Source organism: Mirounga leonina, unplaced genomic scaffold (assembly GCF_011800145.1).
Source record: "Mirounga leonina isolate KUSES-001 unplaced genomic scaffold, KU_Mleo_1.0 Mir_129, whole genome shotgun sequence".
In the NCBI taxonomy this organism is placed as follows: Eukaryota; Metazoa; Chordata; class Mammalia; order Carnivora; family Phocidae; genus Mirounga; species Mirounga leonina.
The window spans coordinates 24059920-24132008 of NW_023270323.1; the positions used below are offsets into that span (position 1 = coordinate 24059920).

A 72089-nucleotide genomic window follows, 5' to 3' on the forward strand; every position below is an offset into this window, starting at 1 on the left:
AGAAAGTCCGACAGTTTGCTCAAAAATCCTCCCTTTTTATGGGAGTTTCATCAGTCTTGGACCTTTGCAGACCTCCTCTGGTTTTGCTGGTTATCAGTTCTGGGTGTGTTGTCAGCCTGTCCTGGTTTTGGCCATACCTGGTCTTAGCTCAACACCCTTGGCTGCTTGCGTCACTGCTTGACATAAGTGACCCCATCTTGCTCTCTACAGTCAAACAGACATTAAATTTAGTATTTAAAAAATTACAGTTGAGGGACACCTGGGTGGCTCAATCTAAGCATCTGCCTTCAGCTCAGGTCATGATCCCAGGACTCTGGGATCGAGTCCCGCATCGGGCTCCCTGCTCAGTGGAGCCTGCTTCTCCCTCTGTCTGCCACTCCCCCTGCTTGTGCTCTCCCTCTCCCTCCTTCCCTCTCTCTCTCTCTCTCTCTCTCTCTCCCTCTGGCAAATAAATAAAATCTTTAAAAAAAATTACAGTTGATAAACTGTCTCCAACAGTACTTGTAAAAAATTTCTAATTACTCTGGGTGATGGAGGAAAAAAAATAATTGAGCTATAGAGAGAATATCAAAAGATTTGTGAAGGAATATGGTCATGATTAATACCCTTTGTAGAGGGAATCTAACTGTAATAAAGTATGACAGAAGTTGTTGTAAGACAAATAACGAAAATAATATCTGAGAAATATGTAGCAAAGAGACCACCCACATCATATGGTGTGGGGCCATAGCATATCTAGATGTTGCATTGGGGGTTCCAGATGTTTCCTGCTTCACATGGACCTCACAAATGCTTGTATCCTTGAAATTATCAGTAAAGCCTGATACAAGGGGAGATCTGATTTGTAGGTGTCTGGTTTGACCATCTGATCCTTTATGTTATCTTCTCAGAGCATGTTTAGAAATTATCTGGCTAAAAAAAAAAAAAATATCTGGCTCAAATTCATTTTGTTATAGATGAAGAGACAGTAACATTTTTTTTTTACTTCTTTAGAATTTTTGCTTCTTAACCATTAATTATTGTTGCATATGAATAATTTTATTAATTTCTTATAAATAACCTATATTTGATCTATGTCATATTGCCATTTTAAGTTCAGTGTCCTCATCTCCGTGATACCAATGACCTATTTGTCACTAGGAGTAAACACTTCAAATTCAGGTTTGTTTATCACCACATTCTGTGACTTGGCATATAGACCTTTAAATTCCAAATTATTGCTCCTGATACTTGGCTCCTTTGTTTCCTACTAGGATTGTTTGAAAACATTTTCCCCTTATGTTGTACCTGCTCTGTATTCATCAGGGTTCTCCAGAGAAGCAGAACCAATAGGGTGTGTGTGTATGTGTTAGGGTGTGTGTGTGTATGTGTGTGTGTGTTTATTTTAAGGAATTGGCCCACGTGATTCCATGATTATAGAAATTGGCAAATCAGAAATCTGCAGGGTGGGCTGGCAGGCTGGAGACCCATGCAAGCTATCTGCTAGCAAGAATTCTCTCTAGCTTGGAGGAAGTCAGTCTTTTGTTCTGTTCAGGACTTCAACTGATTGGGTAAAGGCCACCCACAATATGGAGAGCATCTGCTTTACTCAACATCTGCTGATAATTTCATCCAAAAACAGCCTCACAGAGATGTCCCCAATAATGTTTAATCGTATATCTGGACACATGGCCCAGCCAAGTCAATAGATAAAATTAAACATCACAGTTTCCATGGTACCCATCTTCCAGTTTTCTTTGGATATTTTCATCTCTTTCCTACAAATTTCATTCTGTATCTTTATTGATAATTTTCACCATTCTCCAGCAAACATACTTGTTGAGAAAACATTGGGAATCACACACATCCAGTCCTATCGAATGGTACTTGCGGGGACAGACTCAGAGAGAGGATCAGTATGAGGTGTGTGTGGGTAATAGTGCTGCCCATAAAATTCTGGAATAGTACATAGGGATCTTGTCACACCAGACATCAGATTCCAGGAGAGAGACTCTGTTTGTCATGATGTGGAACTTCAGCTTCATGATTAGTGAAGCAAGAGCTGCTGCTGTATCAGAATCATGGGTTAGGATCCAGGCCAATTTTGCTACTTCACATTCATTGTTTGGAAGATCATGAGCCTCTCTTCTTGCATTGTAATGAGTGGTCTATGCTTTAAGTCTTGCATTTTTAGCTATATAGCATGGTGGGTAGGGGGCTGCCTCCTTGATATTCTTGAATTAATTGCCTTAAGGTTTTGGCTCTGGTTGGTTTCCATAAGGCTCTGTTGGAGGCCAACATCTTCTCTGATTAAAGAACCTGGAAGGAATCAGTCATGGACAAATTAACTCTTATTTAACCAAAAAAAAAAAAAGAAAAAAAAATGTTTCATCCTTCATGAGATGGTTAGCCACATGTGCCCAAGTTTGTTTTCATCGTTTATGATCTGAAAATCAAAATCCTTTGAAACTATCTTAGTCATCTATCTCTTCATTTTTCATAGTTAATGTTTTTATATCTCTGTCTCCACAAGACTCAGCCATCAGTTTGTCAGAGGAGTTCTGACATCTTCAGAAACTTGCTTCAGAATGCCAGAACACGTCCCACTGAAGCCTGTCAGATCACTATTAGGTGACATGCATGCTTTTTAATAGTGTCTCAGTCATTAATCACAATGCCTAGTCTCCCCTCTGGGGGCCGGATGGAAACATGCCTGCTGTTTGGTTTTGCCTGGATTTTCTTGAGTAGGGGATTCTGTTGTTTATTTAGAGTGGTGTTTTTCACTCCTGGCTGCATAGTTAAGTCATCTGGAAATTGTGTAAAACTGTCACTGTCCCACTACAGACCAACTAAAAGAATATCTGGGGATGGTCAGCAACTATCAGTGTTTCTTTAAAATTCTCCAGGTGATGCTAATGGGCAGCCAGCATTGGGAGCCACTACTTTAGTATTGCTTAACCCCAAACTCTTAAGATAAAATGAATCAGCTACATATCTTGTTAAAATTCAGATTCTGATCAGTGTGTGTGGCGCAGGGCCTGCGAGCCTGCATTTCTAGTAGGTGATGCTGCTCTGCTGACCACACTTTGAGTAGAAAGGCTTTTGAAGTTCTTGGTTCCTTCTTAATGGTTTTAATCTCACACTGAAACATGGCTTTCCTAATATGTCATTTTTATTAATCAATGTTCACCAAGTGCAAATTTTATGGACATGATGTATCTCTCTCCTGTTAAATAGCATAATCCCTTGTGAGTTGTGGCACTGGGCTTCCTGTTTTTACACCGTCTGGATATTAAGAGTTGAAAATAAACTTAAAGATGACCTGGCTGGTGGTTTCAGATGTGCTTTCCAAAGCACAGAGGCCTGAGAGGGACACTTGGGAGGTGTGGGAAGGTGCAGACAAGGCTGGAAGCTTCCTCTCCATTCCAATGGGGAAATTCCATTTTTGTTGTTTGTTTTATACCTCAGTGTGATATTTCAGTTGAAAAAATAATAGAAAAACCACTCCTTTTGTCATTTCAAAGATGAAAAACTTGAGGCGCTTAAGTTTATTAAATGTTATGTACTTAAGTTTATTAAATATTCAGTAACAAATCCATAAAGTTTCTGAGAAAAAAAATTACTGACAATACTAAGTTACAGCACATGCTAAGTTTACAATATAAAATGGGATAAAACTATCTCATGGTAATTTTGCTTTTAGTGTCATTAAGATGCCTGGCACATTGGTGTTCGTTTACAGATGAGACATCAAAGACGTAATGGAAGCAATTCACAAAAATACTCCTAAGGCTCCAAGCATATAGCCAATAGTAAAGCAGGGAATGAAAAACTATGTTGTCTGCGGATACCTAACAGTTCAGCAAATGAGCACAAAGCAAAACAGATATTGTCATGCCCCTCCCTGTCTCCCAGCTGTTGTAAGCACTATAGGCTTGTATACTAATGAGAAATTATGGTGTGCAGTATTTTTCCTATTATTTATAATTATCCTGATTCTCTCAGGGAGGAGAAAGTAAGACCTCGATCTGCACAGTAGGAGCAAACAGATGGCCTTGTGGTCCTTCTGTAATTCTCCCCTGTAGTGGTTGAGGATACCACGCAGTATAGCCATAGGGCAGTACACAGCAAAGCCGTACTTAAGCAAGTACCATAAGCAAAAGAACGTAAGGTATTCGCAAGGGAAGAGTTAGCATATGTGGTCCTCCTTGATGCCTGTGATAGGCTTTGCTCACGTTCATATTGGGAGAAAAGGGAAGACAAGGGTTTTCGGCTGATGCATAGCATAATTCATTTGGAACTATAGTTTCAGAAGATGTGCGAGTGACTTTCTAGGTAGTAGCGAATCCAGGACAGAGTGGAAACAGTTATGTCTGTCTTCCGTGGTCCTTGACGTGTTGTCATTGCATGTGCTAGGAAACCTCAATTCCATCAGTTTTATGTTTCTTTTAAAAATCTGGTTTTATGTTTGAATTTATAGGGCACTGATCTTAAAGGAACTATTTCAACACATTTAAAACTAATAACTAAGTTTATGTTTCTGTTTTTGTCAGCAGCATATACATACTACAGTTATAATCCAGCCTATAGGCAAATGCCTCTGTATTTGGTGGTAGAAGGAGAGGACATGAAAGGTGAGGAGTAGGTTGTCAGAACTGGAAAACCTTGCTTGTTCAGGAAAAATGTTTCTCGGTTCTCTGCAATCTTCCTCTCTGTGTGTTCTGTATTCTTTTGTAGTTTATCCATCAGTAGGATTCTATCCACTTCCCATTTTCCATATACTTGCAAAAAGTATTTGATATGCTGATTACAATCTCCTGTTCTCAGCAATGCTATACATTTATTGCTTTTTGCATGTTTTGTATTAAAATTTTAATGTCATTATGAGATACAAGGAAGATAATCAGAACTGTTTCTCGAAAAACTTTAAGTACTTAAAATATGTTCAATTTTTAACATCCTTATTTCATGCTACATGTTACATCGGCTTCCCAAGCATATTAAATAATAGCAACTTAATTGCAAAATTATTTAGAGATCAAATTCAGGTTTTCCCTCCCTTGAAATGGTAAATGCTGTAGACATAAGGATTTGTCTTTATGTGTCCATATAAATCTGTAAGACCATAAATCTACTTGACATTAGTGTTCTTTGGGGTTTATTAGATTCTCAAGGACAAAGATAAAGTTCTGGAGTTGGCAGGAATCATACACCAGCAACTAGCAGTTCCCATATATCAGTCTACTTTATTTTGAGCACTGGGATAAGTCTGGATGATCAAGAGGTGGCCCAATTTTCTCACTCCTCTCTTCATCTATAATCTTTCTTGGCACACAGGTTATACAGCATTGACCTTGATTGGAGAGCCCCAAATAAAACTCACTCTCTCTTTGCCCCAAGTTTGCTCTCTTATGCCCCACACTGAATTCCGTGAGCAGCCCTTGGCTCAGGCCTCCCAGTCAGAGCAGCCTTTGACTTTGCCACTTTGAGCTCATAATTTCAAGGTCCTTCATATCCATACAATGTTTTCTATGTGAGATCAGAGTTCTTCTAACCTCTTGTGCTTATATGACACCTATTGAACCTCACCCTAGAAAAATTCAAAATTTTGTGCCACAGAAACCCTAATTCTCAGTTCCCCTCTTTCACAACAGTAGATACAAGGACACTCTGAAGAAAACATCCCAGAGAGGATATACACAGAGAAGTGTGCATTTCTGTGATTTTACCAGATTCTCTTCTGAAATCAGTCAGAATGCACAATTCAACCCAGCACCTGTTGAGTCCCTGCTGTATGTTCAGCTTGGGGTAGAGCCAAAAGCATTTAAAACAAAAGCATGAAATCAAACTTATTTTCACTAGGGAAACAAGAAAAGCTCATGGGACCATTAGGAAACAGTGGATGACAGCAGATGACGGATCCAGTATATCTGCTGCTCAGAAAACATGCTGTCATAATCCAAAAACATGGAAGGATCATTTCTTTCTGGATTTCTCAGCAAAGACTTCAGATCGAACTGGATTTTGAGGGGGAGGATATGATCAGGCTGCTGTTAGAAGTTGGCATAAATCCAAAGCAGATGTGCCCAGAGTATACTCACTTAAAACTAAAAGAAATCCTTTTCCGTGCTGCTGTATGTTTGAAGGGAAGCAAAGGGATACTGAGCCAAGGGCTGAACCAGAAATCGAACAGAACTCAATAGATGCAGATTCACAAAAAAGGGAGAGTCAGCGGAAAACTGCTGTCTCTGTAAACAATGGGGAACGATGAAAAGGCAGGTCTGTTTTTTCATTCTCTAACTTGGAGACAGAGATATCAATAGATGTCAGATTTAATATGCTTTGCAAATGCGATAAAACAGATGAATAGTGGTTTTAGAAAACTGCCCGATACCCCTATTAGGCTGTATTTCAAAAGTCATACCTGACTTCTGCGCTGCACTGACGGGTGACCCCACTCCTTCTCCAAGCCCTTCCATCTTCACTTTCTCCTTTGTCAGTAACACAGTACTTTATGTCAGGCTGACCTCTTCCACTCTATGCCCAAAATTGAGAACTGATGCAGGACAGCTTCTAATTCATTCCCCCCAGAAAACCTAGGAAAGAGTAGCTAAGGCCCTTTCATGTCTTGTCCGGGAGCTCTGGCAGGTGTTCATTGAAGGCAGCCCAGATAACACAGCTAGGGGACGTACCACCTGCTGAAAAATGACAGCGCTAGTAACAATAGCCAATGTGCATTTATTTTTTTAAAGAAAAGGCAACGGGGGCTTCTATGAAAGTATGTTTCTTTCCCTTTCAACCCAATTTGCCTGCAGCATCATCTACAAAAAACATATCAACCTGTTTCTTCCACAAACCCCAGTAAGCCAAGGCACATTTAATTTGGTACTATGATTCTACTTGATTGTGGGATTTTCCCCTACAAATCATTTGCCCCAATTGTTGTTTTATGTATGTAAAGGTATAAAGCGAAAAATATTTCAAACCCTAATGGATTAGCTTATCGAAATAACCATTATTTTAAATTATTCTGTTTTTTCCCTCCCACTGCCTTTCAATCTCTCAGTGTTAGGGATTTTTCTCTCTTTAAGCTTTCAAGTATTTCTCTCTCCATGTCAGTTAAAGCAGTCTCAAAACAAGTAAAAAGTTCTTCATTTTTCCTGGATTGAGCTTTTATCTGTTACTTCCCTATAAATGGAAATAAATGGAATAATCTTCTAATCACATCTAATTACATCACCCCCGTAGGTCTACCATATAATGCTCTTAATTGCTATGTAAATTTTCTGTTGTCTGGTGTATGAAATTGAAGTCTCAGAAAAGAAAAAGAAAAAAGAAATTGAGTTCCTGGTCTCTAACAGGAGAGAAGTGCCAGAAAGGACAATGGGAATGTATTTCGAGTAAAGGAGGAGATAAACTCCTTGGGAGTAATAATTAAAGGCTAAGTAGAAAAAGTGTTTTCAGGAGGAAGGAATGATCAACTGGCAGTAATGCTACTGATAATAAATAAGGCCTGATCATGGACCATTAGGCAGCAACATGGTGGTCAGTGGTGACCTTGACTGGACCTTGGCTAGAGCACTTTTGATGGAGTGGTGGAGGTGAGAGACTAACTGACGTAATCCTCACAGAGAATGAGTAGAGAAAGTGGAGACACACTCACTTTAACAAACCTCTTGAGGATTTTGCTGCAAAGAGATGAGAAATCAGGAGAAAGTTTGTGTGTGGTGTTTTTAAGGATTGCAGATTATACAGTATGTTTGATTCTCCAGACAATCCAGGAAAGAATGAGGTGGGGAATTTATGATGTGTGAGAGAGAGGCAGATGATCACAAGAGACAGTCTTTGAATGGGTGAGAAGGATGACGGGCAGTGCGCACGTGGAAAGTTTGCCTCTCGATAATTGGACAAGAGCAGTCAATGGCAGTAAAATTGATAAATTCTATGGTAATTGTACATGGAGGATCTTTTCTGACCCTTTCAATTTCGTCTATAAAATAGCGAGATTATTAACAGAATTACCAGCTCTCATGTGTTCCAATATTTTTTTAAAACTTTTTAAAATCATTTTTGCTTATTAACAAAGACCACATCATGAGCAAAAATGCAGGCATGTGAGAAAAAAGTTTGTAGGCTTTGGGGCTAGGCTAATCTGGTACATAGCAAGAAATAGTAAGAGGTGAGCTTTGCAGAGTAGGTTGCTGATGGATTGAGAGTTGCCTTGTACATTTGAATGTGTTCAGACCTTGGGCTTTATTATGTAGATGCTGGGGAAATTATCATTAATCATTACGTAGGAGAATGGACTGATCAAAAATGTGTTTTCAAAAGGGGGGTTGTAGATATTTGGATGGAAGTCAGAAAGCAAATGTGGTAAGCTCACATTAAAGCCTAAAACCAATAGATTTTTTTCAACCTGGGAAGTTTTGATATCTCTTTTGAAACTGTTTTCCTCAAGCTGAGACACCAGTAGACATTTGGGAATTTTACAGAAAAACACATGTATGCAAATATACACACAGAGCTCGGTGTATAATTTTGAATGAACTAGATTCAACATAATTGCCAATGTAAATTAGCTCAGCTTGTTCTGTTACAGATTCTCTGCTAAGTACAATATTTTAAAACAAAGATCCCTTTTAGTGTTTTAGTACAAATTTGTACCTTTTCATTTCATCAAATTGTAGCGATAAATAGTAAATTGGGTTACTTGTATGATTCTTTGGAAAGCTCTATTTTGCTTCTTACATGATAACTGTATCAAAGAGAATATCTACATCATCACAAAATCTGTCAAAAATTTGTAAACACTTTTCACAATCTAATTTAAAATCAACATCATTATTTTCCTTCCCAGTTTTTTTTAATTTTTTTTAAAGATTTTTATTTATTTATTTGACAGACAGCAAGAGAGGAACACAAGCAGGGGGAGTGGGAGAGGGAGAAGCAGGCTTCCCGCCAAACAGAGAGCCCAATGTGGGGCTCGATCCCAGGACCCTGGGATCATGACCTGAGCTGAAGGCAGATGCTTAATGACTGAGCCACCCAGGCACCCCTTTCCTTCCTAATTTACTCTTTGAATTACAACCTGTCATGAAAACACTTGACATTTGTGGGTACGAGGGAAAACTTGGTTTACACTGTTTCAGTTATTTGTTCAACCAGTATCTGTCGAGTGCTCCTTATTACGGTTCTACCACAGGACCATCGTGATGGACATGCTAGTAGAAGATTGAAAACTATTACTCTGGAGAGGAGGGAATATGTCCACAGGCCACTGGTTGGGAAAGGGTCTTCTATTAGGTCCAGTCAAAGTCTGGCGTACCCGGATCCCTCCAAGCTCCTAGTGCTTTAGTAACTTTAGCTGGTTAGGATAGCCATAATGAAACCTAGAATTCATCTTTGATGTCTTCCAGGGAAAACCTGCTCTAAGTGGGACTATTTCTTAAAAGGTAAGGGAGCAAGCCATGCAGTTCCAAGGAAGAGACTTAGAAGCAAAGAGAACAGCAAGCATAAATTCCTGAAGGCAGGAGCATGGATATTTTTTCTTCTCAAAATGCCCTTTTGGTCCATAAACATAGGTTTGTAACAGCAAGTTTTGTATGAAAGCTGTTTCCATTTGATTCAACACATATCTCTTGAGTAGCATCATGCCGAGGAGGACTCCTCCCTCCCTGGAGCAGTCCTACCAAGCGACCCCAGTATGAGGGAGACTAGGTATGCAGGACCGAATGTGGAAACCGAGTGTAAAAGTGGCCAGTGGGATGAGGCCACCCTGCAGCTAGGGAATGGTCATGTATATTCTAGGTGAGAATGAATTAGCTACTTGCTAACTATGGCTGTCACACACAAGGCACATAAAACCAGATCGCTGGAGGGCGCCTGGGTGGCTCAGATGGTTAAGCGTCTGCCTTTGGCTCAGGTCATGATCCCGGGGTCCTGGGATCGAGCCCCGCATCGGGCTCCCTGCTTCTTGGGAACCTGCTTCTCCCTCTGCCTCTCTCTCTCTTTCTCTGTGTCTCTCATGAATAAATAAACAAAATCTTTAAAAAAAAAAAACCAGATCACTGGAAGAAATTTTCACCCATCAAGTAGGACATTTTCTGTTTCCCTACCTCTTCTCCATCACTAACGTGGCCATTTCTCCAGGCTCAATGAACCTGAAGGAGCCGCAAACAGCCACTGGCAGGAGAGGAAAGGAGAAATGAAGAGGCCTCTGCTGCTCGGTATATATTTCTCTGCCTTGAGTGCACATGAGCTACAAGGGGAGCCGTTTATGAGGGTTTTTAAATTGTACTTCATTGGATTAAAATTTTAATGCCCAGAAAAATAGGTTATTTACTAACTGAGAATGACCAGAAAGGCTGTGGGACCTGCTATAGAGACCCTGTCAAAGCCCAGGGAAGAAGGAGTCCACAGACCGAGTCTGGAGGGCATCAGGAAAACCAGTATGGTTTCTCTTATTTGAGCTCAGCTCATTGATGAAATATATTTTGTTTAACTGTCCTCGATTGGTTCAGACCGCAGTGACCAGCCGCCGCATAGCCAAATACAGCACACGCTCCAGTTGAGAAGAGGTTTATTGCCAACGGCTGTGCAAAGGCAGCAAGTGTATTTTTTTTAAAGATTTTATTTATTTATTTGAAAGAGAGGGAGAGAGAGCACAAGCAGGGGGAGTGGCAGGCAGAGGGAAAGCAGACTCCCCACTGAACAGGGAGCCCGACGTGGGGCTCGATCCCAGGACTCTGGGATCATGACCTGAGCCGAAGGCAGATGCTTAACGACTGAGCCACCCAGGCGTCCCAGCAAGTGTATTTTTACTTAATCAAATCCGTTCTGTGAGAAGGCCAAAAGCAAACAGTGCTGTGATTAAATGTAGCCATGCTTTTCTCTGAAAAGATCTCAAGATGAAGAAAAGGAAAGAAGGTTGGAGGAAAACCAAAGATGCAATGTATGAAAATAAGAAGAAAACAAGGAGGAAGAAGAGACTCTACTAGGAAGACCTATTATAGGTCTTACTGGTTATAGAAGACCATTTGAATCTGGTTCCAGTTTCCTTTCTCACACTAATTGCTCCGTCTTCCTGCCACAATTTCCTTCTCACCTGAACATATCAGGTTCCTTTCCAGCCATCCTATGTCCAACTCAATTGCTGTTATGCCTGTTTACTCCTCTGCCACTTCTGCCACTCTGCACTTCTGAGCGTTGGGTTCAATGTCACTCCTTCAATGCAAATGTCTTTATCTCCTTCAGGCTGAGCTGGCCATTCTGGGCTCTACCTTCTCTGGGTTGTTATTTTCCCCTATTGCCCTACAGCTATTATATCAGAAGATACAGCATGCCTATCTTCTGAGATCCACTAAACTCTGAGCTGCCTGGAGACAGCTCTGTGCTTTCTGTATTTTTTAATCTCCAGAATCTGGTATAGTTCCTCACACATATTAGGTGATCAGAGTGTTTATTTACTTAATTAATTCACAGTGATCATTAGGCAGCTGACTAATGGCAGGAGAAGGAAGAAATCACACAGCTAGTATATGTCATTGCTAAGGACCAACCTCCATTTATTCATTGTTTTCAAGGACTCTCAACGACAGGAATAGAGAAACGAGTGGTATTTCCAACCCAGAGTTAAACAATGGCCCTGAACTTTTCTCCTGCTGTCCTTCCTGGAACTAGAGACTTCTTCCATGCAGCCCAGCTAGAGGGGGAGCAGTACCTTAGAATGGACAAGACAAGACTAGTCAACTCAGAGCTGCGTAAGGCTCTATCCCCATAAAAGGGGCGTCTAGCAGGCTAAAGATGTAGAGATAATAGATCCAGTGCTGAGGAAGTGGACTCCCAGTGCCTAACTGAAGACTGTCTGCTCTGCAAGTTACTCTGCAATCCCAGGAACAGGTACTCCATATGCAAAGCCTTAATTATAGTCAAGGAAATCCTTAGCTTTCTAAATTTCTCTTGAGGGGAATGTTTCTACATTATCCTCTCTCTGTTTCTGTATTCCCTCTTCTATAGAATTTATCTTTTCTTTTTGCTTTACTCTTCTTCAAAATAAAACCTTTTACTCCCAAAGGATACAGGTGTTTTAGCTCTGAGATTCAGGCTAGTAAACTATTTTACACCAGCTTGGATTTTTTAAGACTGAGTGAAATTTTTTGGAGTTATAAGGACATACTTGCTGTCTAAGTTTCCTTCGGATTCCTATATTCCATGACTCTCTGAGAGGAAAAAATTGTATATCCTTAAAATTAGAAAATATTTTCTCAGGATCTGCAATTTTATTTTTCCCTTCAAGAGACTGGGTATTTGTTTTTAGAATTTTTAAATCACAAAATTAGAGTAATTCATGTGGCTTTATTTCTGGTAGTTTGATGTAAATTTTACTTCCATAACTTAGAATTTATATTAAAATGCTTACACAGTAATATGTCTGCTAGAGTAATAAAACTTGGAGATGACTTGTAATTGTCCAGCCTCCCTCAAAATTGTCTTCATAAAGAGTGCTTTGGAATATTTATCTAATGGCACATACATTTCCTATTATTCATGAGTAATAACAGAGTGCAATACAATCAGTCCAAAAAAAAAAAAATCTGAACATACAAAGCATCATTTCCTTCAGAAAAACTGAAATTTCATAAAAAGAAAGATAAATTTTTTTGAACATTACAAGATGAGATACGCTGTAATCGGAACATGATCTATTTTAAGTACTTAAGATTGGAAAACATTTACTTATGTTCCAGTAAGCCTACTTAAGTCTTTTAAATATTGATAGACTATCTTTGCACTAATGTCTCTGGTCCTTGGGCTTAAATAAGTTGTTACTTACGTACATTCAAACTCAAATATCTGGAAATTAATTGCTGCTTATACTGGTAATAGCCAGTTTTCTATATATATGAAATCCTGTGTTATTTGCTATAAATAATGTGATAAATGTGTTTTTTCTCTTTCATCAATAAGGAAAATAAGTCATAGAATAGCTTAGCAAATCTCCCGTAATTATACAGGTGGCAAGTTGCAGAGTTAAAATCTCAGGGCCTACAAATCCAGTCTATGCCCTTTACACCAAACTGCCTTGAATGAGCAATAACATTATTTTTACTTTAGGAGATTAACCAGCAAACAAGAATTCTGAAAAGGGTTTTTTATTCTTTTCACAATGTTTAAATATGCAATTGACAAGGAAATTTGGTTATTTCTCTGACATACAGCACTTCAGGATAATAACTAGAATTATAAGGGTTAACATACCAGGACAGATCAGATTTTTAGGAGTTCCCTACGATTTCTAGAATGCTTATTTTAATATTTATTTCCACAAATATAATCTAAGAAGGTTTAGCATCAATTATTTGACAATGTTTCCCATGTAATTTAACATATCAAATACATCTATTTAGTATCTCTCTTTTATGAGGAGAACAAATCCTTTGACTTGTTCCAGGGACCCTTTTTGAGGTTATAAGACTTTATTTTAGAATTTGATTTTGGGAAGTGTATCAACAAATACCAAAAGATCTGGACATTTGATTAAATAGGATCACTGGTCATTATGAAAATAATACTTAGTTATCCATTTAACCAAAGTGGCATTTAAAGACATTATAGGTAAATTCAGAAAGTTAACTAGTTGTTAAAAAGTCTTAGTTCTTCTAATATTGAATAGATTCAGTTTTTTTCCAGTAAATAATCAAAGGCCTGATAAAGACAAAACAGAATCTTTGTTTTTCCAGGTAGGTTATATAGAAGGTAAAGAAAAACGTTTGTTTATAATTTCCTATAAAAAAGACCAATAATCCTACAGGGCGCCTCGGTGGCTCAGTCGGTTGACCCTCTGCCTTTGGCTCTGGTTGTGATCTCAGGGTCCTGGGATCAAGTCCTGTGTCAGGCTTCTTGCTCAGCAGGGAGTCTGCTTCTCCCTCATACTCTCCCTCTGTTCTCTCTCTCTCTCTCAAATAAATAAATCTTAAAAAAAAAAAAACCAATAATCCTAAAACATTTTCTAACATAAGAAACAAATTTTAGTTTTGTATCAGCTTTCTTTTGATAGAAAACTCATTTTTTAAATTTTTAAATTCCAATTAATGTACAGTGTTATATTAGTTTCAGGTGTACAGTATAGTGATTGAACAATTCTATGCATTACTCAGTGCTCATCATGATGAGTCTACTCTTAATCCCCTTCACCTATTTCACCCATCCCCCTTCACCTCCCCTCTGGTAACCACCAGTTTATTCTCTATAGTGAAGAGTCTGTTCTTTTGTTTATCTCTTTTTTGTTTTGTTTTGTTTCTTAAATTCCATATATGAGTGAAATCACATAGTATTTGTCTTTCTTTGACGGACTAGCATTATACACTCTAGATCCATCCATGTTGTTGTAAATGGCAAGATTTTTATGGCTGAATAGTATTTCATTGTGTGTGTGTATGTGTATACATATACATACATAAATACACATACACACAGATACACATACTGCTTCTTTATCCTTTCATCTGTCAATGGACACTTGGGCTGCTTCCATATCTTGGCTATTATAAATAATGCTGCAGTAAACATAGGTGTGCATCTACCTTTTTGAATTAAGTGTTTTCACTTTCTTTTGTTTTTCTTTCTTCTCTTAGTAGTCTTTGTCAGAGGTAAAATTGCTATATGGAAAAAAATGGCCTAAAAAATGTATTCTAAGTAAAATATCGGATTCGTTTGAGATTAATTATGCATTGTTTATCATGGTGTTCTCTCCCCTGCAATCTTGGTGAGAAAACACATCTTTCTGGTTACTCTGCTGCTACTAGGTATTTATAGGAAATACTGAGAGGTAAGAAATATTTATGATGTTGGAACATTTAAGGAAGCTCCATTTGGAAGTATGAGCTGGTAAAAGAGCATAGACTTTGGAAAACATGGACCTATATCCCATTCAGAGCTTACTTTGAGTTTGGCTGTACAATTTTAGGTAAGTTACTTGCTGTCTCTAAGTTCCAGTCTTCATACCTGTAAGAATGGGGATAAATAATAACTTCTCTGATAGTTACACTGATTTCATATGTACAAAATAGTGATTCAACAATTCTATACGTTACTCAGTGCTCATCAGGGTAAGTGTACGCTTCATCCCCTCCACCTATTTCACCCATCCCCCCCACTTACCTCTCCTCTGGCAACCACTAGAGTCTATATTTTTGTTTGACTCCTTTTTTTCTTCGTTTTTTCTTAAATTCAACACATGAAAGAAATCATACGGTATTTGTCTTTCTCTGGCTGATTTATTTCACTTAGCATTATACCCTCTAGATCCACCTCTGTTGTTGCAAATGGCAAGATTTCATTCTTTTTTATGGCTGAGGAATATTCCATTGTGTATATATATATATACACCACTTCTTTATCTATCCATCTGTGGATGGACATTTGGGTTGCTTCCATAATTTGGCTATTGTAAATAATGTTGCAGTAAACACAGGGGTGCACCTATCTCTTTGAATTAGTGTTTTCATTTTCTTTGGGTAAATACCCAGTAATAGAATTACTGGATCATATGGTAGTTCTGTTTTTAATTTTTTGAAGAATCTCCATACTGTCTTCCATGGTGGCTGCACCAATTTGCGTTCCCACCAACAGTGCATGAGGGTTCCTTTTTCCCCACATCCTTGCCAACACTTGTTTCTTGTCTTGTTGATTTTAGCCATTCTGACAGATGTGAGGTGGTATCTCATTGTAGTTTTGATGATTTCCTGATGATGAGTGATATTGAGCATCTTTTCATGTGTTTGTTGGCCTCTATGTCTTCTTTGGAGAAATGTTCATGTCTTCTGCCCTTTTCAAATCGGATTATTTGGCTTTTTGGTGTTGAGTTGTAGCAGTTCTTTATACATTTTGGATACTAATCCCTTATTGGATATGTCATTTGCAAATATCTTCTCCTATTTAGTAAGTTGTCTTTTAGTTTTGTTGATTATTTCCTTTGCTGTGCAGAAGCTTTTTATTTTGATGTAGCCCCAATAGTTTATTTTTGCTTTTGCTTCCCTTACCTCAGGAGACATATCTAGAAAAATGTTGCTATGGCTGATGTAAGAGAAATTATTGCCTGTGATCTTTTCTAGGATTTTATGGTTTCAGGTCTCACATTTAGGTCTTTAATCTATTTTGAGGGTTTTTTTTGTTTGTATGGTATAAGAAAGTGGTTCATTTTTATTCTTTTGCTTGTGGCTGTCCAGTTTTCCCAACACCATTTGTTACAGAGGTGGTCTTTTTCCCATTGTATATTCTTACCTCTTTTGTCAAAGATTAATTGACCACATAATTGTGGGTTTATTTCTAGGCTTTCTATTCTGTTGATCTATGTGTCTATTTTTGTGCCAGTATGATAATGTTTTGAATACTATAGCTCTGTAATAAAACTAGAAATCTGAGACCATAAAAGCTCCAGTTATGTTTTTTCTTTTTCAAGATTGCTTTGGCTATTTAGGGTCTTTTGTGCCTCCACACTAATTTTAGGATTATTTGTTCTAGTTTTGTGAAACATGCTATTGCTATTTTGATAGGAATTGCATTAAATGTGTAGATTGCTTTGGGTAGTGTGGACATTTTAACACTATTTGTTCTTCCAATCTGTGAACATGGAATACCTTTCTGTTTGTGTCATCCTCAATTTCTTTCATCAGTGTTTTATAGTTTTTAGAGTATAAGTCTTTCACATCCTTGGTGAAGTGTATTCCTAGGTATTTTATTATTTTTTGTGCAATTATAATTAGTGATATTTTCTTAATTTCCTTTCTGCTATTTCATTATTAGTATATAGAAACATAACAGATTTCTCTATATTGATTTTGTATCCTTACTGAATTCATTTTTCAGTTCTAGTAGTTTTTAGTGGAGTCTTTAGGGTTTCCTAAATATAATATGCATCTGCAAATAAGGAAAGTTTGACTTTTGCCTTACCAATTTGGATGCCTTTTATCTCTTTTTGTTGTCTGATGGCTGTGGCTAGGGCTTCTAATACTATGTTGAATAGAAGTGGTGAGAGTGGACATCCTTGTCCTGAACCTGATCTTAGAGGGAAAGTTCTCAGGTTTTCACCATTTAGTATGATGGTGACTGTGGGTTTTTCATATATGGCCTTTATTATGTTGAGGTATGGTTTCCTCTAAACCTATTTTATTGAGGATTTTTGTCATGAATGGATGTCGTACTTGTCAAATGCTTTTTCTGCCTCTATCAAAATAATCATGTTTTTTTCCTTTCCTTGTTGATGTGATGTATCATGCTGATTGATTTGTGAATATTGAGCCATCCTCACAGCCCAGGAATAAATCTCACTTGATTGTGGTGAATGAATTTTTAAAATGTATCGTTGGATTTAATTTGCTTGTATTTTGTTGAGGATTTTTACATCTATGTTCATGAGAGATATTGGCCTGTAGTTCAGTTTTTTGCAGTGTCTTTATCTGGTTTTGGTATCAGGGTAATGCTGGCCCCATCGGTTGAATTTGGAAGCTTTCCTTCCTCTTTTATTTTTTGTAATAGTTTGAGAAAAATAGGTATTAACTTTTCTTTAAATGTTTGATAGAATTCACCTGTAAAGCCATCTAGTCCTGAGCTTTTGTTTGTTGGGAATTTTTTGATTACTGATTTTATTTCATTGCTGGTAATTGGTTTGTTCAAATTTTATGTATCTTCCTGAGTCAGTTTTAGGAAGTTATGTTTCTATATTTATCCATTTCTTCTAGGTTGTCCACTTTGTTGGCATATAATTTTTCATAATCTCTTATAATCCTTTATATTTCTGTGGTATCAGTGGTAATTTCTCCTCTTTCATTTCTGATTTGGTTGAGTCCTCTCTCTGTCTCTGTTTTTGTTTTTGATGAGTCTGGCTAAGTGTATCAATTTTGCTGATTTGTTCAAAGAACCAGTTCCTGGTTTCATTGTGGGTTTTTTTACTTCTATTTTGATCTGTTTTGTTGTGGGTTTTTTGTTTCTATTTTGTTTACTTTTGCTCTCATCTTTATTATTTCCTTCCTTTTACTGGTTTTGCATTTTGTTTGTTTTTTTCTAGCTCCTTTAGGTCTAAAGTTAGGTTATTTATTTGACATTTTTCTTGCTGTAAACTTCCCTCTTAGAATACCTTTTGCTACATCCCCCAAATTTTGGACCATTGTTTTTTCATTTTCATTTGTCACCAGGTATTTTTTGATTTCCTCTTTGATTTCTTGGTTGACCCATTTCTTGTTTAGTAGAATGTTATTTACCTCCATGTATTTGTGTTCTTTCCAGACTTTCTTTTGGTTGATTTATAGTTTCATAGCACTGTGGTCAGAAAAAAACTTCAATCTTTTTGTATTTGCCAACTTATTTTGTGGCCTAACATATAAACTGTTCTGGAAAATGTCCCATGTGAACTTAAAAAGAATGTGTATTCTGCTGTTTTATGATGGAATGATCTGAATGTACCTGTTAAGTCTGTCTGGTCCAATGTGTCATTCAAAGCCACTGTTTAGTTGTTGCTTTTCTGTTTGGGTAATCTATTCATTGATGTAAGTGGGGTGTGACAGTCCCCTACTATTATTGTATTACTATCAATTTCTTCCTTTATGTTTCTAAGTAGTTGCTTTATGTATTTAGGTGCTTCCATGTTGGGTGCATGAATATTTACAATTGTTACATCTTTTTGTTCGTTGTTTCCTTTATGATTATGTAGTGTCCTTTGTCTCTTGTGATAGTCTTTGTTTCAGAGTCTTTTTCTGATATAAGTACTGCTACCCCAGCTTTCTTTTCACTTCCATTTGCATGATAAATGCTTTTCTATTCCTTCACTTTCAATCTGCATGTGTCTTGAGTCTGAAATGAGTTTCTTGTAGGTAGCATATGGATGGGTCTTGCTTTTTTTGTTACCCATTCTGTCACCATATGTCTTTTGATTGGAGTATTTAGTCTATTTACATTCAAAGTAATTATTGATAGATATGTACTTATTGCCATTTTGTTACTTGTTTTATGATTGTTTTTTGCAGTTCTCTTTCCTTTGTTTTCTTGCTCTCATGGTTTGCTGGCTTTCTTTAGTGTTATACTTGTATTCCTTTCTCTTTATTTTTTGCATATTTCTGGGGTTTTTGTGTGTGTGTGCTTACTATGTTTATATATAACATCTTATGCATATAGCAGTCATTTAAATCATTAAGTTTGAACTCATTCTAAAAGTACTAAATTTTTACTTCTTTTTCCTCCCCACATTTTAGATATATAGTGTCATACTTTACATCATTTTACTTTGTGATTCCCTTTTTATAGGTATACTTAATTTTACCCCTGTGTGTCCTTTTCTTATTCCTGCTTATGGTCTTTCCTTTCCACTCAAAGAATCCCATTTAACATTTCTTGTAAGGCTTGTTTAGTGCTGCTGAATTCCTTTATCTTATATTTTTCTTGGAAACTCTTCATCTCTTCTTGTATACTTAATGATAACCTTGACTGATGGAGTATTCTTGCTTCTAGGCTTTTTCTTTCACCACTTTGAATATATCATGTCACTCTATTCTGGTCTGCAAAGTTTCTGCTGAAAAATCAGCTGATAGCCTTATGGGGTTTCCCTTGTATGTAACTGTTTTCTCTTGTTGCTTTTGGAATTCTTTATCACTACTTTTTGCTATTTTAATTACTGTATGTCTTGGTGTGCACCTCCCTGGGTTGATTTTTTTGGGGACTCTCTGTCTCCTGAATCTGGATTTCTGTTTCCTTCCTCAGATTTGGGAAGTTTTCAGCTATTATTTCTTCAAATAAATTTTCTGCCCCCCCCCTCCTTCTGGGATCCCTATAATTCAAATGTTATTATGTTTGATGGTGTCACTGAGTTCCCTTAGTCTATTTTCATTTTTTATTATTATTTTTTCTTTCTCCTGTTCAGCTTGATTTCCATTACCTTATTCTCCAGGTTGCTGATCCGTTCTGCTTCCTGTAGTCTACTATTTATTCTCTCATGTATTTTTAATTTCACTTATTGAATTCTCCTCTCTAATTGGTTCCTTTTTATGTTTTCTCTTTGTTGAGGGTCTCACTGAGGTCCTCCACTCTTTTCTCAAGTCCATTGTTTATATTTATGACCATTACTTTAAATTCTCTATCAGGCACATTATGTCCATTTCATTTAGCTCTCTTGCTGTGATTTTGTCCTGTTATTTCATTTGGGACCTATTCCTCTGTCTCCTCATTTTGTCTAACTCTCTGTGTCTGTTGCTGTGTGTTAGTAAAGTCACCTATGTCTCCTGCTCTTGAAAGTAGTGGCCATATGAAGAAGAGGCCCTATAGTGCCTGGCAGTGCAGTGCCCCCTAGTCACTGGAACCTGGTGCTTCAGGGGTGTCTCCTCTGTGTGCTGTGTGTGTGCCCTACTGTTACGACTAAGCTGAATTAGTCTTCAGTCCAATTGTCCACAGTAGTTCTCTTTGCCTGTTGTGGGCAGTTTGGTCCCTGTGGTATTGGTGGGCCACCTGGGCTGCCTTAGGCTTGAGTTGGGTCAGAGCAGGGTTTGTCAGAACTGGGGTCACACCAGTCTGCAGGGCACTCTCCCTGTGTTGTGCCCTGAGAAGCTTTTGTTGGTTGGCAGGGACTGCAATGAGACCAAATGTCTGGGACCCAAAGTTTTGTGTGTGGTTTTCTTCCTCTCCCTGGGTAGGAGTCACTTTGGACTGGTGCCAGCCCCTCTAGGTGTTGCTTGCACAATGCCATGCTTTAGATGGACTCTTGCTGATGGTAGGTTGGAAGAGTCAGGCTTACAAGACGGTGTGGGGCCAGCTGTGTGGTTTTAGCAAGGTGTGTCCTGGTCTGCTGTGGGAGGGATCTGTAGTTGTTCTGGAGAACTGGTGAGGCCCAGCTGGAGGGGGCAGGCTGGGGAAGAGCACAGGGACTGGGTGTGCTGAGGTGAGTGAGGGAAATAGCACCTGTCAGCAGTTCTGTTCTTAAAGTCTCCTAAAGATCCCTGTCCCTCTAACACATACTCTGAGATTAGTAAACAAATCTTTTTCCCATATACCATAGGTGTTTTTCAAACTTCTGTTTCTATGCTATATATCAGTGGGGCTGTTTGTTACGCTGTCTCTTTAAGGACAGGGATTCAGTTTCCTATTGCCCTCCAGCTCTCCCAGAGGGGAGTCCACTATTTTTAAGCTTCTAATTGTTAAGCCCCACTGACTGTAAGAACTCAAAAAGTTAAGCCCCTCTGGTTTCAAAGCCAAACATAGGGATTCGTCTTCCTGCGTGGGTCCTCTGTGCCTGGGGTGGCTGATGTGAGGTCTGCTCCTCTCTTTCTCATGCCTGTGATGTTCCTCTCTCCCATGGACAGTCTTGCCAGTCAATTTGATTTCTGACTATACATTAGCCCTTCCTACCTTTTTCGACGTGGCCTACTTCTCTACATTTAGGTATAGAGAGTCTGTTCTGCCAGTCTTTGGGTTGTTTTCTGGGTTATTTACATGGATGTGGGTGTTATCTAGGTATATCCATAGGATGAGGTAAGCTTAGGATCCTCCTATTCCACCATCTTACTCAGAAGTCAGACTCTAAAATTTTTAAAATATATTTTCAGAAATTAAATAACTTATTTAAAAAACTAGTAATAAAATTCCTGGCAAAGTTCTTTATCTGAAATTTTACTCATCATTACACTTTGGATTTTACAGTAAAATCAAAAGTACTGTTCAGTAATGTATTTATGAGAAATATTTAATTGAAAAACAATAGTTCTTACCAGGGAAATGTTTTATTTATTTTATTACAATTCACAGTTACAGATCATAATGTTCTATCCTAATGAAGATGGTATAGTAACAAATGCATAAGAATACTTGTTCTGATATTCAATTTACTTAAAATCAGTTATTATTCACCTGCATGTTCAGGACAACATGCTGAGCTCTAGAGATGCAAAGATTAAAAAGCTGCTTCTTCACCCTCAAAAGTCCATAGTTTAAAGAGGAAGACAAATACATGACAAAACACATATGCTATGTACAGAGAAGTGATGCATATTTCTTATCCATCTTTAGCCCACTGTCTTTCCTCCAGGCTTGAGACGTTCACTTACATTTACTTTTTTCCATTTTCACTTTATATGTTACATATATATGTCAGCCTCTGTAAGTCAGTCAGTATGTGACATAAGTAAAAGCTTATATGCAAATACTCAGGGATTATGTATCAAGTGAAGAAACTCCCTTTACTTTTATTTTTTTATCCAGTAAGAAATTTGACTTTTTCCACTTGAATATTTGGTACATAAATTACACACATGATTATTTGAAGACTAAGCACTGTTTCAAATGCTTTATGTAATATAACTCATTTAAGGACAACCTTATGAACAGGTACTATTATCACTCCATTTTACAGACGAAGACACCAGCACACAGAGGGATTAAGTAATTTGCACATACTCATGCAGTTGGTAACAAGCAGAGAATCCTTGATTTGAACCTGTCTGCCCTTCTCTAATATCTGTCATCCTAACTACCACACATACTACCTTTGTGCCATGCTGGCCTTAACCACTGACCATGCTGATCCTTGTTCCATGTTGTGATTAGAAACTGAAACATAAAACATATCTATACTGAAATTCATATAGCTTTTTATGTTCTTCGGAGTACAAGTTCATCAAAGCTGGATTTTTCTTATTTTATGAATTTGTTTGCTGAATTGAACTTGTGTTTAATCTGTGCATGGTATAATTCAAAGGCCATTTCCCCCCCCCCCCCCCACCCCCCAAACTTCCTACCCAGAGGGAGGCAATGCATCACAGCACAGTCCCTAAGCGAGGGAGTAGCACAGGCAACCAATCCAGTAGAGCTGGCTGCTACCTAGAAGGGAGGGCATTCTCTGTCTCGAATCCCTTAAGGAGCTAGAGCACAAACCAGGCAGAGAGATGATTGAATGGAAAAACGGCTTAAACACTATAAAAACATTTATATTTTTCTCTTATGAAAAATACACTTTGTACCAAAGAATTAACTATAAGAAAGAATACCACAAATTTAGTGGCACAATTTCTGTCCATCTATGGACCTCTAAAACTAAAGAAGCAGGTTATTTGCTCCCAAAACACGCATACAAGCATAGAGTAACAGTTCTATGGCATATCTGTCAAAAAGGGAGAACATGGAAGAAAAAGCATTCACCAATCCCAAGAAATTTTGAAATCCAGTCAGGCAAATTCCACTGGGTCTAAAGGTCTGGAAACAATACTCTGTGGCTTAGGTTGTCTTGAACAGGTTGTTAGTAAAAATATGGATATTAACAACTCTGTTTGTGAGGACTCAAGAAAATGAGCGTGGTCAAGAAAATATATCACCGGGGCACCTGGGTGGCTCAGTCGTTAAGCGTCTGCCTTCGGCTCAGGTCATGATCACGGGGTCCTGGGATCGAGCCCCACATCAGGCTCCCTGCTCAGCGGGAAGCCTGCTTCTCCCTCTCTCACTCCCCCTGCTTGTGTTGCCTCTCTTGCTGTGTCTCTCTCTGTCAAATAAATAAATAAAATCTTTAAAAAAAAAAAAAAATATATATATATATCACCTTAGAGAATACCTGCATGGTCATAAGCAGACTGTTGGTGGAAACACACATGTGAAAGGGGGTTAAAGTGGGTAAAAGGTAGGTTGATGACAGGTACGGGTGTGGGGTTTAGTTATGAGTTTGAGGTGCTGGTAGAATGTGAGGATGCCCATCAGAAAATAGTCTAACAAAATAGTCTTCAACATCTACCGCCCATAGTATTTTAGTAAATGAGGGCAAAGGAATATAAGATCAAATTCTATACATAAACTTCAGAAGTTGCCCTTCCTGGTTGCAGGAAATAACACTTGTATATTAAGATATTGCATAGCTCAATTCAGTTGAAAACTCAACAGTTATTTTCTCAAAGGCCTATAATGTTGAAAGACTTTTAGCTTGAACCACATAAATGACTGGAAAAACACAATAGGTCTAAACCAAGAGATTTATTTTTGTTTGCCAAACTATTATATTTTCAAATTTTCTAGGGACTAATCTCACCCTAGAGTAAAAGCTAGCATTTACAGCTGTTATCATTACATAATTGAAACATAGCAGAATCCAAGGGTTTGCAAGTCTCTTTTTAACAGTGGTACTAACTTATAAATTCAGTAAGAGTGCCGGGTTTAAATGCTGTGCCCAGCAGGAAATCTGGAATAATTGGTCCTGTTCTGTACAGACTTTATGGGAGTCTTTTAATGATTGTTGAACATCTTTGACTAAGCACTAGAGAGGAGAGTTGTCATTCTTCTGCCAACTGCTGCATTGTTCAAGGATTTGCTTCTTTATGTCAGAGATTCTCTCAGAGAGGGGGGCAAATTGGGGTCCTGAGTCATCTCTGTAAGAAACATGGGTTCAGGGGTGCCTGGGTGGCTCAGGTCATGATCCCAGGGTCCTGGGATCGAGTCCCACATCGGGCTCCCTGCTCGGCTGGAAGCCTGCTTCTCGCTCTCCCACTCCCCCTGCTTGTGTTCCTGCTCTCGCTATCTCTCTCTCTGTCAAATAAATAAATAAATAAAATCTTTAAAAAAAAAAAAAAAAACATGGGTTCAGCTAGTGCATGAATTTTATTCATTCTGAGAGAGAGCACGAGCAGGGGGAGGGGCAGACAGAAGGAGAAGCAGACTTCCTGCTGAGCTGGGAGCCCAACACAGGCTGGATCCCAGGACCTGGAGATCATGACCTGAGCTGAAATCAAAAACTAAAAATAATAAAAAATATTTGACAAGAGTCGGATGTTTAACCAACTGAGCCACACAGGCACCCCTATTTATGAAAATATTAAAAAGCCAACAATGTTATGATTTCACCAACTTTATATTCGTTAAAAGAAAAAAATCAACCTTTAAACACAAAGAAATAGTGTCTATTTGCTATTGTAGTTCTTAGTTCTAAGAAAGCTAAGGGAATTTTAGACTGCAGAATTATTTGTGCTTTTAAAATACAAACTCCAAAAGCAAAGATGGAATTGACAAAATGTACTCTTATGCAAAGAATTGCCCATTTATCACCATTTGGGGAAAATGGGTGTGTGTGTATGTTGTGTTTATTGGTATACCCATAATACACATGGTTGACTCATATACAAAAGGCTAAAATGGAAAAGGTCAAGCTTTGAAAATTATTCCTAGAAAATGGTTTTATCCAGGCAAATTTGTATGTGAGTATCTATATATTTTATATACCATAAGATTGAATATGAACATAAGACTGCTTTTTTTTCATTTCTGTTCATAGAGGTCTTTTAGTACATTTTTTCTTTAGAACATTCTCAGAAACAATTGAAGTACAAAGCTAAAGCAAGAGTATTTCTATATATAACACACAGTATAGTTAAAATCATCATACCAGCTCTTTTAAAATCTCATTGCTGTGGATAGCTTCCCCTAATTCTTCCATCGTCAATTCTTGTTTGGGTTTTTCAGCACTTTTCCTACACGGCAAATTTTCCTCATGTGCATTTTGAACAGTAGGTCCCTGGGCTAACTGATGAGATGCATTTATAATCACATTGTCTTTAGCTCTTAGGGCGTAGGTTTCCTTGGCTTTTGCTCTTTTTTGGCAGAGCTGGAGGTGAAAAGCATCTTGGAAAGCACGGTGAAAATTCTCATTGAAGAAACCATAAATGATGGGATTGACGCTGCTGTTGCAAAAGGCCAGCCAGTGTGCAAAAGGGTAGATGTAGATGTTGATGACCCGCAGTTCATTTGGAGACAGGTCAGTGTAGTCTGAGAGCATCATCAGTGTCCACAGAGGCAGCCAGGAGAGAATAAAAAGCAGGGCCACGATCAGGAGCATTTTAATGACCTTCTTCTTCTTCGACACCATGTGCCACTGTTCCTGGTTCCGTTTGTCTGTGTGGGGCGCCGTCATCTTGAAGAGTGAAATTCCAATCCTTCCATACATGATGACAATGAGGGACAGGGGAACCAGGTAGATGTTGGCAAACAGCACAGTGGTGTAGATCTTCCTCATTTCCTGATTTGGCCAGTCTTCCCGGCACCAGTAGACTGGACTGGTTTTATTCTGGGAGTTGAGTCTCACTTGGTAAAATTTTTCTTCTTGTACATGTAACATTATTGCAGATGGGGACATAATGGCAATGGCCAGGACCCAAATGATCACAATAATGACAAATGCTGTCTTGATAGTGAGCTTTGGTTTAAAAGGGTAGACAATGCACCGGAACCTGTAGTTAAAGGCAAGTATCAGTGGAGCACTGCCTTATACCTTCTGACCAAGTTGTGAATTAAATTTAATTCTCCCACTCATGTTCCCCTCAAAAACAAAGTTACCATTAGCAATAGAGAAGCATGCATTGATATTTTTTGTGAGTGATACAAATTTCAACTCAAAATATGAATAAGTTGAGTATCAGACACTATATTAGTCACTATTAATAATAGGTGACTGTGGTAACTAGCAGATATTGAACATGAATATTTAGTATTCTGTTCCAGACTCTTTTTAAACTTCCCCACTTAAAAGATGGCAAAATAGGCTTAGAAAAAGTAAAAAAATCTTGCCCACAACTACACATAAGTCCATATTGTTAAACTCTCCTTCATGACCTTCTGTGCTTTGTGCTTGGCCAAATGAACATTAGCAAGCATGACATAAATAGAAGCCTGAGTGATGACACAGAGGCACCCAACCAAACCATAGAATCATGACAAATGTTTAAGCATTTTTGTTTCAGGCCACTAAGTGTTTTGGTGCTTGATTCACAGCTATAACAGTCTGAGAGTTTCCATTATGAGTTCTGATTACATGCCTTCCAGAAGTTCTATGTCCTCTGATGAGCATGGAAATTCAATGTCAGTACCTAGCATAACCCTGATTTCATTTAACTGCAATTTTGCTACTGCGAGTCTCGGCATTATTCATACTCACTATGATAGTTATAATCATACCATATACATTTATATAATACTATATTTTTCAAAGTACTATCACCTATTTAATCTTTCGTTTTTGTAATGACTCTGTAAAGTGGAAATATGAAAATTATTACTTTCCAGATCTGCAGATAAGAAAACAAAGCTTTTAGTGGCTCAGCAGCAACTCCATATTAATTTATCTGACATCTCTTCATATACTAATTAACTTGAACATTGCTTGCTCTGTTGTCCTTTATTTCACGTGTAAAGTCTGCTGTCTTAACCTCCAAATTTTCTTTTAGTCTTCTAATTAATGAGTCTCCCCATCTACTCATCCTTAAATTATGGGTAACTTCATAGGCACAATTCTAGGTATCTTGTTCTTTTTGTAAACCAACTATTGGGGCTTCATATATTTTTTCGTTTATTCAACAAATAGACAAAGATGAACATGAAGAAAATGCTCTCTGCCAGGAAATAGTCAATGAAAATATTGTGTAATTATGCTAAAATCATGCTAGAGTTTAGACTTGGCCATTGCATTAGTCAGGGTTCTCTAGGGGAACAGAGCCAACAGTATGTATAAATATATAGAAAGATATTTATTTTAAGGGATTGGCTCATGCGGTTATGGAAGTTGAGAAGTCCCAAGATCTGCAGTTGGGGCAAAATGGAGACACAGGAGAGCCAATGGTATAGTTCCAGTTCATATCCAAAGGCTTGAGAACAGGACAGCCATGGATATGTTACACTCTAAAAGCCATCAGGCTCAAACCCCAGAAGAGCTAATGTAGTTCTAGTCAGAAGACAGAAAAAGAAAGACTGAGGCCTCAGCTCAAAAAGTCAGGCAGGAGGAATACTCTCTTACTTGCAGGAAGGTCAGCCTTTCTGTTTGTTTGTATTTGGGCCTTCAGCTGATTGAGCTCCCTAATCTGGGTGGCCCTTATTCAATCTTTTACTCAGCCTATTGATTCAAATGTTAGTCCAACCAGACACACCCAGAATAATGTTTGACCAAATATCTGGGCTCCCCGTGACACAGTCAAATAAAATTAATCATGACAACCGGTTAGGGAAAAAAAAAATCTCAGTATTCTAGCTCAAGCAATGGGGGATGGTGCCTTGTTCAGGACCAGTGAGCACCCAGAACTGATGGGATTTAAAGAGTGACTAGAAAGAAGTTGGAGAGAAAAGGAAGGTTCAAGGATAAATCTCAAGATTTTCACTTAGATTGGATATGTGATCCTGCCATTCCCTGACTGGGGAAAATGAGAAAAAGAGCTTTTCGTTTATTTTTTTTTGTGGAGGACTGGTAGTGAAGAAAGTTCAATTCTGGGTCTGTTTAGAGGTGGTTGTTGTTGGATGTTCAGGTGAAATTATTCAGAAACATAAATATGAAATTTAGGAGAAAGACCTAATCTAGAGAAATAGGTTTGGGAGATTTTTTTTGTAGAAGAGACCCTGAAAAAGGCATTTGGGTGCCAGTAGTTGAGAGATGAAGGTGCGGTGGTTTTAAAACAGGTCTAAATTCTTGAACATGCCTTCCAAAGTCCATTGAATGGACTTTGTGACTCACTTCTAATGAATAGGATGCAGAAGGGACACTGCATGACTTTCACTGGCATGTTCTCTTAGGACACACATGCCTTGGACTGATAGAAGTTCAGCTACCTTGAACCTGCCATGCAGTGGAGCCCATGTAGGGCTTGAAAAGCCCCAGTTCTATCTCCTAGCTGTTCAAGTCTTCCCAGTCTGGGCACCAACATAAGGGAAAGGCTGCATTCCTGGCCCTAGAACTCCCTCTCTGATGCCAAGTGGAGCAGAGACAAGGTATATGTTTCCAATCAGTGAAGCTTCCCTCATCATAAATTCATGAGCATCATGAGCCACTAAGTGGTTTGTCTTGGGAGGTGACTTGTTATATTGCAATAGATAACTGAAACTATAGAGAAATGATACATGGATGGGAAGGCAGAGAGCAAAGGGTATGTCACGGCAGGGGAACCATGGTTTCATCACTTTTTAAAAGACCTAAAATGTGAGAGATACAGATGAAATTTTTTGGTAGCTCTATTCAATCCTAATCCTATTCCATCCTGTCGATGTTTTTATGCTTTGACAGTATTAGTCTGCATTTAGAACATTTTAAATTCTATATTATGGCACCATATTATATGTATCATTTTATAGCTTTGAGATTGTATGCTTTTCAGATTTATGCATTTTGATATACATTGACCTAGTTAATTGATTTTAGCCAGCATACAGTTATCCATTGAATATACTTATTGTTTTTTAAAATGAAATCTCTGTAACAGTGAAAGAGTAACTTAGGGATATTTAATACTAAATGCAATGTGAAAGTAAACCTGATAAGCTCAAGATTCAAGTAGAAAATGCAAAGGATATTTTTTTATTCATGGTAGAGATAAATAATTGTAATAGTATTATAAACATTCATAACAACATAATTTAGTAGTAGCATTATTTACTAGTATAAATTAGTATGCAAAAAAGTAGTAGTAACAGGATGTAGTAAATTTGGAAATAGCTTTTTACATTAAAATTTGGGAGCTATCTTTGGCATTTCTTGGTTAGCATATATTGTAAATTCTATTCTCTCTACATGGAAACCAAAAAGCTAGATCTATAAGATAGGGTCTTAGATTTATATTGAAAATAGAATCTACCAAGTTGTTTTTTGATGTCAACAATTTTGGGGGTCATTGTTCAGTTTCCCTCTCAAATCTCTCTCAATTGCCATTGCCTTACATCCTCTCCCATCTTGGTTGTTACAAAAGTTTAACTGTTCTTCCTTTCTCCAATCTTACATAACTCCAAACCCTTTCTGTTTTTCTAAAATGAAAATCTAGTCATTATTCCCCTGTATAAAAGACTTCAGTAGCTCCCTGCTGTCTTCAGGACAAATGGAAGACAGGCCCATGGAAAACCTACGTGTGGTCACACCTAATCCGCCATTCCACCCTCCCATGTTCTAGCTGGCCTGCCTCTCTGCACTTTTCTTGATAAATATCCTCCTATTTCAAGTGCCCTATATATATATATCCCTTTCTTTCTTTTTATTTGACAGAGAGAGAGAGACACAGCCAGAGAGGGAACACAAGCAGGGGGAGTGGGAGAGGGAGAAGCAGGCTTCCTGCCGAGCAGGGAGCCTGATGAGGGGTATATATCCCTGTCTTAAGAGATGCTCTTTCCTCTGTTTCTTCTCAAGGTTAATTTCTAAATCTTGAGGGATCAGGATGTGAACCCAACACTCTCTGTCCTGAGAGGTAACTTGATCACTTTCTCCTTTGTACAGTTGTTATGTTAGAGAGTATTATTAAGTATTTGTTAATGTGTCTGTCTCTTTAGGCAGCACTTTGTCTAATTTGTTTTAAGATTTTATTTATCCATTTGAGGAACAGAGAGCCCGACCTGGGGCTCAATCCTAGGACCTGGAGATTGTGACCTGAGCTGAAGGCAGACACCTAACATCTGAGTCACCCAGGTGCCCCTGTCTGATATGTTTTAGATGATATACAGCCCAGGACAGGCACACCTCAACACTATGTGTAAATGAATGTATTAGTACATTTTCTCTTAAAATCTGGATAAAATTTCAGATTTATTTCACCACATTTTCCACCATTAGAAAAGTGAAGGTTCTAGTGAAAAACAGTATAACTATGATGTTATGGATTTTATGTTTGTGTCCCCCCAAAATTCATACCTTGAATAAGGGTTAGGGTTTCAAATGGTAGATGGAGGTAATTCGGTTCAGATGAGATCAAAAGGGTGGTGTCCCCATGATGGGATTAGTGTAAAAAGAGGAGACTAGAGCTCCTGGTTCCACAGAGAGGATGGCCTTTTGCAAACCAGGAAAAGGTCTCTCACCAGACACAGAAGCTCCTGGCATCCTGACCTTGGACTGCCCAGCCTCCAGAACTGTGAGAAATAAATTTCTGTTGTTTCAGACACATACTCTATGGCATCTTGTGACAGCAGCCCAAACTAAGACACATGTCATCCTAATTATTTAATTTAAAAAATGGAAATTTTAATAGTTTTATTTTATTACTGAACCTTTAGCAGATATATGCCATGCTCTTAAAAGAGTAGATATTATAATATTGGGCAGGTATAACTGAATTTAGTAGGTTATACGTTTTTCACTAGATTCAGATTTTGGTGCTGACTTACCTATCCACAGCTATCGCAACTAAAGTAAAGACTGAAGCCGCAACTGATATTCCCTGGATGAATCCACTGATCTTGCACATTGTGCTTCCAAAGGGCCATCCTGAAAGGGATGTGAAACAGTCTTTGAATAGATCATATATATTTTTTTAAATATGAACAGAAAAGCATGAAATCAAAACTGATGCAACTATTTCCTAAATGACATCCAGGGAACATTGTTTTCCATTATTTTCATTAATATCTCCAGAGCTGTTTTTAGTATACCACTAATAATGTCAGAACTTAATTATAACTTTAATATACTACTACTAGTGTCAGTTACAACTTCTAGGCACTGTAGTAAGTGCTTTGTACCTATTAACTTATCTAATTCCCCAAACAGGCTTTCGAAGGCTTTATTCTCCTCCTCATGATATAGAATAGGTAATAAATACACAAATATCACATACCTTGCCACTGTTAGTTAGCATACTTAGGATTTCAACCCCAGCTGTATGGTTCCAGAGCCTAAACCATTAACCCTTATTCAGTAAAGCCCTTTAAATGAATAAGACAGGCAGAATATTGGTTTTATAATTTGGAAATATACCCCATAAATTATGAGGAACAGGAGGTACATGTAGAATAAATATTTATTCATATATAATATAGAGTGAATGTTTGTACCCCCTCCCCATTCAAATGCATATATTGAAGCCTTAGTGTATTTGGAGGAGGGGCCTCTGGAAAATAGATAGTACCACAAGGGTGGTACCCACATGATGGGATTAGTGCCATTAGAAGAAGAGAGCTTTCCTTTCCATGAACATGCACTGAGGAAAGTCCATGCGAGCACACAGCAAGAAGGTGGCTGTCTACAAACCAAAAAAAAGGACCCTCACCAACCACCTGACCATGTATCACCCTGATCTCCGACTTCTAGCCTCTGAAATAGACTAGGTGGCTTAAACAACAGACATTTATTTTCTATGGTATTTTGTTATAGCAGCCTAAAACATACTTTGAGAAGCAAGAGCACTTTACAAAAGTAGTCTATTTGAATTACTTTCTTATCAAACCTCATTTACTGAAATGTTTGTTTATAAAGGAAATAACCACCCATCTGCTATTACAGGAAAGTAAGCAACTATTCTAGTTTCCTAAAAGATAAGGCAACATTCATTTTTTTTTTAAAAGATCATGCAATTTATTTTTACCTCTTTTTTTTAGATTTTATTTATTTATTTGACAGAGAGAGTGGCAGACAGAGGGAGAGTGAGAAGCAGGCTCCCCACTGAGCAGGAAGCCCGACGTGGGGCTAGGTCCTAGGACTCTGGGATCATGACCTGAGCCGAAGGCAGACGCTTAACCAACTGAGCCACTCAGGCACCCCAATTTTACCTAATTTAAAATATTCCCCCCAAATCTAAATAATCCAAGCATATCTAAAAGAAAATATTTTGTCATCTATCCAGACCATCTTAAAATAGATGCTTGAGTGACTCTACTGAATAGAAACCAAGAGAGAGCATGTTTTTCCAGTCCTAAAATTATTGGGCTGTTACAATATTAAACAAAAAAAGCAAAAAGGAGTGTGAATAGCCTTTGGTCAAAAAAAAAAAAGGGGGGGGGCGCCTGGGTGGCTCAGGTCATGATCCTGGAGTCCCTGGATCGAGTCCCGCATCGGGCTCCTGCTCGGCAGGGAGTCTGCTTCTCCCTCTGACCCTACCCCCTCTCATGTGCTCTCTCTCATTCTCTCTCTCAAATAAATAAAATCTTTAAAAAAAAAAAATAAGCATATGATTTATCTTACCTCCCTCACTAAATTCCACTAAAATGAAAGCACTAGGGAAAAGAAAACTCAACTGGAAAAAATGTGAAGCTGGGAAAATAACACAATGGGCTGAATTATGAATAAATGTAACCAGATGCCACTTGCTTTTCCCCTGGCCAGCAGAAGGATGGAAGTTATTCTGAGGAGGTGGAAGCAAAGGGGCTCTAGACTCTGACTCACCAGGTACAGGTGGAGTGGGTACCACAATGATGCAGAAGGATTAAGTAAAAATATATGCTCTGCACTCAGTTCTGTTGCCCAGGGACCCACTGAGCTCTGGAATTCAGCCAGTATTATGATTCCTCTGGCAATAGATCAGAGAATTTCCTTCTGGGGAATGTGATCCTTCCAAGAACACTAATGTGCAGATTTTGACAGTCATGGATTTCCCAATGAATGTGAGAGTGGGCCGAACCTCAAACCTGAGGCACGCAGAGGTCCAAGACAGCCACACTGTGTCTCACTTTGAAACACAAGCAGCTAAGTAGCAATTGACATAAGGGAAACCTCAAATATAGAAATGACTATAACAAATAGGAAAAAAGAAACCTAAGAGAAAACCAACATAAATCAAGTAGATGAAAATAGTCAGATGTATCAAGGAGAAAGGACACAAAATTACAAATGAGAAAAAAAGAAAACAACCAACACCACAGAAATACAAAACAGTTATGAGAATATACAACCTAGAAGAAATGGATAAATTCCTAGAAACATATAACCTACCAAAACTGAAACAGGGAGAAATAGAAAATTTGAACAGACCAATTACACAACAAAGAAATTGAATCAGTAATCACAAACTCCTGACAAAAGTCCAGGACCAGATGGCTTCAAGATGAAGAGTTAATACCTATTCTCCTCAAACCATTCAAAATTTCCAAATTCATTGTATGGGGCCAGCATTACCCTAATACCAAAACCCGATAAAGACACCATGAAAACGGGAACTATAAGCCAGTATCTCTGATAAGCACAGATGCAAAAATCGTCAACAAAATACTAGCAAAATCCTACAATACGTTAAAAAAAATTATTCACCACAACCAAGTGGGATTTATTCCTGGGCTGCAAGGGTGGTTCAATATTCACAAATCAATTAACATGATATATCAGTAAGAGAAAGGGTAAAAACCATATGATCATTTCAATAACGGCAGAAAAAGCATTTGACAAGATTCAACATCCATTCATGATAAAAACCCTTCAGGAAAGTAGGTTTGGAGGGAACATACCTCAACATAATAAAGGCCGTATATGGAAAGCTCACAGCTAACATCATCCTTAATGAGGAAAAACTGAGAGCTCTTCTCCTAAGATCAGGAATAAGAGAAGGATGTCCACTCTCACCACTTTTTTTTCAACATAGTACCATAAGTCCTAAGCACAGCAATCAGACAAGAAAAAGAAGTAAAAGGCATCCAAATCAGTAAGGAAAAAGTAAAACTTTCACTATTTGCAGATGACCTGATACTCTATACTGAAAATCTGAAAGACTATGCCAAAAAACTGCTAGAACTGATACACGAATTCAGTAAAGGATACAAAATCAATGTACAGAAATCTGTTGCATTTCTATATACTAGTAATGAAGCAGCAGAAAGAGAAATTAAGAAAACAATCCCATTTAAAATTGCACCACAAATAATAAGATACCTAGGAAGAAACCTAACCAAAGAGGTGAAAGACCTATACTCTGAAAACCATAAAACAGATGAAAGACATTCCATGCTCATGGATTGGAAAAACAAATATTGTTAAAATGTTTATACTTCCAATGCCTATCAAAATACAAACATCATTTTTCACAGAACTAGAACAAACAATCCTAAAATTTATATGGAACCACAAAAGACCCCAAATAACCAAAGCAATCTTGAAAAAGAAAAGCAAAGCTGGAGGCATCACAATTCTGGACTTCAAGTTATATTACAAAGCTGTAGTAATCAAAACAGTATTGTACTGGCAGAAAATTAGACACATAGATCAATGAAACAAAATAGAAAACCCAAAAATAAACCCACAATTATATAGCCAGTTAATCTTCAGCAAAGCAGGAAAGAATATCCAATGGGAAAAAGACAGTCTCTTCAACAAATAGTGTTGGGAAAACTGGACCACTTTCTTATACCATACACAAAAATAAACTTGAAATGTATTAAAGACTTGAAACCATAAAAATCCTAGAAGAGAACACAGGCAGTAACTTCTCTGACATCATAGCAACTTTTTTTCTAGATATGTCTCCTGAGGCAAAGAAAACACAAAAATGAACTATTGGGACTTTATCAAAATAGAAAGCTTTGGCACAGTGAAGGAAACAATCAACAAAACTAAAAGGCAACCTCTGTGATGGGAGAAGATAAACAGCTCAACACCCCCAAACCAAATAACCCCATTAAAAAATGGGCAGAAGACATGAACAGGCATTTCTCCAATGACAACATACAGGAGGCCAATAGGCACATGAAAAGATGCTCATCAGCACTTACCATCAGGGAAACAGCTCAGGTGTCCATTGACTGATGAATGGATAAACAAGATGTGGTATATAGATAGATATAAAGAAGATGTGGTGTGTGTGTGTGTGTGTATATATATATATATATATATATATATATGCAATGATATGTATATGCAATGTGGTATGTATATGTGTATATATATGTGTGTGTGTACATGCAAAGTGGTGTTTGTGTGTGTGTGTATATATATATATATATATATATATATATATATACACACACACACAATAGCCATTGCATGCAATGGAATATTATTGAGCCACACACACAAAAAAATGAAATCTTGCCATTTGCAACTACATGGGTGGACCTAGAGAGTATCATGCTAGGCGAAGTAAGCCTGTCAGAAAAAGACAAATACCATATGATTTCATTCCTATGCGGAATTTAAGAAACAAAACAAACTAGCATAGGGAGAAAGACAAACCAAGCAACAGGGTCTTAACTATAGAGAACAAACTGATGGTCATCAGAGGGGAGGTGGGTGGGGGGATGAGTTAAGTAAGCGATGGGGATTGAGGAGTGCACTTGGCATGATAAGCACCAGGTAATGTGTGTAATTTTTGAATCATTATATTGTACACCTGAAAGTAATATAACACTTAACTGGAATTAAAATAAAAACAAAAAAATAAACCTCAGATACAACAAATTTTGTCCATGAAATGTGCATGACAGTATAAGAAACATGCAGAAAATAAAAATAGTTCAAAGAATTTAAAATATGACAAATGTAGAACTCAATATGTCTAGAAGAGAAAATTGAGAAAATCTTTGAAAATGGAATGAGGAACAGAAAATGAAAAAGATTAAAAAAAATGGCAAGCCATTATTCCTATTATCTAATAGGAATTGAAAAAAAGTAAAATGGAAGAGAATTATACAAGAAAATTCCCCAGGATTAAGAAGCATTCTGTTTTGATTGAAAGGACCTGGTTTGTCTCCAACACAATAAATGAAAAATAACAAGATTTTTCCAAGGCATAATTGCCTGAAATTCAGAACACTAAAGCTAAAGAGAAGTTCTAGGAGTTTTCAGGAGAAAAAACAAAATGCAACTCAGGATAAAAGAAGCAAGAGTGTAAAGTCATTTAGATTTTTTAGCAGTAATATCAGTCTCAGAGTAACAATAGAGACATCTCTGTTAAAATGTCCAGCCTTGAATACTTTATACAGCTAACTATAATCAAATATGAGGGCAGAATAACGATAATTACAGACAAACCAGATCTCAATTTTTTTTTTTTTTAAATCTTAATGCACACTTTCTCAGGAAAGTGATAGACAAATAAACCAAGAAAGAAGACATGGCTCCAGAAAACAGGGGATTGAGCACTAAGAGAGGTGAAGAGAATTGTTAGGTTCTCAGTGAAGGGACATCCCAGAGCAGTAGCTGCTGAGCTCCATGCCTGAAGAGCAAGATGTCTGAATAGGGACCGAAGGGTAGAGAGCAGGGGGTGGGTGGGAGCGGGGGGGCAGGGAATCTCTAGAAAAAAGATGCAATTCACATGTTGCCTGATATGTTTGAAGGTATTTACAAGAAATTAACACTCCTGGAAGAGAATTTGAGAATATATTACTTATACGTACATACCCCAAACTAAGTAAATCAAAACATGATGCCCTTATTAAATCCAAGAAAACATTTTATAAGAAAGAAATTGATGTCCTAGCACTCAACATGCCTCAGCAGGGCTAAGCTACATGAAACAATAGGAATGTATTCTCTGCGTACTGACTTAACAAAATATTATAATTACATTGGGAAAGAGTGTGAATGTGTATTTGTATGTCTATATAAATGCATCTGATTGCATTTGTACATGATTCCAGCCAGTCCTGCTTTCCCAGCTTCACACTCGGCAGTATCTGACAGTTTCTATGGATTTATGTTCTTTTGCTCTATGTCATTTCAGTGGAGTCTGGTGAGGGACACTACCTCTTGTGGTAGGAGAGGATTAAGACAACTAAAGTACATCTCCCACAGTGTGAAGATAATACATAATAATGGAAACAGGTTGCTTAGAAATAGGAGAGTAACTACGGAAAATAAAGGCAACATGCTGAATGTGGCTGCCTCCCATGAATGGGAATCAGGGGTAAGGAAGGGTAATAATGTGTATGGAAAAGTTGAGATAATAATTTCATTATAAATACTTATAGGAGGGAGATACTGAGAGCATTTCTTACTGGCAAAATAAGTTTCTTGAGAGCAATAACAATAATTTAAATCAATTCTTTCATTCTTTTTGCCTAGCACAGTATCTTAAAAATGTACATCCTTTGTTTTTAAAATGTACATTCTTGATAAATATTTTTTTAATGCTAGACCTCACAAAAATGCAGAATCTATGAGTACAGATGCTAAAAGAGGCACTCTTAAACTCTCCCTGGCTCCCACTCCAGAGAAAGGAAGGAAACAGAAGTTAACTCTAAAGAGAAACCTCTTATTCTTCAGTAAACTGATAATGCTATGAAAGGCTAAGAACTATAATAGGGCTCATGGCTGCTCTAAATATTTTTGATATGCAACTATGGTATCATTTGAAATTTTTTTAAATTCAATTTAATTAAATATACTGTATTATTATCTTCAGAGGTAGAATTCAGTGATTCATCAGTTGCATACAACACCCAGTGCTCCTTACTTCAAGTGCCCTCCTGAATGCCCATCACCCAGTTACCCCATCCCCCCACCCACCTTCCATCATTTTTTTTTCTTAGACAGATTTGGAATATGAATATCTTGAATACTGTTCATTAATTAATACAACAAATACTTGTTAAGCAGGTACTATGCACCAAAATGGCTCTGGGAGCTGGAGATACAGTGCCCCTGCACTTCCAGGGTATATAATGTAGTACTAGAGAAGTAGTCATACAGGCCAGAAGTACTCTAGGGTAGTACTCTAACCACTACTACAATGTGAAGTTATTTGTGTTGCATATGTACATTATCACTGATGAGCTACCACTTTTTGAGAAATCACTGGGACTGCTGCTCCCTCTTCCCTCAAAAACTATTGGAAATCTTCCTAGCTAACCACAAGAGGGCCTCAGTATCTGCCTGTTAAATTGAAGACATTGGATCCGTTGAAACCAGACTTAACACTTCCTTGAACTTTATAGTACATACTATTACCAATAATATTTCTACCACATTATAGGTGCCCTGAACTATATCAAGCAAATTCAAAGTCTTTAGTAAGAAAAGTTAGATCTCATTTTCTGATGACCTTCAGTGAATACTCTACTCTAAAAATGAGTTTCTACTCTTCATCTCTGTCACCTGCTTTGTTTTTTATCCCTAATTCTTATTAACCTCTGACTACTTATATCTATTTGCTCATTTTCTTTCTCCTCCTTTAGAATGTAGACTCTATGAGGGCAGGTACCTGGAGCAATTCTTGGAACTCCATAAATATTTGCAAATGAATGGATGGCCCTGCTATAGGTGCAGGGATAGGGGACAGAGGTTTCCTGCTATCATCTTGCACTGTACACAAGTCAACGTACCTGCTATGATATTGTCCAGCAGCGTGATAGGCATACAAAATATGCCAACCAGTAAATCACTTATTGCCAGGTTCAAGATAAAGAGATTAGTGACTGTATGCATATGTTTGTTCCTCATTACAGTAAAGCAAACCACTGTATTTCCCACCATGCACAGGAAGAAGATCAGAAAGTAGGAAATAATGAAGATTGCTGCCACTTGAGGCTGGTGAAGATAGTAGTTCACATAGGTGATATTGATATCTGAGTATAGGTGATACTTTGTGTCATTGACACTCCAAATGTCATGCCAGTTTTCTGAAGAGTTTGAGTCCCATCTCTCACTCATGATGGATCTGAACAAAGGAGAGGTAGAAAAGAAAAAGCATAATTAGAAGCTGGTAGAACATAAGTTCTGTACCCAAGTTTAAAAAGAACACTTTTAAAATGCTAGGGGATTTTGATGGTCCTTCTATAATAATCCATTAATTTTGCATGGAACAGAGTTATAAATAAAGTATTCAAATTATTAGGATTTTAACCAAGAAGATTTGAAATTTCCACTTTGTTTCATAATTTTTTATGTCCTCAATATGCTCTATATTTCACTTTATTACACCTCCTATCCATTTGCAAAGTTTCAAGGGAAACTCTGAGACCTTTTAAAACTCCCTTTCTCCTGTCTCCAGGTATCATAACCTGTCAAAACCTACTTGTTCCTTTAAGGCTAAGTTACAGGTTTTTAGCTTTCCTGGCAATTTAAACAAGATGATGTATCTACATCTTCAAAACTGTCTTTGAAATAAGCTTCTTACAGATTCCTTATTCTGCTTTGAGTCAGTTAATTGAATATTCTTTTTTTATTTTTTATTTTTTTTTAAAGACTTTATTTTATTTATCTGAGAGAGAATGGGAGACAGAAAGCATGAGAGGGGGAGGATCAGAGGGAGAAGCAGACTCCCCACCGAGCAGGGAGCCCAATGTGGGACTCGATCCTGGGACTCCAGGATCATGACCTGAGCCGAAGGCAGTTGCTTAACCAAGTGAGCCACCCAGGCACCCCTTGAATACTCTTTTTATATATGCATGGATAGCCACTACACTATGAATTTCTTAAAATAAGTTCACACTTGCCTTGGTTTCACTTTACATAATTCCATTCACATAGAATGTATTCAATAAATATTTTTATTTAGAATCTATATATCTTCACCTAGACATTGCAGTCACCCTTGTGTGTCATAGGTCCTCAAGAACATGCCCAGGTTTGATGATTTACTGGAAGGATTCAGAGGACTTAGCATATAGTGTATTCACAGCTAATATTATAGCAAGAATCCTTCCAGTAAATCACCAAACCTGGGCATGACATATCAGATAAAGAGCTAGTATCCAAAATCTATAAAGAACTTATCAAACTCAACACCCAAAGAACAAATAAGCCAATCAAGAAATGGGCAGAAGACATGAACAGATATTTTTCTAAAGAAGACATCCAAATGGCCAACAGATGCATGAAAAAGTGCTCAACATCACTCGGCATCAGGGAAATCCAAATCAAAACCTCAATGAGATACCACCTCGCACCAGTCAGAATGGCTAAAATTAACAAGTCAGAAAACGACAGATGTTGGCGGGGATGCAGAGAAAGGGGAACCCTCCTACGCTGTTGGTGGGAATACAAGCTGGTGGAGCCACTCTGGAAAACAGTATGGAGGTTCCTCAAAAAGTTGAAAATAGAGCAACCATACGATCCAGCAATTGCACTACTGGGTATTTAGCCCAAAGATACAAATGTAGTGATCTGAAGGGGTACGTGCACCCCAATGTTTATAGCAGCAATGTCCACAGTAGCCAAACTATGGAAAGAGCCAAGATGTCCATCAACAGATGAATGGATAAAGAAGATGTGGTATATAAATACAATGGAATATTATGCAGCCATCAAAAGGAATGAAATCCTGCCATTTGCAATGACGTGGATGGAACTGGAGGGTATTATGCTGAGTGAAATAAGTCAATCAGAGAAAAGACATGTATCCTATGATCTCACTGATATCAGGAATTCTTAATCTCAGGAAACAAACTGAGGATTGCTGGAGTGGTGGGGTGGCTGGGTGATAAACATTGGGGAGGGTATGTGCTATGGTGGGCGCAGTGAATTGTGTAAGACTGTTGAATCACAGACCTGTACCTCTGAAACAAATAATACATTATATGTAAAAAAAAAAGATAGTAGGAAGGGAAAAATGAAGGGGGGGAATCAGAGGGGGGAGACAAACCATGAGAGACTATGGACTCTGAGAAACAAACTGAGGGTTCTAGAGGGGAGGGGGTGGGGGCATGGGTTAGCCTGGTGATGGGTATTAAAGAGGGCAGGTATTGAATGGAGCACTGGGTGTTATACACAAACAATGAATCATGGACCACTACATCAAAAACTAATAATGTAATGTATGGTGATTAACATAACAAAATAAAAAATGAATAATAAAAAAAAAGTTGAAAAGATTTTTTGGAGCCGACATAAAGAGAAACAAAACAAAACAAAAAGGATATAAAGCAAAATCAGCAAATAATAAGGCACATAAGGTAAAATCTGCAGGAAACCAGCTTCTAAGAGTCTCTCTCAGTGAAGTCATACAGTGAGTTAATCCCTCCAGCAATGAGTTTGACAAATGTGTGAAGTGTTGTCTACCAGGGAAGCTCATTAGAAACTCAGTGCCCTGGGTTTTTAATTGGAGAATGGTCACATGGTACCTTCCTCCTAGGGGTATCAAAATTTCATACTCCCTGATGGAAAGTAGGTGTGCGGCAGGAACAATGTTGTTTGTACAGATCATGTATAATAAGCCACTCTTGTCATTTATGAACACTTTATATCAATATAGGGAACTGTTTTAGACTTAAGTTCCCACACTCTAACCAAGGGCAGACCTTGCAAGCAGTCCTTTCTAAAGATAGCAGGCTCAGGCCTGCTTGTTAACTCTTTTCTGCATACCTTCTAAATTGGTTGGACAGAAGGTTATATGTGCCTTTAAAGGAAAATGAATTTGACAGTAGACTTACACAACTGAGCTCCCCCAAAAAAACTTCCCTTTTTTTGGCGGGGGGAAATAATTTCAGGGACTTTGAACTGGTGAGATAATCAGACCCCAGTTTGCAGTTGTGACCTCATTATCACTCTATTTTCCAGTCTTTCAAGTACATATCTGTATCATTTTAGGGGAGCATGTTTATTCTTGTAAATACTGCATAAAGATTAAGATATGTAGTATTCATTTAAGATACTTTGGATAGTTTTCTCTATTTTAGATACAGGGAATAGTGAACAAGATAAGTTACTATAAAACGAGTATATAAATATAAAACAAGCCAATAAAAAGTGATTTTTCTCCAATATTTTGCCATTTTATTTCTTCCCTTCTAATTTTTAAAGCTCATCTCTGCTTTTCAATATTTAATGTCCCTGAGCCCAGATAAAAATGAAAAATGAAAAGAAAGAGTACGGGATAGGGTGAGGGCTTGGAGAGAAGAAAAGAATATGATTTGAGTAAGACTAGATGTATTCTGCTAGACAGAATCAAGCTGAGAATGTCTGGGGGTCTGTCACAGCCTGACAGAATATCCACTAGCTTGATAAAAATCGTTTCAAAGTAGCCAAAAGAAAAGCATTCAACAAATACTTAAAGACATTTGTATCTAAAGCAAGGAAATGCTGTAAACATAAATGAGAACTGCATGAGAACACTGTAGGTAGCTAAAAGTTATTGCTAAGAAACATCTGTCCACAGATTCAGGTACAGCTGGAAAATATATTGGGTGGAATATGTTGTAAGAGGTAATGCTTTATATGTTCACATTCTTTTTTCTTCTACCCTAACTGAAAGCCACCACATGTTTCAGAAGCAGATATGCATTCATTGTGTATGTGTTAAGACAAGGGTATGAGGAAGGTTGAGATGGAACAAGGTTTTCAAAACCTTCCTGTGTATCAACTTAACCTCCATGTCAGTTTTTTGAGAGATGTTGCTTTTCCTCCTCTTTCAGTGAATTATTGATAAACTAAAATCAGATTTTGTTCAGGGGGCAAAATGGATTTCACTATTCCTATTATTGGCTTGATAACTCTGTGTGGCAAGAAAACATGAAACATGCATTACGGAGGAATAGCAGAAGGACGTGTAATATTTAAGCATTCTTTCCGCCTGATACATAATTGTAAAAATGTTGGATGTGAGGTCAGAGCTTTGATTATTAGATTAACCTATAATGGGGGATGGGATAATATCATCACCCATAGTATTATGGTAGTGAGGCAGAGAAAAGCCAGGTTCTGATTGATCCTGAGAAGATCCCCTTATCTCAATTTAATACACCAAGGAAAACTGTTCTTTGGTATTCTTGCATCTGGCATCTTTTTCACTGGGCACTTAAAAGTTCTATCCAGTTGATTAAAAAGCTCTAAATAAAATCACCCTTCAATTGAATACCTTTAAAATTAGAATTAAAGTATATTCTTGCATCATATTAATTCTATAGATGAAAAAATATAAGGACTAAGAAATTTGTGCATGCCAGTTTCTGGAATGCAGATTTATACTCTGCCTATATTACTGATTCAATAGTTTTAGAGTATTCTCCTGAAAATGTGTAATGTGTAATGTCTTTTAGTAGCAAAGTCTAAATTTTATAAGTTAGTATTTTACATGTTGAGTAAATGAATTGTAAGCCATCTTACCACTAATTAGTCTTATATTCATTATTTCTACATGGAAATATACCAGATGAATAAAATATTTGGTGTGGGCTTTCTTTATCATTCCTTCATCTTCCACTCTGGGGAGGAAGCAGATAAAGGTTAAACTGCATGAGCTCCATTTAGAACCCAAGTTACTATGGCTTGTCCAGACCCTAATTCTTATCTTTAGAAAGAGAGTCTGGGTCTTCATAAAGAGAAATCAGGAGAGGAAGTCATTTAAAAATTTTCCTTCCTGTAAGTGTATTTGCCAAAACACTAACAGTGAATTACTCAGTAGGAGACAGACTGGTTGGATATTATTATATATTTGTGTTTTCTATATTTCTCAACTTTTTTCCTGTTTCCAGATTTCTTTTTATAATCTGGAAAAAATGTGTTATATCATTATCTGAATTCAATTATATAGAATAAAACCAGATGACATAGCTTAAATTCTTATAAATTCACAATCATAGTAAGTCATACACTGGCTAGCAATGGTATTATTTTACCTAAAATAGATATGTCTCCCAATTTCAATTAAGAAAGAATCCATAAAGACTCTAACCTATGTAGTTTAAATGTACTGTTTCATACATATCATCTAAAGAATTGGTCATCTGAAAAAAGAGTCTATATTCTTCATTCCTGTATCAAATACTCATTAAAGTGATGAAGTCTGCAATAAATTGTCACCAATCATGGGCTACGCAGACTACCAGACACATGCAAGTGAACTATGGCCAGCACTCCCCATTTGGGTCATCCATCTCTCCTTGGGCTTTGCCCTGTTGCCTCTATTACTGTGGTATTTATTACTAATTTTACTGTGTTCTTAATTTTTTTTCCTTTTCTTCCCCCCAAAGTACAAGGGCTCAAAGACAGGAAGGTGGCAGTATTTACTTCCATCTATGTTGTTGGATGATCTAAACTAAACTCTGATGATTATCACTAAACAGTATTAGTTATTACGTAATTTATGATAAATTGCTAAAATAATTGAAAAGGAGAGATAGGGAAAATGGGAAGGACAGAAATGTTACAAATGCACATGCTCAAACTGGGGATGAATCATTGGCAATCATTATGAGACAGTAATAATGCCTAATATTTAAATTTTCAAAGCACTTTCAAATGTATCACCATAGGACATTAGCATCATGGAAGCATAAGACATCCCTCTTTTTGTATGCCCTTTTAACAACTAAAATCCAGCATCTGTCTGTGAATAGAAGTGCTTCTGTGGGAGCTGTGGGATCCAGCACCAAAGGCCAAAGCTGTGGAGGGGGAGTCTCACCCACCTGTGAACTGAGTAAGAGTCAGACCGACCTCATATGGCTGTGGACCCAGCAGGAGCGCATGAGCTGGCCCCAGTTCCTTCTACTGCCCTGGGATAAAGCCTGGACAGGACTGAATGGGAAAGATGAGTGAGTCTTTGTAGAAGTCCAGGTTTCCTGAGGAGAGAGTCCAGCCCTCTCTTGGAGCAAAACAAACAAAAACCAGAAACCAGTCTGGAAGCATTGGAGAGGGAAGGAACTTTGCCAGTGCCACTCTCTAAGATCTGGTCCTGATTAATAGCCAATATTGGGAGAAAAATCAGTGGACTGCTTTTCGCTGGAAAAAAAACTGGTTTCCCATTAATCTGTAATCTGAAAAAAAAAAAAAAAGAAACACATGGCCCTGAAAGATACTGTAAGGTTTACTAATGCATGGGGTGCCAAATGTTGCATAATCTCTGCTGCAGCTAAATCATATACTAGAGGGTCGGTAATTTCACTGGTAAAATTAAAATGAAAACCAGACTTAATGCAAATGATGCTCCCCAGGATTAGGTAATGCATTAGGAAGCTGAGCTGAACCTGATTGATAGAAAACATGTTAAAACTGGTTATCCAGGGGAAGAAGAGAATTGGACTTTAGAAACCTTGCATATTCAATTCAATGTCTCCATCAAATCATACAAAAAGTTTCAAGTAACTGCACAATTGAAGATAAACAGTAATTGAGATCACAAAATGATACCAAGATAGAGATACAGTCACTATGAACATGCTTTATTCCTACTCCTCACTGGGCCTTCAAATCAAATCATGGTGGTCATCATGGCATTAGAAATGCTATTCCCTATTGAAAATATTAAAGAAAATGGAGTAAGACATATAATAACAATGAGAAATATGTGGCAAAGAAATACTGAGGTCAAAAAGAATTGGTGAAAGATGTTAAAGCAGCCAGCCAGTAATCCAATCCCCCAGACATCAGGAGAATGCCACCAGGGAAAGAAAGGTGGACTGATGATTCAGACTAATGTACTTGTGGACATAGTAACTGTAGCTCAAGGTAGGGTCATATTTGCTAGGAAGATAAGCCTTCACCTATTTGAAGTTTTTAATAGGATATTCTTGGATAAATATTGCTTATAGTAAATAAACACAATCTCCGGATTTATGTGGTGTGACTTGACTCCCCAGAAAATATCATTAAAACTGGGATATAAAATGGAGAAATTTCATGGATGGAACACTCACTTTGCTGTTCGGTAATACGACTAAACCTTACTTTGAGACCTCATCTATTACTCTGAGCCAGAGAGTGAACATCTGATGCAGGAAGAGGGGTCCTAAAAAGCCACCCTCAATGTCCCATACCTTCTTTGATTATGCTCCTTGATTGCTTATATCTTTGAACATCAATTAGTAAAGCATGAAAATGAGTAAGATCTCTGACTTTAAAAAAGTAATTCAGGTTTTAGCTATAAAATCCAATATGCATGGAGAATTAAATAGTCTTTCATACTCTTATGTCTGGAAATACACAATCTGATATTTTAGTATATCTCCTGCCAATCTTTTTACTTTATATTTCTACATAAATATCCTAGAAAGAAAAATAATACTATTTACAAGGAAGTAACATATCCTATTGGGGTAAGAACTGTTTCATTTAGAAAAATACTTTGAGGAATTGCCTTTATATGAGAAGGAGACCACCCGCATACAACCTCACCCTCTAGGGCATAATAACAATGAGTAGAATATCCAAAGTACTTTATGATATTTAAATTATTACCTTAATGACTTTATTATCTTTTGAGTATTTTGATATCTATTCTGTGCTGAGCACTATATGAATTGCTTTATATGTGTTGACCTGTTTAATCTTCCAGTATGAAGTAGCTACTAAAAGCATCCCAATTTAGTATATAAAGAAGGTAAGACAGGAGATGTTAAGTAATCTGATCCAGGTTCCACAACTAATAACTGGAAGAGGTGGAAAACCTATAAAGAGGGTCTCCTAAGAGTATGAAAGCAACATAGCTGGGGGTGGGCAACTTGAGAGTTAGAAACTGACCAGAATGAAGTTCCAGGAGATGGATATGGCCAAGGAATGTCTAGAATCTGCCATGTCTAACATCTAATTTCAAACTAACTTTTGTATTACACAGAAAACTACTCCCTGCTTATAACCCAAAACTGTCAGCAAGAGTCTATTAAACACTAACTGCCTTTGTGGGGGATATTTGTCAAATATCAAGGGAAGTGTTCTAATGTTTGGGTTAGTGTAAGGCAGAGAGAAAAAAGCATCTATAAAGAATAAGACAGGAACAAGAACGCATTATGTAGATATAGAGAATTCCTGGAGATACTGTGGGAGGGGGAGAGAGAGCTGGATGCTGGATTCTCCGAAGCACATAAGACAGTTTGTGTATAACGGCTACAGTGAACAAGCATGACTTGTCTGATGCAGTGTGAAAGCAACTATATTCCTATTCTGTTGATCCTTTAATTTTATTATTTGAGGCCAATTTCTTCCTTGACTCTAGGTGAAATTTGAAAAGTTTTATTTTCTAATCATTTTCTGACAATAAAAATAGTACAGTAATTAATAAATCTAGTCTAGTATAATAAACAACATTTTAAATTCCCACCAAGGATGCCTCCTTGTCTTTTCTCTTTGCTGACTCGCTCTGCAGTTATCTCCACCCCCATCTTGTCATTCTCAGTTCCCATCCTTGCCAGAGTTGTGGGTGGACAAGGTTAGGGTGGTAGAAGGGGGCAGGAAAAGTCCTACTTTTCTTTCCAGGGTTGTTTGAGATATTGGGCTAGAAAGCATTTTAAGCTGACCCTCACTTTTGTAGGCACTTTCCTGGGCCCTTTAGAGACACTAAACTATTGCTTTGGATCTCTCATCAACAGTTCTCTTCATGTGAGGAAATTTCATCTCTGGCTTCTGACTCTTTCTTCAGCCTTGAGAAATCCAGTTGTTCACCCTGCCATAAAGCATCTGTGTTAACCATCATGCCGATGGGCCAATCACCCTGGCCCACAGTTAACACATATATCTTTTGTCCAGAAAGACTCTAAGAGTGTAGGCTGGCCAATGCCACCAACTGCTGTCAGAGAAACAAGCCAGCCAGGTCCTAGCACTTTGAATGTCTTGTGTGTGAGGCAGAGACAAGTTCACTGTGTTCTCTGAAATACTAGGTGCATATGTTAAACTCTCTGCAGTTAAACTCTCTGTCAGTCCCTCTTCTAAGCACGAGTTGGGGGCAAGCGCCCCCACTTCTCCATCTTGTGTGATTCACCACACCTCAGCAAACCTGTCTCAATCCTTTTCTAATCTGTAATTTGGGGCCTTCTAATCTCTTCAACCTGAGGATAAATGTTCCTTGGTACCTTCCTTTACAAGTCTGTATGGTGGTCCTACATAACTTTCTTGGGGTTTTAGCTGAAACTAAAACCAGAATTTTTTTTTTTTTTTTTTTTTTTAAGATTCTGTTTTTAAGTACTCTCTACACACAGTGTGGGGCTCGAACTCACAACCATGAGACCAAGAGTTGCATGCTCCACGATTGAGCCAGACAGGTTCCCCCAGAATAGTTAAATTTTAATATTCTGTTATATAATTATAAGAAGGATAAACCCTAAAGGCATGAGGATCTGGGAATATCCTAGCAAGCAACACTCATGTTTGAAATCGGAATTGTACTAAAAAAAGTTTATATTATTTTTGTCACTTAAGGATATACTGGAAGTTTTTGTTCATATCAAAAAGCACTCTTTCCAAGAATAATTTTTCATTCGTAAATTGATCTGTTACAAGATGTATAATTTATTTGACCTTTCACCTGGTGTTGGACAGTTTAAAAATTTCCAACTTTTCTGAAATTAAAGTAATATTTTGATATTTTATAACTTATTAGAATTTTCTAGAATATTCTTAGGATGGGAATAGATTAAAAAAAATCATAATTTTTCTGCTCATGATAGATATTACTTATTGTCTGTTAAGATGCTGATCTTAATTCACATTTATTCCAGCGGTGCTTAAAAATGTTCCTTCTGTTGGGGTGCCTGAGTGGCTCAGTTGGTTAAGTGTCTGACTCTTGATTTTGGCTCAGGTCTTGATATCAAGATTCTGAGACTGAGCCCCATGTGGGGCTCTATGCTTAGTGGGGAGTCTCCTTGAGATTCTCTCTCTCCCTCTGCCCCTCCCTTCCGCTCACTCTCTCTAAAATAAATAAATCCTTTTAAAAAAATGTTCCTTCTGTCTAGCCAATACTAGGCACTAAAATCCACCCCCCACTTTTTAAATTTTTCCAATTTACTATTTAAAAAAATAAACTTATTTAAGTGTACTTTTAAAAATATTAATAAAGTTGAACTTTAGTTCCAGATGTTTGGAATTTGTATTTTAAGTGAACCGTTCATTTCTTTTGTCTTGCGTTGGTGGTATAGTGGTTAGCATAGCTGCCTTCCATTTCTTTTGTCTTTTTTCATACTGAAATATTCATTTTTTGGTTGTTGTTAATGGTTTATAAAAGCTTGCTTATTAGACATTTTACCCTTTATTACATACATTTTATATGCCATTTCCAGATAGCAATTCCCCACTTAAATTTTAGTGTTTTTAGGTTAAAAATATTTATATGTTTATGTAGTAAAATATATTATTTCTTTGTATTTTCTCTAAATTTTTTTTCTGGAACCATGTAAGCATTCACATTTTATAGTATTTAAAATATGTTTTATATTTTATAATTTTAATTATATATCACTTCTATATTATTCATTTGAAGGAGCCCTTTAAAATGGAAATGGTGTTATCTTGAATCTGACTTTTAACTAAATTTCCTTCATGTTATGAGTTAGCATTACTCAAATACATGTGCTCCTGTGAATCCTGCAGAAATTTGGCTGCTCTTTGTTTTCTTTCTGAACACCTAAATTTACTTGCCAAAGTATATATGTTATGTTGAAAATTAAGAAGTTTTTCAGATATATCAATTATATATCCCTTGAAAATATTAAATATAAGTCATACCACTTAATTGTCAGGACTTCATATGCTTTTAAAATCTGACTAAAAATTGCCATTGTATTACAGTTGTTTATAATTCTTTCTTACATAATGTTTCTGTAGCTGATCCTTAAATATTTGGACTACAGAAAGAGAACAGATTTCCCAATTTCCTGTGGCACCTAACAATGCCCTATCAATATATATAAATTGCATATAAAACCTTCTTTAACTTGAATATTCTTTTGATATTAATAGCCTACTTCTGGTTTTATGCTTATACCCATTTTGAAGGAAGAACTGATTTCCAGGAGTTAACAATACCCATATCTTCTAGAAAGACCATATGAAGAGAAGCACAAGGGAAGAATCAAGAAGAGAAACTATTTCTGAGTCATTCTAATGTGAACATAACTGGTCCTAGGTATCCCCAGTCCACTTTATCCCACTCCCAGCTATATATACTTTGGGGGTTGTGAAGTTTGAATCTTAGATGATTTGAGTGGAAAATGAACAAAGGAGCATTTAAACCAAGTAGTTTACCACTCTTCAGAAACGGATAAAAACACTTCACATTTTCAATCAGGGATTTCACCATACACCATGTTGTATGCATTTGTGAAGAAGTAGTAGCCAGAATATAGGCTGTCCTGGCAGCTTCAAGAAATTGAGGTCCTACTTATTATGAATCAAGGTTCCGTGCTCCCAAGAAGATGAATAAAAGCCCCAAATAACAGAGTTATCGTCAAGGGGAACTTAGGCCTGTTGAGGTACCCTAAGACCTTTTATTCTCATGGTAGCTTCTTTACTTCCAGTGAAAGAATGCTTTACTATCTGCAGAAATGGGGGGAATTAAATGTGGCTGAAGGCTTGTGTGGCTACAGCAGAGATCCAGAAACCTGACTTTGCCATTTACGTCCTCATGGTTTTTACCATTCCAAGACCTCTTCATTCTGCCAAGGAACCACAACTAAACTGCTCATTAAATATTCCACCAAGAATGCTAGTCCTCAAAAAACATTACCACCTTTTGAGGTAATCCCTAATTTTTTGAGAATGATTTCAGAACACTGTTATTTTTCTTAAAAGATAGATGATCAGATGAACATTTGTGACTTAGGGTAGTTTATGATTGAGTCTAATTTCTCATAAAATGAGATGTATTTCTTGAATGACATCTGATAAAATTTATTTGGAAGGCACTTGTTTTCTGATGAAGAATTCAATACAGATTATCAGTGGCTAAAATTTTCTATTAGTCCAGTTTAGAAATAACATAGCACTATCACTAATTTAGTGTCACTGTGTTTCCTTAAAGGCAAGGCTACTGCCTTTGTAGTATTTCTCTCTGACTACAAACAGTTCTTAGATTTTAAATTAGTAAGAAAGGGCCCTAGACAGTTTTTTATGAATCATACCCGGAACTGGCTTTCAAAACAGTGCCAACTCTCAATAAATCATTGGTATTTGCATCTTCTAAGCAGGTCTCAGCCTATAATCTCTCCTTGTTCATCCATCCTGTATGTTAAGTTGCCTTAGTAACTTCCTAAAATACTTTTTCATGTTTCCCCAGCTGTTTAGCTTTTTTCAAAGGCTTCTCACTCCTACTGAGTGAAGTCCACTCATTTATCTGGCATTCAAGTTCCTCCACAGGCTAAACCCGCTCTATCTCATCAGCCATGTTTCCTTCAAGTCTCAATACTCAGGTTTGTCCACAAAATGACTCAAATGGTTAAGGAGAATGAGCCCATACTTGTGGATTTTGTGGGAGCCATGGAACAGTTAAAAATGACTTAGATTACCTTTAATGTATCTGTATATCTGAGTTTCTAAAAACAAAAGTCATATTTTCAATTCATTAACTCCTGTAAAAATGCAATATTTCAGGAAACTATGCTACATATCCTGTGGTTTTATGGAAGTGCTGGCTAACAAGCTTACTCAGGAATATCCCAGCTGGTGAATATATTGTAGTTTTCCTCAAGAGGAACACTTCACTCCAATTGATTTCTTTTTTTCTCACATTGTTCCTTGAAGGTGTCTTACTGTTTCCCACTTCTTTGCTTCTGTTCATGATTTTATGCCTTCTTTCATCTTTACCCAGGACATTTCCCTTCCCCTTTATCTTCTTTAAACCCCCAACATAAATCTTATCTCATCTAGGAAATTCTAACTAGTCTAGTGTGAAATATGTATTCTTCCCTCAAATTCCTAACTCAATTTTATGTCATGTAGTTGATTATTAATCATCATTGAATATCTCATGATCTCTCTTCTGTTACATATAACATCAGTATTTTAAATACCTGTGTACATATGTCTATTTCCTCTAAATGTTAATGTCTTGAGGGAAAAAAAGTTGTAGATATCTGTCTCCTCCTGTGCACCTACTTTTTCTACTCTAGACTTTATTTTATGGATTTAGTATTTAATATATATTTATTTAGCTTTTATCTTTGGAAGCTTAGATTGCATGGGCTTAGGTATATCTTGTTCAAGAATAAACAGAAATCAGTGAACTATATGGTATGTGAATTATCTCAATAAATTCATTAAAATAAAATGAAGTAATGTGCAGAACAAAGACTGATTTTTGCGACCAAGCATTTTTATTTTTCTTAATGGACCTTTATTATTTAATGTGTAAGTAAGTGGACATAACATAGATATTTCTTTTTCCTGTAAAGTGAAAAATAGCTCTTGAAGACTGTTTTCAAGTAATTATATTTTAGCAACTGGATACTATCATTGACAAGAAAATAGAACTATTTCTCTCAGTATAAAGCTCTGAGAGTGGAAAATGCATGGAAAGATACTTCTCAGACCTCTGAGTTCTGCCTAGATGATTTAAAATGATTAACAGCCCTAAAATTAAACATCTTCCTGCTGGCAGTTTTCTAACACAGGAAATATTTGAAGTCTACATCACTTTTAAATCTCTGCTCTTTGTTATGTTCATTTACAATATAATTACTTCTGTGTTTGAATGACATATTTTTTACATGTTAAACAATTTCAAGAAATTGTATTAATAGGAAACCTCCTAGCCAAAACTCGATCCACTAATAATGGTATGCAAAGGAAAACAAAACCAAGCAAACCTTCAGATATTATCTTAGTTTGAAGATAATTTGCTAAGTCTGCAACTGGAAAAAAATGACATTATTATTACTATCAGAGACAGGAATTTAGTAGTAATAACTAAAATTCTATTGAGCCACATATTAGCTGCTTTACAGTCATTATTTCATTTAAACATCACAGCAACTCTGAAATTCATGTATTATTATCCCTATTTTATAAATGAAAAGATTGAGTTAGGAAGATTAAATAACTTACACACCATCACACAGAAATTTAACAAAAGAACCAAAATTTGAATTCAAGGGTGTCTGAATCCAGAGTTTGTACATTTTTTTTTACATTTTTCTTTTTCTTTTGCTTTGCTTTCCTTTTTTTTTTTTTTTTAAAGGGAAGAAGGGAGGGGGGGGTACCGCGGGGGGGGGGGGGGGGCACAGAGACAGAGGGAGAATCTCAAGCAGGCTCCACCCCCATGCGGAGCTCAATCTCACAACCTTGAGATCATGACCTGCACAGAAATCAAGAGTCAGATGCTCAACTGACTGAGCCACCCAGGCGCCCCTCTTCACAATTCTTAACTTACCAACTCAAGTCTTGAGTTACTGATTCATCTTAGCCAGTAGTAAGCAGTTTCTTCATTTGTTTATTATGGAGACCAAATCCTACATGGTTTTATTCTGTAATGTTTGGCTTATATTTCTTACAGTTATATTTGGAATGAAATTTTTTTTAAGATTTTATTTATTTGAGAGAAAGAGAATGAATCTGAAGCAGACTCTGCACTGAGCATAGAGCTAGACATGGGGCTGGATCCCACAACCGCAAGATCATGACCTGAGCTAAAACCAAGAATCTGACGCTTAACTGACTGAGCCACCCAGGCACCCCAAAAATTTACTTTTTGAAGCACAGAATGTGGAATGTTGAAAATATATTATCTGAGCAGAATTATCAAATATTAAGTTAGATACCAAATTTGTTTATAAAATATGAAGTTAGAATTTAAGCACAAATGACCTAAACTTATTTTTAGGGATTAAAATATTTTAATAACTTTGAAGGTACAAATTCTGATAGTAGGTCTGTGCTAAAATTGCTAACTTTAAAAAAAATTCAAATGTTATGTACTTTGCAATAGTCAATTTTGTTATTCATTTTTCATGTCCTTTTAATAAAAATTCAAATATTAAAAATGAATTAAAATATTTGACTATAGTTGATACACATGTTGCATTAGTTTCAGGTGTACAACATAGTAATTCAACTTCTCTATGTTATACTGTGCTCACCACAAGTGTAGCTACGGTCTGTCACCACACAACACTGTTACAATATCATTGACTATATCCCTTAGGCTGCGCCTTTTATTCCAATGACTTATTCACTGCATAACTGGAAGCCTGTATCTCCTATTCCACTTCACCCATTTTGTCAACCTCCCCAGAACCCTCGCCCCTGGCAACCATCAGTTTGTTCTCTGCATTTATGGGTCTGATACTGCTTTTTATTTTTTCATTTATTTTTTAGATTCCACATGAGTGAAATCATATGGTATTTGTCTTTCTCATATGGAGTAATGACTTATTTCCCTTAGGATAATAGCTTCTAGGTCCATCCATGTTGTCTCAAATAGCACAGTCTCATCCTTTTTTATGGCTATGTAATATCCCATTGCATCTATACTTCCTTATCCATTCATTTATTAATGGACAATTAAGTTGCTTCCATATCTTGACTATTATAAATAACACTCCAGTAAACACAGTGGTACATATATCTTTTCAAATTAGTATTTTTCTTTTGAGATTGTTAACTTTATGTATGCCATTTGCATGTTTCTGTACTGGTCTCATATATTCATGGTACACGCATCTGTTCTCTAGGAATAGTAGCATAAAGACTTATTCCAATAACCCTTATTAAAGTAATAAAATGTTGAATTTTTTTTAAAAAAGGAATGGTTCCTTTTTAAAAAGGAAATGGTATTTCCTTAAAGGTAAAATAAGGAAAAGATAGACTTCACCCTATGTATCTCAGTTAAATCAATTTTTAACAGATGCATCATGTGGGTTCAACAGACATTGATACAATATTTACAAACAGCAATTTATCAGAAAGTAGATGGAATAAGAGCTCAACAGAACTAAGATGCATATATGTGATTGTTATGCCTTCTTGCTTGGAGTGAGCTTTTTATATTTGTAATTTAATGATTATATGAAGAAAACATTTTGGAGTATAGTGGTAAGAATAAAATTGAAGGCCTTTTGGCCAGAACCACCATCTTCCAGTAATTTGACAGAATGACCAATACAAAGAGAAAGAGGAGAGGCACCTGCTGTATGTTCTCTAGGCCTCTTAGAAAACACGGAGTTGTTCCTTTGGCCACATATATGCAAACCTACAAGAAAGGTGATATTGTCGACATCAAGGAAACTGGCACTGTTAAAAAAGGAATGCCCCACAAATGGTACCATGGCAAAACTGAAAGAGTGTACAATGATACCCAGAATGCTATTGGCATTGTTGTAAACAAACAAGGGTAAGATTCTTGCCAAGAGAATCAGTGTTGTATTGAGTATATATTAAACACTCTAAGAGCCAAGATAGCTTCCTGAAGCATGTAAAGGAAAATAATCAGAAAAAGAAGGAAGCCAAAGAGAAAGGTACTTGGGTTCAACTGAAATGCTAGCCTGCCACTTAGAGAAGCATACTTTGTGAGAAACAATACAAAGAAGTCTGAGCTGCTGGAACTCATTTCCTATGAATTCATGCCATGATAGGTCTAAAAATAAATAAATAAAAGACCTCTGGATTGTAAAAAGAAGCAGGAGGAGGAGGAGAAGGGGAAGAAAATTGAAGAACTCTATAAGTAAACTGTCCTTTTTTAAGTTGCCTGTACAAATTGACTTCTTATATACTTGGCAACTGATCTAGAGACAATATGATATGCTAATCAGTAAATTTTTGTGTGTCTTTGTTTTCCTCCTAGGCAGACAGGAAGACGTTTCTGAGCTTCCGGCATCTAGGCGAAGTAATAAGATAAGTTTGGGCCAAATGAATGTGACAATGAATATGTGAGTATACAAGGGAGTGACCACAAATCTCTGATGTATATAAATGTGCTACTAATTAGTTCTTGCAAAATTCCCAGAGATGGGTAAACTTTATTAAAAGCATATTGATGTAGCTCTCTTCACGCAGTATTTAAAGTATGTTTTCAAGAATTTTAATTTTGATATGTTCTTAAAACTATATAAATTCTATAATATACAGTTCTCAAAACTGTATATTGAGTCAACATTTATGAAGTGTCTTCTATTTACTAAACCCTATGCTTGATGATGAATGCACATTATGAATAGGAGACACATTATTGTTGCTTTAATAGAACATAGGCTTGTACACTATATGAACACTATACAAAAACAGTAGGAGCATTACAATGTTTAGCTTTAGCTTCAAAAAAGACAAATACAGATATGATGTCCTATTCTAAAACCAGAACATATGCCCTACAAATCATCTTTCTTAAAATTACAAATACTTATTTGGCATCTTTCATTTTGTCAAGGCTTCACCATCTAATTTTTGTAAAAGATGTTATCTATTTGAGAGAGAGAAAGAGAGAGAGAGCACAAGCAGGTGGGAGGGGCAGATGGAGAGGGAAAAGCAGACTCCTTGCTGAGCAGGGAGCCCAATGTGGGGCTCTATCCCAGGACCCTGGGATCATGACCTGAGCTGAAGGCAGCCGCTTAATCAGCTGAGCCTGCCAGGTGCCCTTCACCATCTAGTATTTTATTTAATGTTTCAATTAGTATTTAAAAGTTAGAGAATTGTTGAAGCAGTTAAAGAAACAATGTTAAACTATCCTTAGCAACAACACAATTTGAAAAACAATCTTCTATTTGCATAAATATCAAGTTGGAGCCGCTGCTTCTAGCCAAGATAGAATAATGGGGAGGATTTACTCTCCCACCTAAAACAACCAAATAATGGACAAAATATATTGAAATAATGTGGACATTATATTGAAATATAGTGGACATCAGGCAGGAAGGACAGTTATCACTGAGAGATGGGGAAAATGAGATGAGCTCTGTGATGCCTGTGGCTTTGAGAGAGTTAGGAAACTGCAGCACAGAGAATGGGAATCCTGGCAGAATCCTGTGGACTTCCTGAATTCGGAAGATGGAGTTGGAAACCCATGGAGACCAAGGTGACTGAAGCTTTCAAGATGGAGTACTGAAGAGGGACTATCTCTTCTTCCCCTCCCAAAAGGATAAATAAGAGGCTCTTGGGGTTTACATAAGATCTGGAAGAGTGATTCTTCTCACCAACCAGATTAGAAAATCTCAGTAAAGTGTAGCAATTCCTTTAGTTTCCATTTTTTTCTTCTAAAATTTAAGAGTAATTTTAAATTGAATACATTTTTAAAAGATTTTATTTATCTATTTGAGAGAGAGCATGTGCCACACCTGTGAGCAGGGGAGGGGCAGAGGGAGAGAGAGAATCTCCAGCAGCCTCTGAGCCAAGAACAGAGCCTGAGACCATGACCTGTGCTGAAATCAAGAGTCAGAAGCTCAACTGACTGAGCCACCCAGACACCCCTTAAATTGAATACATTCTATTTTAAAATATTAAGTCTGAGATGCCCAAGAAAGATGGCAGAGGAGTAGGGGACCCTATTCCAACTGGTCCCTAGAATTGAGCGGGATATCTACCAGACCACTCTGAACATCCATGAAATCAGCCTGAGATGTAAGAAGATATATCTGGAACTCCCAAACAGAATATCACAGGTGGTTGGATTTGAGGTACGAAGTGGAGAGCCATGATTCCAAGGGCAGATATTGAAAGATAAAGGGAAGGGGGAGGGAGCTGCCATAAGCGCTGGCACTGGGAAGGTGAAATAACACAGGAGCACAAACGCCTCCCATGCTGGGGACCATGCACAGACTCCGAGACCGGTAGTGGTGGGGAAATGAATTTAGGGCAGCCCCCCAGACTGAAACCTGGGGGTGGCTGGTGGTTTTGGAAGTACAAAGGGCAGAGACCTGCCCCGACCTGGAGGCGAGGACTGGGAGCCCTGCTGAGGGGCGCACAACCCAGGACGCTGCAGTTTATAGTAGCACAGACAGAAATAGAGATAGTGTGGCATGGAGAGCTCACTGAAGAACAGACTGTGATCTCTCTGCTCTGAGGCAGAGGGTTGGAAACGATCTCTTCTGCTCTGACTCTCGGAAGAGACACAGAAAGCCACCAGGGAAAGTCTCCAGAGAACAAAAGCCCCCCAAAACTGGTTTTCACTGAGCCCATTCCCGCCACCCCCCCCACAGGGGGCAGGGCAACTCTGCCCAAACAGGGTTGCTTGAGTTACACAAGGCAGGTCCCTCCCCCAGAAGACAGTCTGGGAGAATAAGAGGCCAGCAACCCTAAGGTCCCTATAAAACATGTGCATCTTGCTTGGGTTGTGGTCAATAATTTGGACTCTGTACATTCCTTCAACCACCCCTCACCAGAATGAGGAGGAGAAACCCCCAAAATAGGAAAGACTCAGAGACTGTGACTTTTGCCACAGATTTACAAATGGATACAGATATAACCAAGATGTCAGGAATGGAATTCAGGGTAGTGGTTGTGAAGACAATAGTTAGAATGGAGAAATCAATTAATGGCAACATAGATTCTCTAAGGGCAGAAATGAAAGCTGAATTGGCAGAACTTAAAAATGCTATCAGTGAGATCCAATCTAATCTAGATAATCTACTAGCTAGGGTAAGTGAGGCAGAAGAACAGATTAGTGATCTAGAAGACCAATTGATAGAAAAGAAGGAAGAAGAGGAGGCCAGGTAAAAACAACTCAAAATCCATGAAAATAGAATCAGAGAAATAGGTGACACCATGAAATGTTCCAATGTCAGAATTATTGGGATCCCTGAAACGGGGGGAGAGAGAGGGGACTAGAAGATATATTTGAGCAAATCGTAGCTGAGAACTTCCCTGATCTGGGGAATGAAACAAACATTCATGTCTTAGAGGCAGAGAGGACCCCTCCCAAGATCAAGGAAAAGAGGCCAACACCCCAGCATGTAATAGTAAAACTCACAAATCTTAGAACCAAAGAAACCATCTTAAGGGCAGTTAGGGGGAAGAGATGCCTTATATACAGAGGGAGGAACATCAGAATAATTAATGTTAGACCTATCCACAGAGACCTGGCAAGCCAGAAAGGGCTAGCAAGACATATTCAGGGTACTAGATGAGAAGAACATGCAGCCAAGAATACTTTATCCGGCAAGGCTTTCATTTAGAATGGATGGAGGGACGCAGAGCTTCCAAGACCAGCAAAAACTGAAAGAATATGTGACCACTAAGCCGGCCCTGCAAGAAATATTAAGGGGGGTTCTATAAAAGGAGAAAGACCCCAAGAGTGATATACAACAGAAATTTACAGAGACAATCTATAGAAACAAGGTCTTCACAGACAACATGATGACAATAAATTCATATCTTTCAATAATCACTCTGAATGTGAATGGCCAAAATGCTCCCATAAAATGGCACAGTGTTGCAGACTGGATAAAAAGACAGCACCCATCCATATGCTGTTTACAAGAGACTTATTTGAAACCTAAAGATACATTCAGACTGAAAGTGAAGGGATGGAGATCCATCTTCCATGCGAACGGACCTCAAAAGAAAGCTGGGGTAGCAATTCTTATATCAGACAAATTAGATTTTAAACTAAAGACTGTAGTTAGAGACACAGAAGGACAGTATATCATCCTTAAAGTGTCTAGCCAACAAGAAGATCAATTGTAAATATCTACACCCCCAACATGGGAGCAGCCATCTACATAAGCCAACAGTTAACCAAAATAAAGAGTCGTATTGATAACAGTACGTTAATTGTAGGAGTCCTCAATACTCCACTCTCATCAATGGACAGATCATCTAAGCAGAAAATCAACAGAGAAATAATAGCTTTGAATGACACACTGGACCAGATGGACCTCATAGATATATACAGAACATTCCATCCTAAAGCACAGAATACTCATTCTTCTTGAGCTCACATGGAACTTTCTCCAGAATAGACCACATACTGGGTCACAAATCAGGTCTCATCCAATAAAACCAAAAGATTGAGATTATTCTCTGCATATTCTCAGACCATAATGCTTTAAAACTGGAACTCAATCACAAGACAGAATTTGGAAGAAATTCAAACACTTGGAAGCTAAAGACCACTTTGCTCAAGAATGTTTGGGTCAACCAAGAAATCAAAGAAAAACAATTCATGGAAACCAATGAGAATGAAAACACATCAGTCCAAAGCCTATGGGATACTGTAAAGGCAGTCCTAGGGGGGAAATATATAGCCATCCAAGCCTTACTCAAAAAAATAGAAAAATCCCAAATTCACCAACTCACTTTACACCTTAAAGAACTAGAGAAAAAGCAACAAATGATGCCTACGCCATGCATTAGAAGAGAAATAATTAAGATTACAGCAGAGATCAATGAATTAGAAACCAGAAACACAGTAGATCAGATCAGTGAAACTAGAAACTGGTTCTTTGAAAGAATTAATAAGATCAATAAACCACTGGCCAGACTTATCCAAAAGAAAAGAGAAAGGACCCAAATTAATAAAATTATGAATGAAAGGGGAGAGATCACGACTAACACCAAGGAAATAGAAACAATTATTAGAAATTATTATCAACAACTATATGCCAATAAATTAAGCAACCTGGAAGAAATGGATGCCTTCCTGGAAACCTATAAACTCCCAAGACTGAAACAGGAAGAAATTGACAACCTGAATAGGCCAATAACCAGTAACGAGATTGAAGTAGTGATCAAAAACCTCCCAAAAAACAAGAGTCCAGGACCTGATGGATTCCCTGGGGAATTCTACCAAACATTCAAAGAAGAAATAATACCTATTCTCCTGAAGCTGTTTCAAAAAATAGAAACAGAAGGAAAGCTTCCAGACTCATTCTATGTGGCCAGCATTACTTTAACCCCAAACCAGGAAAAGACCACATCAAAAAGGAGAATTTCAGACCAATATCCCTGATGAATATGGATTCTAAAATCCTCAACAAAATCCTAACTAATAGGATCCAACACTACATTAAAGGGATCATCCACCACGACCAAGTGGGACTCATCCCTGGGATGCAAGCGTGGTTCAACATTTGCAAATCAACGTGATAGAACACATTAATTAGAGGAGAGAGAAGAACCATATGGTCCTCTCAATTAATGCAGAAAAAGCATTTGACAAACTATAGCATCCTTTCCTAATTAAAACTCTTCAGAGTATAGGGATAGAGGGAACATTCCTCAAGTTCATAAAATCCATCTATGAAAACCCCACAGCAAATATCATCCTCAATGGGGAAAAGCTGAGAGCCTATCCCTTAAGATCAGGAACATGTCAAGGATGCCTACTCTCGCCACTATTGTTCAACATACTATTAGAAGTCTTGGCAACAGCAGTCAGACAACAAAAAGAAAGAAAAGGTATTCAAATTACTAGAACTCATACAGCAATTCAGTAATGTGGCAGGATACAAAATCAATGCACAGAAATCAGTTGCTTTCTTATACACCAACAATGCAACTGTAGAAAGAGAAATTAGAGAAACAATTCCATTTACAATAGCACCAAAACCCATAAGATACCTCGGAATAAACCTAACCAAAGAGGGAAGGGATCTGTACTCTAGGAACTAAAGAACACTCATGAAAGAAATTGAAGACACAAAAAGATGGAAAAACGTTCCATGCTCATGGAGTGGAAGAACAAGTATTGTTAAAATGTCTGTGCTATCCAGAGCAATCTATACCTTCAATGCCATCCCGATCAAAGTTCCAATAACATTTTTCAAAGTGCTGGAACAAACAATCCTAAAATTTGTATGGAGTCAGAAAAGGCCCCGAATTGCCAAGGAAATGTTGAAAAAGACAAAGCTGGGGGCATCACGTTGCATGATTTCAAGCTATATTACAAAGCAGTGATCACCAAGACAGCATGGTACTGGCACAAAAACAGACACATAGACCAATGGAACAGAATAGAGAGTCCAGATATTGACCCTCAACACTATGGTCAAATAATCTTCAACAAAGCAGGAAAAAATATGCAATGGAAAAAAGACAGTCTCTCCAATAAATGGTGCTGGGAAAAATTGGACAGCTATATACAGAAGAATGAAACTTGACCATTCTCTTAACACCATACACATAGATAAACTTAAAATGGATGAAAGACCTCAATGTGAGACAGGAATCCATCAAAATCGTAGAGGAGAACATAGGCAGTAACCTCTTCGACATCACCCACAGCAACTTCTTTCAAGATACAACTCCAAAGGCAAGGGAAACAAAAGCAAAATGAACTTTTGGGACTTCATCAAGATAAAAAAGCATCTGCACAGCAAAGGAAATAGTCAAGAAAACAAAGAGGCAACCCACAGAACGAGAGAAGATATTTGCAAATGACAGTACAGAGAAAGTGCTGATTTCCAAGATCTATAAAGAACTTCTCAAACTCAACACCCAAAAAACAAATAAGTCAAAAAATGGGCAGAAGACATGAACAGACACTTCTCCAAAGATGACATACAAATGGCTAACAGACACATGAAAAATGTTCATCATCATTAGCCATCAGGGAAATTCAAATCAAAATCATATTGAGATACCACCTTACACCAGTTAGAATGGCAAAAATTGACAAGGCAAGAAAAAACAAGTGGTGGAGAGGTTGTGGAGAAAGGGGAACCCTCTTACACTGTTAGTGGGAATGCAGGTTGGCACAGCCACTTTGGAAAACAGTGTGGAAGTTCCTCAAAAAATTAAAAATAGAGCTACCCTATGACCCAGCAATTGCACTACTGAGTATTTACCCCAAAGACACAGATGTAGTGAAAAGAAGGGCCATATGCATCCCAATTCATCGCAGCAATGTTGGCAATAGCCAAACTGTGGAAAGAGCTGAGATGCCCTTCAACAGATGAATGGATAAAGAAGATGTGGTCCATATATACAATGGAATATTACTCAGCCATCAGAAAGGATGAATACCCAACTTTTACATCAACATGAATGGGACTGGAGGAGATTATGCTAAATGAAATAAGTCAAGCAGAGAAAGTCAGTTATCATGTGGTTTCATTTATTTGTGGAACATAAGGAATAGCATGGAGGACATTAGGAGAAGGAAGGGAAAAATGAAGGGGGGGTGGAATCAGAAGGGGAGATGAACCATGAGAGACTATGGACTCCAAGTAACGTTTTAGAGGGGAAGGGGCAGGTAGCCGGGTTAGCCCAGTGATGGATATTAAGGAGGGCACATAGTGAATGGAGCACTGGGTGTTATATGAAAACAATGAATCATGGATCACTACATGAAAAACTAATGATGTATTGTATGGTGACTAACATAACATAATAAAAATATTAAATCTCTCAGCCATGTCTACCATGAAGAGTTGTTACCCTCAGGAGAAATTCCTTTTCTATAGCAACAACCAGTGGGAACTGCTCTTACTCTCTGCATTTGGTCCCTTTAATTTTCTCTTCCACCAATCCTAGCAAACACCTTCCAGGAAGCAAACAAATCCCCTTTCATCCTCAGCCTAAGGAAAGTTCTCAAATTCTTGTTATCTTATTATTCAGAAAGTTAGCTTATTTCTCTGAATCTTCTTCTAGATCCGTTAGAGGGGCCTTTGCCCATAACAACTGAAGAAAGGTTACATAAACAAGAGAATCATTTACTAATGCTTGATCATTTACTAACACTTAGCAACCCAAATAACCAGCAAAATTTCAAGTTTTAATATACATTTTTCTAGATTATATTTTTAACCTGGTATGTCTGCCCTTGCAACAATCTCTGTAAGTAGAAGGCAATAAAAAATTGTATTATATGTCTTTCCAGGGAAAACACCAGAAGTCATGGAAATTTTTGTGTGTGTATGTGTTATTTTGTTTTGATTTTCTTTCCAGTGCATTAGGGACAGTGCAAACAAAGATTTTAGTAAAACAATTCCCAGAATCTCTAGTGGGTCTTAGACATATTTCTAGCAAGCTGCTGTGTGGACCATAACTCAGATTTTTCAGTGATCAGAGGTGAGTGTTAAAAATCAAAATCCTACAAGCTGTCAAGTACCTTCAGGACACAAACCACATGTCAGAATACTCATGCACATCACCGAAGTAACATTAGCATGAAATAACCTCTTAAACTCCAGTTGGCATTTCTGATGGAGTCTAACACTCTTCTAATGCTAAATAAAGATTTTTAAAAGTTTTGTTTTTGTCTCCCAGTTTTTCTAACACTGTTTATGAGGAAATTACAGACCCGTAAAAATAATAATTTTTTGGTCATTAAATATTCATATCAAAGTTTATCAACAGTTTAGTTATCTAAAAGACATATTTTTGTGTTTCCAAAGGATGCATACCTCTTTCTTAAGCACTGTGTCATCTTATACTGTTAATATTCAACTCAGTCTCTACCAACAATCATTTTGCCATTTATCATGAATTAGCAATAAGCTGTTAATACTCTTCCAAAATAACTTTAAGAGAATCCGTTTTGGAAGAGTGGCATACAATAGCAGTAATGTGATTTTAAAGTATTCTGAATACTAAACAAAATTAATGTAATAAATCAATTTCAAAGTTTTGCTCTGAGATCCAGTTTAAAATATTCAAGTAAATAGACATAAAATTATCTCCTTATAACCAGTAAGAAAATCAGAAAAATACATAGATTATTTCTCAATATCTGAATTTCCAGAATACCTTTACTTAAAATTAAGAATTTTTAATTGTCAATCAATGATATGCTAAAGGCCTTTATATGCTAAAAGGTGTAAATAGAACATTACAGGTAGCAAGAATAGTTTCAAATTATGTAGCCTGCCTACAGGCACACGGAAACACAGTTGTTAATGAGATTCGTATTCTGGACCATTAAAGTAGTACTTACTTAGAAGACTTTGAGGGCTTCAAAAGCTAAAAACTTTTTCTTATTGCACAACAAAAGGGGTCTCAATCTTTGTATCCTATCTAAACTAGTTCATGGACTAAAATTACTTTTAACCTTCAACAGAGAGCACTGAATGATACTCTGATCACCAAACAAGAAATAGGGGATACCAAAAAAAAAAAAAAAAAAAAAAAAGGACACTTATTTTGCATATATATATATGCTTGGTACTCAATAATCTTATATGCTTTATATAAAGAATGCTCACAACGACCTTGTGAGGGCACATTGAGAACCAGCAGTCATTGCCAAGCATCTTAGTATGTATCACATAAGCCAGACACAGCCCCCGCTCTTCTGCAGCTTATAAGGTGAGGAAATCCACCTTTATACTTCATTCTTTCCTCTTAGATTTTGGCTTACTGTGGCAATATGCATGTACATCTAAACTGATAGTCTTAGAAATTACCAAAAGGTCATTTGATTTTTACCCATTAATTTCATCTCAAAATTTTATTTTCTCTACTAAGAAATCATGTGCTGCAGAGTGGGGTGAAAGGGTAGTCAGTGTAGGATGGTTCAGAAGCTTTTGTTTTTAATTAGATAATGATTAACACTTCTTTGTGTCTAAATTGTCTTATGGATCTAGTTCATTGAACCTGTAATAATTCAGTTGCTCTCCTTAATCAGTAATTATATCAATAAAAAGTGGAAAAAATTAATAATAGAACACCATTTGCCAAGGCAATTAGGCAGAAACAACAACTCTAAAATTAAAAGACATGTTTTATGCTATGCTAATCTCAACATGGCCTATAACTACTTTTAACAGAAGAAATAAATAGATTAAGGCATATAGGGGAAGGGGAGTAAGAACAAAACAAAACAAAACAAAAATGCTGGGAAAAGTACCACCACCAATACCACCACCAATTTGAATCTTGAAATGCAAAATACAAAAAAGCAAAATCCAATTGTAAACCCTTTGTCCTAATACATTTTCTTTTGTCCTCTTTCATAGCTGAAGATTATTTAGTTTCATAGAAGCTTGACATAGCAATGACATAAGAAATAAATTTTGGAACAAATAATTCTATGATTAGCTGAAAGCCACCTCATGTCAGTTGTAATAACTAGGGGAAAAAACAGACATGGCTACAGAATGTAGAAAAGAGTGTTAATATTGTTGGTGTTTCCTTTTTGTCCCATAGATTTCTAATTATACTCTTAGAAGAATTGCCACTATTATATGACATGTCTTTTTAATGACTTTTTCTTAACACATTGCATAATGTTCTCAATAGTTCTTGAAAAAAGAATGGAAGATATTTTGGGGTTCCACTTGAAGCAGAGACTAAGACAGGGACTTGGGTGCATGTAGTTTATTTGGGAGGAAATTCCAAGAATTAAGAATGAATGAGCAGGGTGAACGAGAAAGTAAAAGAAGAAAAAACAATAAAGATGAGTTGTCAAGCTGGTTACCACTGTGGACAAAGGAGGATTCTGAGTAATTGTGTTGAAAGCCTAACAGTCGGGTTGCAGACTCCTGTTACTTGAGCATTGCATGTCAGGACAGTAAGTGTCTCACATCCCAGGCTGAAAGACCTGCTGCCTCCAAAGAAGCACTGAAACAGAGAATCCAGAGTGGAGAGACCTTGAAGATAGAAAGCTAGTATTGTGCAGCAACTGTCCACTGCAGCTGCTGCTGAAATCAGAGGAAGGCTGATGGAATGAGTGGGTCACTTAAAACATCTACTACAAACATGAATCTAAACCATTGTTTAAAAAATCACTATTTAAGATAAGAAAAGTTGGTTTCATTACAATCAATTGGTCTTAAAAATGCTTATGTAATTTTTGGTCTAGTCATTGTATTGCTCAAATTTTTCAGAGGATCTGAACTTTTAAGTTCCTAAGTCCTTCTCACTTTGATCCCTCCTATGTTTCCAGTGTCATCACTTTCCAAATTTCCACATGCTTTAGCCTCAACCATATTAAAGTATTTGCATTTACCCTGCTGCAGTGTGCTGTTTCCTGTTCCTTTGTAGAATTGAGACAAGAGGGCAAAGACAAAAATCAGGTAAATTCTTAGAAATCATAATAAAAAGAATGAATTTTATTCTAACAGAAAAGTTTTAAGCTAGGGAGGAAATGATCTGATCATTTCCTGATGAGATCAATTTGGACATTATTAGCATGTTGATGAATTTTAAGTTATGGAATCTGATGATGTCACATATGGAAAGGGGCAGGTAGATAGGAAGAAGAGAGGTCCAGAGCCAAGCTCAAGGTCCTCCGATATTTAGAGTTTAGGCATAGAAGGTCAAACCAGTGAAGGAGATTGGCAAAGGGGACTTAGTGAGGTAACAAAAAGCCAGGAAAGTGTGATGTTACTAAAGCTAAGAGAGGAAAGTATTTTAAGGACAGAATAGTCAATTATGTCAAATACTTAAAAGCTGCTAAGTTATTGAATAAGATGAGAACAAAAGAGTGGCCATTGGATTTGGCAAAATAGATATTATGGATAAACTATACAAGATTATCTTTGCTAGAGTAGGCAGGAAGAAAGCCTGATTGCAATGACAAGGACTAATTCCGAGAGAAGATACTCTTCGCTGTCTACTTCATTATATGGAACACTTCCAATCTTTTTGCCGAGCTCCTCCTATTCCTTGAAGGAAGCCATCTTGGAAGAAGATATTTCTAAACTAATCCCATGCTGATGTCTCTACAGTTCTTCTATCTGTTCTATGGGAAACATGCATCCTTATTGAAGTTGTAATGGGAGTACAGTTACTTTCCTAACACAGTCATCTATTTGGTACCATAGGCAGCATCAACCAGACTTCCCACCCATTAAGTCTGAATCAGTTACAAGTCTTTAGTCTCACATTCATGGTAGTTTCCTTAAATTCACTCTCACCTCCATCTCATGCCCTAACTAGGCTTGATGTTATTAGGAATATCCCTGCTTCTCAAGTGTGTATGTGCATTCATGAGTAGGATGGGGCAACAGTGGACAAGGAAAACCCTACAGCTCTTCACCATTTTGTTACAGCAAAATTCCTTCTCCAATTGTTACCTGCACTCTGAGCCTCTAAAATTTTGAGAGGTGGGTAGTGGAGGTCAACAAAGAATTACTAGGTCAATGATTAGCCACCTCCTTTATTTGTCCTGGTTAGGTGACATATCAGTAAGGATTCAGTCCAGAAAGAAGAGCCATGTGGGATATGGGCTCTATTGTAGGAATTAATACTTTACACCACAGGTCAACAAATTTTTCAGCAAAGAGCCAGATAGTACATATTTTTGGCTTTGTGGGCCAAAAAGTTTTCTGTTACAACTACTCCACTCTCCTCTGCAACACAAAACAGCTATAGACAATACATAAACAAATAGGCATAGTTCTGTTTGAACAGAGGTTTATTTTAAAAAAGGACAGCGGGCAGTGGGGCTGTAGATAATATAGCCCCTGCTTCACATAAGAGTGGGAGTTGCTGGGAAAGTGAACTTACAGAGGGGAGTGTTGTAGGATCACAGAAAAGTCACTAAACTGTCATTTCTGAAGCACTGGTGCAGAGGACATCTGGGAAGCCAAGCAAGTTCAATGGCTTTACAAAGACAGTATAAAGGGAATTATAGAGAGGTCTGTGTGAAGCTGGGGTCTCAGTGTGGCTATTGCCTCTGCTTGTTCCCAGGATCAGCAGTTGGGAAGAAGAGTTTGATGCAGAGCAGAGTAGAATGAGCAAAAGCTGAGCACTTCATCTATTTGTCAGTCCTCTCACTTTTAGTTCCATCCAAGAGTAATGGTTACTGTTTCCCTTTAACCTCCCTAATTTCCTGAGATTTCCTCTCTTATCCAAATCTAAGGTGGACATATACAGGTTAGGGAGATTCTAGGAAACACAGTTCCCAGTGTAATAAATAAAGTTGGCACTAGAACAAGTTGGTATGTTCTATCTTGGAACTGCAGATGAAATCGAGACAGAAAGAGTCTCATTTTAGCATTATGTAACTGTGGGAAAATAAATCTTCCCTGGATTTTTCAGGGTTTCCATAACAAAGCCTTAGGTCCATGAAACAGAAATGTATATAGTATAAATACAGAGAACATTTGCTTTCACTTCCTCTAGAAACATTTAGATTAGATCTGTAGTCATTTGTTTCCCTGATGAAGTTAATTGCTCTCACAAAAAGCTAATAAATCTAGTGTCTCCCCAAGAGCCAAATGGTTACATCATGGGATAGACATTTATGTTAACTCCCAAAGTGACTGAATATCCCAGAGATTTCCAGAAGACTTTAGTGTTATCCTCCTAGGTGTTTATACTTCAGAAGTATGGAGTAGGGTGATTATTGGCCCTTGGTGACATCTCTAGGTTGTGAATGCTGGACACACTGGACTTATTTGGCCCCTAAAGAGATTTATTTATATATATACAAAAGAACTAGAGTGCAGATTCTTTCCATTACATCTTCAGGAGTTTCTCTCAGGAGAGGGGGCAGAGATTTTTTTTTTCTCTTTATAAATGCAAAAAAAAAATTCATTTTTTTCTAATTTCTTCACCTACCAAATGAAATCTGCCAATTGTGTAGGTAATTTCTCCATCTGGCTCACATTGTGCCAATCTACAGAGTTGCTGGGCATAGGGGACCTATGTTGTAATGTTATTCTGGCAGCTGTCTTTCTGTGAATATAAATAAAGCTCTTTTCCCTGACCAGCCACCTCATGTGTTTGAAGCATCTATCTGTTTGTCTATTCATCTACCTATGTAGAAATATGTATTTGCACAAATGGAGGGACATCTCAGATAGTTTTTAATTTCATAATACATTATGTCTCATCAAATGTAAGACATGGTAAATTGTAAGATGCAACTTTATTTTACATACTGCCAAGAAAGAAAAAATGTTGACAATTAAACACTCCACACTTTTTACCCCTTATATGATTTTGAGCTTATTAATAGTGTGTTTTTAGATTTGGACAGAGAAATGATAACAGTATGAATAGCTAAAACTGTCCAGTGTAACCAATGACAACTATATTATGACTGTCACCTTGCTGAAAGTGACTGTTAGGTACCACTAATCCTAAGACATGTCCTCATTTATGGATATTCTTAGATATTTATACTTATTCTTAGAATGGTATAATGTATTAATGAATAAAGTATTAATGAATAATTATTAGTTGAATTAAACATATTATGAATAAAGTGTTACTGAATATTGATGAATAAAGTATTAGTGTATTAATGAATAAAGTGACCAGTTGAGAGCAAAGTACAGGGAGAAAAGTTTACTAGAGATTCAAAGAGAGAAGTCAGGAAATTGTTATCTAAAAAAAAAGAAAAATAGAACTTACAGAGAATTGTAGAATAAAAGGTAAAGACCAAGTCTTCATTAATGAAATTAAATGATCAGTTCTGTAATTGTATGATTTTTTTCCTCCAGCAAAATCAGGTTACGCCATATAGACACAGATTAGAAAGACATTTGGTTTTAACTGTATTCAGAGTTTTTCCCAATTGAATAAACTAGGAAAATGCTTCTGCATCTGGGAAGACAGAGTATGCATCCTTCCCCTAGTTTTCCCACTAAAAACAATGGATGTTATATAAAACAAATACAAGAAGATTCTGAATAGGGGAAAGAAGAAAGCAGACCAGATAGAAATATCTGGATTCAAAGACATGGTGGAGAGTTCCCTGTGTTTTCTTTGTTCTTCATGTATTTCAGACTTGAAGCTGTAGAATCAAGCAAACTGGAAATGCCAATGGGTGCTCAAAAGTCTGCTCTCCTTAGCCAAAGAACCAAAAATGAGACAGACAAGTATGACAACAAACTTTTAAACAATAATCACCCTACTCCAGACAAAAACACACAAAAAAACTGGCTCCAGCAAAGGCCAAGAGATTAAACTTCTAGCAAGGCCTACCCCTTACTATGGTGGCATCAGAGGAAACTAAGTAGAGAGCTAGGACTTTCATCACTGCAGGTGGTAACAAGCCCTCCCCATCTAGTGTCAGTGATGGCTACTTGGAAGCAGTTATGAGACAGACATAGCTCTCAGGGTCAGGAAGGAATCAATAGAGAGCTATTGGAGAATTAGGACTCCTACCCACTACCCAGCAATAACCATCACCCATTCACCCTTGGATCCACCCTGAGTGGGAAACCTAGACTTCTATGTCTACCTGGAAGTAGAAAGAGTTAATTGTGAAAACTGTGATACACGTAAAGCACAGAATATTCCTTAGCAATAAACAGAGATGAATTATCAGTAGATACAACAACCTGGATAAATCTCCAGGGTATTGTGCTCAGTGGAAAAAAAAAAAAATCCCCAAATCACAAACTGTATGGTTCCATCTTTATAACATTCTTGATATGACATGATTATAGAATGAGAGAATGGATGAGTGGTTGCCAGGGGCTGAGGTGGTGCAGGTGAGAGGGAAGTAGATGTAGTTATAAAAGTGCAACGAGGGATCTTTATGAATGGAAATGTTCTGTGTCTTAACTCTATCAATGTCAATGTCCCCACTCCACTGTTCCTGCTGGACTCGAGGAGACTTGGCAGGTGAGGACCTGGTTCTGACGTTGGATTCTGGTAAGGCCTGGGGCCCCAGGACCCAGATAGACCCACCCCCACTGGGGTGGATGGGGAGCCCGATCACCTCCCAGAGACCTCTTAGAGGTCTCACAGGTAGAGATTCCCAGGGAGGGAATGTAATAACTTCTGGAGTGTGAATGTGTGAGTGAATGTGCAGTCCAACCTAGCTTGCTCAAGCGGACTGATTCTGTGACTCCATGGGTAGGCACCCTTAAGGTTCCCAGAAGCCTATGGAGTCTGAGTGGGCCCATCTGCGATTCCATTGTGAATGGCATACGGTCTATGGTGGCATCAGAATAGTTTCCAATCGTAAGTCACAACGCTGAGACCACTATGGCTAAGCCTCATCTAAGCTCCTTTGGGACACAGCCAGATGGGCATCTGATTGGTTTCC

At 37.4% G+C, this 72089-nt stretch overlaps 1 protein-coding gene across 1 annotated transcript; it reads right to left on the reverse strand.

Annotated features, from left to right (window-relative positions):
• Positions 1-25366: 25366 nt before the first annotated feature.
• Positions 25367-39286, reverse strand: NPFFR2 (neuropeptide FF receptor 2). Its single transcript, XM_035005568.1, has 3 exons — positions 38959-39286; positions 31105-31204; positions 25367-26213 (listed from the first exon to the last, which is right to left on the reverse strand). Exons 1-3 carry the CDS (start codon positions 39284-39286, stop codon positions 25367-25369), a joined length of 1275 nt encoding a protein of 424 aa, XP_034861459.1.
• Positions 39287-72089: the final 32803 nt, after the last annotated feature.

Coding starts and splice junctions, on each gene's coding strand:
- NPFFR2 (XM_035005568.1), bottom strand. CDS start 39,286: ATGAGTGAGAGATGGGACTCAAACTCTTCAGAAAACTGGCATGACATT. Junction 31,205..38,958: donor GCTGGACAATATCATAGCAG/GTACGTTGACTT, acceptor CATCCCTTTCAG/GATGGCCCTTTGGAAGCACA. Junction 26,214..31,104: donor GTTGCGATAGCTGTGGATAG/GTAAGTCAGCAC, acceptor CTTTAACTACAG/GTTCCGGTGCATTGTCTACC.